At 41.8% G+C, this 72,089-nt stretch overlaps 4 protein-coding genes and 1 long non-coding RNA gene across 5 annotated transcripts; 1 reads left to right on the top strand and 4 right to left on the bottom strand.

Moving 5' to 3' along the window:
• Positions 1-2,622: 2,622 nt before the first annotated feature.
• On the bottom strand, positions 2,623-17,266 carry LOC134442699 (exocyst complex component 3-like protein 4). The gene is made up of 10 exons (XM_063192740.1): positions 17,170-17,266; positions 14,481-14,715; positions 13,323-13,639; positions 11,248-11,465; positions 10,089-10,357; positions 9,465-9,625; positions 9,027-9,347; positions 3,501-3,615; positions 3,115-3,225; positions 2,623-2,750 (listed from the first exon to the last, which is right to left on the bottom strand). The coding sequence occupies exons 2-10, from the start codon at positions 14,661-14,663 to the stop codon at positions 2,646-2,648; spliced, it is 1,800 nt and encodes a 599-aa protein (XP_063048810.1). The 5' UTR covers positions 14,664-14,715; positions 17,170-17,266; the 3' UTR covers positions 2,623-2,645.
• Positions 17,267-23,321: 6,055 nt separating this feature from the next.
• LOC134442698 (uncharacterized) lies at positions 23,322-26,625 on the bottom strand. The gene is made up of 3 exons (XM_063192739.1): positions 26,322-26,625; positions 26,152-26,232; positions 23,322-23,898 (listed from the first exon to the last, which is right to left on the bottom strand). The coding sequence occupies exons 1-3, from the start codon at positions 26,623-26,625 to the stop codon at positions 23,615-23,617; spliced, it is 669 nt and encodes a 222-aa protein (XP_063048809.1). The 3' UTR covers positions 23,322-23,614.
• A 5,750-nt stretch (positions 26,626-32,375) lies between these two features.
• Positions 32,376-41,019, bottom strand: LOC134442697 (eukaryotic translation initiation factor 2-alpha kinase 3-like). The gene is made up of 8 exons (XM_063192738.1): positions 40,763-41,019; positions 34,579-34,698; positions 34,335-34,460; positions 33,816-34,014; positions 33,465-33,611; positions 33,191-33,289; positions 33,019-33,081; positions 32,376-32,545 (listed from the first exon to the last, which is right to left on the bottom strand). The coding sequence occupies exons 1-8, from the start codon at positions 41,017-41,019 to the stop codon at positions 32,444-32,446; spliced, it is 1,113 nt and encodes a 370-aa protein (XP_063048808.1). The 3' UTR covers positions 32,376-32,443.
• Positions 41,020-44,610: 3,591 nt separating this feature from the next.
• Positions 44,611-60,714, bottom strand: LOC134442696 (interferon-induced, double-stranded RNA-activated protein kinase-like). Its single transcript, XM_063192737.1, has 24 exons — positions 60,703-60,714; positions 60,472-60,584; positions 59,946-60,098; positions 58,166-58,168; positions 57,924-58,053; positions 55,303-55,445; positions 54,794-54,914; positions 54,637-54,710; positions 53,276-53,431; positions 53,064-53,134; positions 48,121-48,239; positions 47,826-47,884; positions 47,651-47,741; positions 47,448-47,494; positions 47,327-47,363; positions 47,265-47,284; positions 47,121-47,147; positions 46,822-46,941; positions 46,584-46,709; positions 46,137-46,335; positions 45,793-45,939; positions 45,408-45,506; positions 45,228-45,311; positions 44,611-44,742 (listed from the first exon to the last, which is right to left on the bottom strand). The coding sequence occupies exons 1-24, from the start codon at positions 60,712-60,714 to the stop codon at positions 44,611-44,613; spliced, it is 2,283 nt and encodes a 760-aa protein (XP_063048807.1).
• Positions 60,715-62,466: 1,752 nt separating this feature from the next.
• LOC134442695 (uncharacterized) lies at positions 62,467-64,338 on the top strand. Its single transcript, XR_010033447.1, has 2 exons — positions 62,467-62,560; positions 63,594-64,338. It is a non-coding gene; the product is annotated as an uncharacterized LOC134442695 (long non-coding RNA).
• The last annotated feature ends 7,751 nt before the right edge of the window (positions 64,339-72,089 follow it).

Below are 72,089 nucleotides of genomic sequence, written 5' to 3'. Positions count from 1 at the left end.
ATATTAGGTGTATTCTAACATGGAAAGATAGAATATCAAAAAGCAAATCCAGAAAGTAGCTTAAAAGAATATATATTAGGAATGTATTTCTATTACATTGAGGGAGATAGGTATTTGATCCCCTCCTAACCATTAAGAGTTCTGGTCTCACAGATCAGATGGGCACTTCCAATCAACTTGTCATCTGAATTCAAGACACCTGAAAATAGTCAGCTGACTTAAAAAGTCTCCCGTTGATAGAAATGGTGAACGAATCAGACACAAAACTCTCCAAACATGGTAAAGAGCCAGAAGCTGTAAAAAGATGTTCGTGATGTTAGCTTGTGGACCTGAACATGGGTGGAATGGACAAAAACACAAGTCAGAGTGTTTCAGTAAACAGCACCAACAGCTGTGTCCTTAAGAAATATAAAAACGACTGCTGATCTACCTCAGTCTTAGGGTGCAATCAAAACACAGTCAAAATATCAGGCTTATACTAAGCATAAAACATAAAACCAGACTATTGTAGCCTCATAATGCCCACACTTCCACAGTGGAATGCTGTAATAGTTGTTGAAAAGACATACCATACTATTACCTTACTACTTACCAAAGACTACCATAGTACTACACTACTATTACATTACACAGAGCCTATAGTGATACATTACGACTTGGTCATTGCCATTCTGGTAACAGTTAATGTATGCTGTTGTCTAATGTGTTATGTCTTTTCTTATGTCCCAAAGGTGTGTGTGTGTGTGTGTGTGTGTGTGTGTGTGTGTGTGTGTGTGTGTGTGTGTGTGTGTGTGTGTGTGTGTGTGTGTGTGTGTGTGTGTGTGTGTGTGTGTGTGTGTGTGTGTGTGTGTGTGTGTGTGTGTGTGTGTGTGTGTTGCATTGTCAATCAACCATGGATGAATGGATCTCAGCCATTGTAGCCATGGACTGTTTCAGCTGCCACTATCTGGCAAGCAACAGGATAGAAGCCATGGCAAAACAGCTATTTTTACCAGATAATAAGACAGATGAACTCAAGAGAAGATCAGCAGAACACACACACACACACACACACACACACACACACACACACACACACACACACACACACACACACACACACACACACACACACACACACACACACACACACACACACACACACACACACACACACACACACACCTTAAACTTCATTATCATGTATAATAAGTGTGCTAAGTATACAAAGTGTGCAGACATTGAACTTTATTTTCATAGTGTCTGACCCTTTTGTCCTGTACCTTCTCATGGGAGAATTTCAGATGATGAGTTGTTTGGAAGTGCCCAACTGGTCTGTGGAACCAGAAGTTTTAATGGTTACCAGGGGATCAAATACCTATCTCCCTCAATGTAATAAAAATAAATTCATAATATATATTCTTTTAAGCTACTTTCTGGATTTGCTTTTTGTATTCTATCTTTCCATGTTAGAATACACCTAATATTAAAAGTACAGACTGATAATTTATTGGTGGGCAAACCAACAAAATCAGGATCCATTAATGGGCCAATATTGTCTTCCGACAGCACAGGAAGAGTAAGCAAGAGATCACGACTTTATATATTGTGTTCTGACAGTTCAGGATGTGTCACTGGCAATATATGAAATGTTAGGAAATATATTTTCTTTCAGACTTCAATTTGGTACTATACTTTGGTGAATTAATAAACCTTTCTGGGGTCCAATTGAGTATTGTTTGAGCTGAAACCACCAAAATTCGCCTAAATTTAACACATTTCTGCTTTAAAGTCAGCTATAACTGTGCATGATACTGACATATTGGGTATCATCTGAAAGGAAATTTTGTCAGCTTTCAGGTGACACCACCCACAATGCTCTATGACAAATGGCTGTGAAGTTATTAGGCAAAATGGGGCCAAATGTCAGGCGTTTTTGATTAAAATAAACATTGAAACTTTATGGCTCTTGAGGCAGGTCTTCCCATGGTCCAAAATCAAAATAATTTTATATCTGGCCATTTCACACCTTGGAGAATGGGAATCACAGCAATTGGCTTCAAAATTACAAAAAAATGTTTTTTTGAACAGGTCTAATGCATCTGTTACCACTGTGACCAATGACAAAAATATATTTAAAGCTCCAAGAGACTAGTTGATTTCACCATATCTGCTTTAGATTACACACAGCAGTTTTGGCACTTTTGTCTGCTCAAAAATGGTCATGTATGATTGTTACCGCCTTGATCTTCGATCATTTTGACATGACATGACAATTCATGATGTGAGTACAACAATTGTACATGATATTGGATGTGGTTTTGTTTTTTTCCCCACATTTTTTTGGCTATTTGCAGACAGGACAGTGGAGAACAGACAGGAAGTGAGATGAAAGAGAGAGATGGGGAAGGGCCGGCAAAGGACCCAGGCCGGTAATCGAACCCGGGTCGGCCGCGTAGTAGACGAGTGCCCTACCATATCAGCCACGGTAGGGCCTGATATTGGATGTTGATAGTTGTTACATCAGTTATTCAACTGTACCCAATGGATATTCAAGATGGTTTTTACTTTTCTTTTATCTGTAATTCTACTTGATACACCTCTTCTCTTGTTCTCTTGTTCTGATACTCTTGTCTTGTCTGGAAAAGGTCCTGTGTGATGGCCCCTTACCTCTGCAGGAAGTCTGCTAGGCCACTGAGAGTGCAGCGGGCCACCCGAGCTCCCAACTGCTCGTTGATGGCTGTGGATCTATCGATGTCTATTTTCAATCGCTAAACAGAGACACAGAGAGACGCAGAGACAGAGGGAGGGAGAGAGAGATGCAGGCAATGTTTCATTTCAGACATTCTACTTTTTCACACAGAGACAAATACATAACCATTTAGAGGAAGCGTGAAATACAGAAATATTGCTCTCGGTTTACACAGATTGTCATGTATATGTGCATTTGTGCATTTGTGTGTCTGTGTCTGTGTCTGTGTGTGAGAATGTGTGGCAATGAATGTAACATCGTGGATCATGAACTTGCTGGTGTGTGTGTGTGTGTGTGTGTGTGTGTGTGTGTGTGTGTGTGTGTGTGTGTGTGTGTGTGTGTGTGTGTGTGTGTGTGTGTGTGTGTGTGTGTTTTTTACTGACCTGTATGACTGAGCGTGCAAGGTTGGACTGGTACTCCTCAATGTGCATAGACTGGGCCCATCTTCTCTCCTCGTCCTCCAGTACTTGTGAGAGCTCGATGCTAACTTTGTCCTGCACGCGCACACACACACACACACACACACACACACACACACACACACACACACACACACACACACACACACACACACACACACACACACACACACACACACACACACACACACACACACACACACACACAATTGCACTCAGAATGACACACTTAATCACAATCATTCTATGTTAATTTAATGTAAATGTGTTAATACTACGCCAATATGAATGTTGCGTAGAAGTCAATGCATCGGCATCCTCTTTTACAAGTCAATGGTGAGGTGTATTACCTTGACAGTATTGACACAGTCCTGCTCCAGTCTGTCAATACACTTGGGGGGCAGCAGCGGCTCTAACTGTGTGCAGTCAACTGGGGCCATCTTCCCCACTGGTCCTAGCACATCCCTGCAGCACAGGACATGCACTGTATATCATTGGCATGTACTACACATCTCCTTCTCGGGCCAACAGATTGATCATTGGCAAAGGTGGTTAAAGGGTGAGGGAAAAAAGAAAGTGTAAATTAAAACCAAGTTTCCCCGGTTTCTCTCATCCAAACTCGCATCCTATCTGTCCTTCACTGTCCTGTCTCATAATAAAGGCTTGAAAAGCCCCCAAAAATACTTTAAAAAATTATTTTAAAAATCAAGTTGATATGCCTACCTGCAGACATACTGTACATATGACATCCACAAACAGAGTTAATGAAAAAGAAAAAAATTGCACAAAAAACCCCACTGCACCCTGTAACAATTGCTCATTTACTGTTTTCGGGCCCACAGAGAATTGTGGTGTTGTCGGTTCCCTCATCTTATCTTGAACTGAATGGCGGGTTCACATTAAAAATGAGAAAAATCAGGGGGGGGTCGCTGTGGCGCAGCGCGCTAAGCCCCCCACATTTGGGCTTGCATGCCCATCCTCGGGGACCCCGGTTCGAGTCCGGCCGGGGTCATTTCCCGATCCTCCCCTGTCTCTCTGCCCCATTCGCTTCCTGTCACCATCTTCATCTGTCCTGTCAAATAAAGGCATAAAAGCCCATAACAATATAAAAAAAAAAAAAAAAAAAATGAGAAAAATCAAAAGGGTTTTTTTTTTTTTGGGGGGGGGGGCCTTTTTTCAGCTTTTATTGTTTTTTTCTGAGACAGGATAGTGCAGGAGAGACAGGAAGTGAGTTGGGAGAGAGAGATGGGGAAGGACCGGCAAAGGACCCAGACCGGGAATCGAACCCGGGTCGGCCGAGTGGTAAACGTGTGCCCTACCATATCAGCCACGGTAGGGCCAGAAAACTCAAAAGTTGGTTTGCAATGGGAATCAAGTAAAACTTGGTTTTATTAAGTGAACTGTGATGACAACATAGACATCAGAAGGGTCACCCCTGGTGACTCAACCGTTGGGTCATAAGCAGGGCTTTAAATTAACACCAGCCAACGGGCCAAACGCCAAAAGCTAACTAGTCACTTTGACTGATAGTGGGTGTATGTTTGGCTTAGCCAAATTTGGCTAGTGATGAAAAACGTTCATTGCCTTGGTCAAAAGCATTTACTAAATGCAATGCTGTACGAATGTGGGACTTTCATTGGTAAGTACTTTGCCCCAGTACACCTGGTGGAGGAAGCAGCCTGAAACTATTTGACCATCTTGTGTATGCTTCTTCTGTTTTGCATGCATTAAGACTAGGCTCTGAGGGCGTTGGTTGAATTTGTTAGGTATTGTCTTAGGTGTCTTTGGGTTGTGGATCAAGCTGATGTTGAAACACTCGTGCAATTACACCTGTGGATATACCGTACTTACTTTGCTTACGCTATGATTGCGATGTAATGTACGACTGCATATGTTGAACAAAATAAAAATAAGTTTTAAAGGCGCACTGTGTAGAATGGTGGCCAGATTAGATTTTGCAACTGCAGTATTTAGCTCGTTAAAATTGTGCTGTTTACTGCTAATTAACTAATATATACCAGTATGACCAAAGTACAGGAAGTTTTGCAGCTAAAAATGTCTATTTCTGCAAGCGCAAAATGGCAGACAATGGAGAACACCCCTCTGTTCATGTATGAAAAATATAATTTTCCCAGTCATAATGAATACTTCGAATTTGATGGTGGTGTAGGTAACATTTGTGAAGGTAACATTTGTGAATGGGCAGCATGAATTCTGGGAATAAGCTACAAAAAATATTACACAGTGCACCTTTAAAAAAAAAAAAAAAAGAACCAGCCTGAAACCGGGCAGCTAATGGAAGGCCCACAGTCCACTACAGCCCAAGTAAAAAAAAAAGTGTACTTAATATATACTTAATAAGTACGTTTTATTGTATTTAAAGTGTACTTCAAAAGTGTGTATTTAAAGAATGTTATTTTGGGACAACTTATAGTATACTTAAATGTACTTGAAATATAATTAAGTAGAGCTTAAACACATTTTAAGTTGACTTTTTTGTACTAAAATTAAACTTTGTATAAGTGTACTTAATATACTAAAATATATTTAACTTTAAGTACATTATAAGTATACTAACCAAGTCACTTTAAAATGTGTTTAATGTGTACTTTAGCATGCGGATAAGTGCATTTTAAGTACATTAGAAATCTATTTTAACGTCATGAGAAAGTACTTTATAGTATACTGCAGAAGTACATACTTAAGTTGTGTTATTTTGGGACAACTTATAGTATACTTAAATAGTCTTGAAATATAATTAAGTACAGCTTAATCACATTTTAAGTTGACTTTTTTGTACTAAAATGAAACTTTGTACAAGTGTACTTAATATGCTAAAAATATATTTGACTTTAAGTACATTATAAGTATACTAACCAAGTCACTTTAAAATGTGTTTAATGTGAACTTTAGCATGCGGATAAGTGCATTTTAAGTACATTAGAAATCTATTTCAATGTCATGAGAAAGTAATTTATAGCATACTGCAGAAGTACATACTTAAGTTGTGTTATTTTGGGACAACTTATAGTATACTTAAATACACTTGAAATATAATTAAGTAGAGCTTAATCACATTTTAAGTTGACTTTTTTGTACTAAAATCAAATTTTGTACAAGTGTACTTAATATACTAAAAATATACTTTACTTTAAGTACATTTCAAATATATTCACAAAAATCGCTTTAAGTACATTTTAAGTGTATTGACTCTAAATGTATTTTAAGTATACTACAAGTAGATTTTACTTTAAGCACATTTCAAATATATTTATTTTAAGTACACTTTAAATATATTTCAAAAGTATATGAAAAAACATCACTGTATTTCCATTGTACACTGTCTTGTTCACAGTCATCAGCCATTCACATGAACCTTCCTTTCACCTTCACTTCAGACAACAACCACTGCCTCAACCAGGATTTGAACCCACAATTCACTGAACCACAGACCTGCACTCTAACCACTAGACCACAACTACCTGTTATACAGCAGGCACAATTACGTTGTTGAAGTAATAGTCTTGAGTAGTACACTTTAAGTATACTTTTATATACTTAATAATAATACTTAGAAATCATTGGTGGTGGTATGCTTTTATCGAATTAAAGACACTTTTACATGTTTAATTTGTGCGCCAAAAAGTACACTTAAAGTGCACTTAATACACTAATAACACAACTTAAGTACAGACTTCAGTATTGTGCTTAAAAGTTTAATAGGTAAGGCCTTATATGCCTTTTTAAGATCTGTTTGTGCTCTTCAATATGGTGTTTTTACCATGAAAATACATTAACAAAATGGAAGGTGGAAGGTTATTTAATGTTACAAAGCATAATGAATAAATAAGCCTAGGTTAAAATACACTAAAATGATGGTTTAAAAAAAGTACCCAGGTGAAAAAAGTGTACTTAATATACTTAATAAGTATGTATTTTTGTATTTAAAATATACTTCAAAAGTGTGTATTTAAAGAACGTTATTTTGGGACAACTTATAGTATACTTAAATACACTTGAAGTATGATTAAGTAGAGCTTTAACACATTTTAAGCTGACTTTTTGGTACTAAAATCAATCTTTGCAGAAGTGTACTTAATATACTAAAATCATACTTAAATGTAAGTACATTTTAAATATACTTACTAATTCACTTTAAAAGATGTTTAATGTGTACTTTAACATGTGGTTAAGTGTAACTATTTGAAGTATGCTACAAATATATTTCAAGGTCATGAGAAAGCACTTTATAGCATGCTGCAGAAGTACATACTTAAGTTGTGTTATTTTGGGACAACTTATAGTATACTTAAATACACTGGAAATATAATTAAGTAGAGCTTTAACACATTTTAAGTTTACTTTTTGGTACTAAAATCAAACTTTGTACAAGTGTACTTAATATACTAAAACCATACTTAACTTTAAGTACGTTTCAAATATTCTTTCTAATACCAAACTTTAGCACATTACTTTTAAAATACAAATACACTTAAAATACACTTAAAATATACTACACCAATAGTATGTCTTCAAATACAATACATTTAAATACAATACACTAATAGTGCATTTTATAATACTACACTTTAACACATTACTTTTAAAATACAAATGTACTTAAAATAGACTTAAAATTGAATATACTAATAGTATATTTAACAGTACCACACTTAAGCACATTACTTTAAAAATACAAATGTACTTACAATACATTTAAATGCAATACACTAATAGTGTATTTTAAAATATTACACTTAAGTACATAACTTTTAAAATACAAAGATACTTAAAATACACTTAAAATATAATACACTAATAGTATACTTTATAATGCTACACTTAAGCCCATTACTTTTAAAATACAAATGTACTTAAAATACATTGAAATAGAATATACTAATAGTGTATTTAACAATACCACACTTTAGCACATTACTTTAAAAATACAAATGTATTTACAATTCATTTAAATACAATACACTAACAGTGTATTTTATAATACTACACGTTAACACATTACTTTTAAAATACAAATGTACTTAAAATAGACTTCAAATTGAATATACTACTAGTATAATTAACAATACCACACTTAAGCACATTACTTTAAAAATACAAATGTACTTACAATACATTTAAATACAATACACTAATAGTGTACTTTATAATACTACACTTAAGTACATAACTTTTAAAATACAAAGATACTTAAAATACACTTAAAATATAATACACTAATAGTACACTGTATAATGCTACACTTTAGCACATTACTTTTAAAATACAAATGTACTTAAAATAGACTTAAAATACAATATACTAATAGTATATTTGACAATACTACACTTTAGCACATTACTTTTAAAATACAAATGTACTTACAATACATTTAAATACAATACACTAATAGTGTATTTTATAATACTACACTGAAGTATATAACTTTTAAAATACAAAGATACTTAAAATACACTTAAAGTATAATACACTAATAGTATACTTTATAATGCTACACTTTAGCACATTACTTTTAAAATACAAATATACTTGAAATACACTTAAAATATAATACACTATTAGTATATTTTACAATACTACACTTAGCACATTACTTTTAAAATACAAATATACTTAAAATACATTTAAAATACAATACACTAACAGTATATTTTATAAAACTATATTTAAGTACATAACTTTAATAATACAAATGATTTTAAAATATATTTAAAATACACTAAACTATAAGTATATTTTTAAATACCATACTTAAGTACTGTACTTGATAAATAGAGTGTACTTAAAATATACTTTCTGAAAATTAAATATATTTAAAGTACACTTAAGTACACATTTTTTTGACCTGGGAGTACCTGCTGTAGATGTTGTAGATCCAGTCCAGGAGGGCGTAGGTGTCTGTGATCTGCAGCGGCCCGCTGGTGAGCGTCTTCAGCCTGGACGCCACCGCCCGGTGGTAGCTCCGCACGTACACCTGGAACGCCCCGAACTCCTCGGGGTAGATGGCCACCACGTTCCTATTGGCCGCGTCCAGGTCTTCCAGCACCCGCCCGCTCAGCCGCTCCAGGAACCCGGCCAGCTGGCCCGCCGAGATGCCCCCCGGCTGGGGCAGGGACCAGTCCGCCGCCTCGCCTACCGCCTCCTGCCAGCGCCTCATCAGCCCCCGCGGCCTGGAGCTGGACCCAGACCCGAGCCCCCCTAGTCCCGTCCCCATGCCCATGCCCATGCCCGTCCCGAAGCCCTCGCTGTGGGACATGGACACACTGTGGCTCATGGAGATGGAGAAGCCGCGCTCCCGCTCGCGGTGGATGCTCTCGGGCAGGGAGCAGTCCTTCTCGCGCTGGATCCAGGCGGCGTCCGCCTGCTCCTCCTGCTGGATCACCAGGACGACCAGGCCAAGCTGCGGCCCGGCGCACGGCTGCCGCAGAGACTCCCGCACCACGTCCCACATCTCCTGTTAGTGCAGACAAGGGATGACAGGGTGAACATGGTGGACGAGGACGATACATTAGTCAGATGTGTTGACTAAAGTACAGAGATAACTTTTAAGATGGAAGAGAAGTTCTTGCAAAGAATCACATCCCACTTCTCCTCTGGTATGCTATGATTATGCCCTCGATTGTAAGTCACTTTTACAACCCATTTTGTAAGTCACTATTACAACCCATTTTAGCCTAAGCCCTATTAAAACCTAAATATCTTAGCCTCTGAAGCACATAAAAACACGAAACAAGTTGCATTTAAAAGCTAGAACCTTCTGCACTATTTTGCACTAGAATGTGTTCATTCAGCTCTAACATATCCATATTTTTAATAAACCAGCTCAAATCTCAAGAACCTGAATGTCGCTCCAGGACACAATGGGTTAATCGCCAAAGAGCCAAATGTCAAATCTAATGTTAACCTGTTGGTGTTACCTGCTGCAGGGCCTCATAGAGCAGCTCCACGTCCTTGGCCTTGCGCCGGCCCCCCACGGAGTCGCCCCCCAGCCACAGGCCCGAGGAGGTGGCCGACATGGTGGACTCGGCGCCGCTGCCGGCCGACATGGCGCTGGAGCGGCGGGAGGTGAGGGCCGCCATGCTGGGGCCGTTGTTTTGGTCCAGCTCGCACTCCCGCTCCAGCTCCTGGATGTGCGTGTCGGCCAGGAGCAGGTTCCGCTGGTTCACCAGGCGGAGGATCTCCAGGACTGGAAAGAGGGTTACAGCCACGATGGTCAACTTTGGTAGAACTTTTAAAAACAAAGGCTAAAACTTTGGTTAACTTAAAAAAACAAAACTTTTTCACTCCTGGGTTTGTCCTCTGGCACAATCTCCTCATCATATTTCCAGAGAGACTGGATAAGATGTTATACTCTCTGAAAATTTGATACTACTGCATTCTACTCTACTCTATTTGACTCTATTCTATTCTGTTCTATTCTATTTTACCTTGTTGTGTGAAACTGAGAGGGATTTTCTAGGGTTGACCTCTGGCAAGGTCTCCAACCTCTCCTCCTGGGTGACTCCTGGGATTATCCTATTCTATTCTATTCTATTCTATTCTATTCTATTCTATTCTGTTCTATTCTAGTGGTATCAACAATAATCGATTCGGCAATGCAATGCAGGGCATGGACAATTCAATTCAATGCGGCAAGTTCCATAATTGATGCAGCATTTTTTTAAAGTTTCAATTACTTCCGTGGATATTTCAGGAGCAAATGAATGTTAAATTAAATAAAAGAACTTCAAAGCATTGAAAATGGCAAGACTGATACAGAAAACAGCCAATAAAATGTTGCTCAGTATCTGACTACTTGTATTGCCTCATCATGACTGAAAAAAACTTTGCTTTGCTTTCAGTAGAAATGTAATGCATTGCAATGCATAGTAGAATAGAATCGAATCGCTACCTCCCAAATCGTAATCGAATCGAATGAAGGCATTGCCAATGCACACCACTATTCTGTTCCTGAGAGGGGTTATCTGGGCTTGACCTCTGGTGGGGTCTCCACTCTCTCCTCCAGGGACTCCTGGGATTATTCTATTCTATTCTATTCTATTCTATTCTATTCCATTCCACATCCGTTGTGTGTACCTGAGAGGGGCTCCCTGGGCTTGACCTCTGGCGGGGTCTCCACTCTCTCCTCCAGGGACTCCTGGGAGATACGATCTATCATGGACTCCCGCCGCAGCTTGCCCAGGCTCACGATGCGCAGGAAGGACGGCCGTCGGCGATCGTTGTCGTCTATCTCGATGCTGGGGTCGCCGTGGATGCTGTCTCTGCAGGTGGAGTCCTTGCGGAGGCTGGCCAGACTGGAGGGAGAGGAACAAAAGGGATTATCCTTTAAGAGGGTGGGTTTTTGAACATTCTATGAAAAGAATGCATTCTATAACAATGCAAGATTCTAGAATTCCAAATTGTATCGAATGACGCCCAGAATTCTATAGAACTTTCACTGCCCGAACATTCCCGTCACACCGGTGTGACGGTACACTCTTAAAGGTTAAGGGGGTGCAGGAGGAAAAGATAAGGGTGTGGTAACAAGTGTACAACACGTGGGGTAATGAGTGTACATGTCTATGATAACACTGTGAAAAACAGCAATATTGACTTGATTATGATTAACAGGTGTATGCATGCTTTTCCTGTGGTGAATTTCAAACTGTAGCAATGTTAATGGACAAAGAATGTTTGGCCTTTGGAATATGACGATGGAGTGGGGTCTGGTCGCCAAAATATTCTTAGGTCCAAAACGGGGTCCCAGAAGAAAGAAAGTATGGGAATTGTATGGGGGCAGCTGTGGTCTAATGGTTAGGGAGATGCACTTAAGATCAGAGGGTTGCAGGTTCGAATCTCTCCCTTACCTCTCCCTACACGTCCACCCTTGGCTGAAGTGCCCTTGAGCAAGCCACCTAGCCCCACATTGCTCCAGGGCCTGTAACCAATACCTTTTGGATAAAAGAATCAGCTAAGTGTAATGTAATGTAATGTAATGTAATGTAATGTATACTTGTCTAAAGACAGAGGTGACCACTTAGGGTGGAAGATCAGCTCCTACAATGTAACATGTTTTTATAACTATCTAACCATCTCATTTATCTTTATCTATTTATTATTTAATCTTATTTACAAAATATTATGCAAGCGACTCTCCCCTGATATGATCCACACTGTGAAAATGAACAATAAAACTATAAAACGAGAGGAAAACCATTCCAGGCAATATATTGCGAAAAGACTGCTGAATTAAGTTGTTTTTATGGGGTTTCAGATGGTCAGCATGTCCCACTGTAAAACTTTTGCTGATGCAGTGTCAGTATACTGTAGATATCCGGTTCCTTTTCAAAGACGTTGGTCACGGGGCCCACGGCAAAACAAATTCACTTGAAATAATAACAAACAGACGGCTGTCCACATGGAAAGACTGCTTCCCCTTCAATTCAATTTTGGGATGGAATGGGCAAGAAAGATATTTGGACCTTAGTTAAAACTCTAAACAGTGCATTTTGGTTTGATACCGGAATGGGTCAATTACAGATTACAAAAAAAAAATCAAACAGACACACAAATGCACAAATATACAGACAAACCCTGGCAGATTGATCAGCAGAGAGACAGATAGTCTGCCTGACATGCAACAGCAGTCTATTCTTGATACGCCCTGAAGAGGGCCATATGGGTTGAAACGTGCAGGCATTGTAGCCAAATAAAAAAGTATAAAAATTGCAACCTTGAGCACCACAGATTTCCTCTACCCTGAGAAAGTTTGAGAGCCCCTTTATACCATTGAGCACCAAGGAAAAAAGGTGAAGGCCCTGAAGCACTCCAATTTCCTATTTGTTTTTTGACACGCAACAGACTTCGATAGACCCAGGCAGACAGACTGACCAACCAACAAACAAACAAACAAACAAACAAGCGAACAAACAGAGAGGCAGACTGGTACACAATACACAGCAAATCCAAACAGACAGACTGGCACACAAATACACAGACGGACCCAAACAGACAGACTGATCAACAAACAGACAGGCAGACTGGCACACAAATATACAGACAGACCCAAACAGACCCCCCTCCCACACATGCACACACAAAGCACTACACTCACTGATTACATACACAAATACACAGTACGCACACAGCACCTCAATCTCTCAAGCACAGACCTAAATCTCAGCAGGTTCATGATCTCCTCCGACCCCCTGCGGCTGTTCCGCCTCTTCTCATTGGGCAGGGTGGAGCTGCGGGAGCTGGGCCCGTTGCTGCCAGCGCCCCACTTGTTGCGGGCCGTGTTGCGCAGCTCTTTCCCCAACTTCCCCAGTGTCTTCAGCGGGGACGAGCTGTAGAGACGCACCAGTGTGCCCCTGCCCTTTGACCCTCCTCCTCCTCCTCCTCCACCTCCGCCATTCTCCTCCGGCTCGCTGTCGAAGGAACAATGTCGCTGCTGGGCCCGCTCCAGGGCCAAGGCTTCCTCTGGAAAATACTGCACGGTAAAAAAAAAAAAAAAAAAAACGGGGGTGTAAACATTTCAGGCCTTAACTTGTATAAATCATTTACAACACTGTGACAATTACTCTAACAGTGGAGTCAAAAGTCAGTATACAAATCTGCGTGTGGGCAATACTGTACAGCTCTTAATATCTGCATGATAATGATGAGTAGAGTTGACTCAATAAAATGTTACACAGACCAAATATTGACCAAATATGTATGGGACCAAATATTTTCTTAAATCAGAGTTAATTTCAAGTCTTTATTATTAACACTGGCATTTTTTACCATGTTAACTCTTTAAGAGTCATATTAACAGGTCAGTGGTGTTTCAGCAGTAGCACACATCAGGGCGGGGCAACAACAACCAGTGCCACTATTGTATGGATTTTTTTGTTTTTTTTTGTTTGTGGACTATCTAAGAATCATCTATCAGTTCGCGTCTTCATTGCAGCATATCAACCACCAATTACTAATTAATATAATTGCGCCACCTGATGTCTGAGGCCAAAAAAATTTCTTTGGCCCTAAGACAGGTGTGTTTACTTTGTTAATTCTTATTAACTGGCATTTTTGCTGTGTGGGTCTGCTGCTGCTGCTTACTGTGTCAACTCAAGAGTTACAGTATGTCACTACAACACTAGAAGTTTTACTGTGTCACCTCAAGAGTTATAGTAACAATGGCGGTTTTCCTGTGTCTACTTTTGAAGAGTTATATTATTAATACTGGAAGTTTTACTGTGTCAACTCTTAAAGAGTTATATTATTAAAACGGAAGTTTAACTGTGTCAACTCTTGAAGAGTTATATTATTATTAACACTGGTGTTTTTACTGTGTGGGTCTGCTGCTGCTGCTGCTGCTGTTGAAGGTCCACTTCCTCGAAGGGATTGAGGGTGCCACTGGTAGTCTGCTGCTCCACGAGGCCTCCACCTCCTCCTCCTCCTCCTCCACCTCCTAGGCCTTTGTTGTTGTGGCAACCCTTTGACCGCCCTGGCAGCTTCTTCAGAAAAGGCATTGCTGGTGCTGGAGGGGGGTGGGTGGGGGGGCTCGGTCTTCTTCCTTAAAAGCTTGACGGGAGCCCAAAAATAGACCATGCGTTATTATTGCGCTTGAACTTCCTCGCCTAGTTAAACGCACCAACACCCAACCCGATGAAGAACGACATGGAAGAACTTTGTCAGCTGGTGAAAACAACTTGACAACTAGGTTACAGAAAAAGACTATACTGGTGTGGTGGATTCAGAATGTTTCAGTTCAGCGTATGTAAACAATATTCGATCATACATATTGATCATACATACAGACACATTGTGTAATGGTAAGTAATAGCTGAGTACCTGAGCTAATTGAATGAAAGTGTTATGGATACAAAAATAGAAGCATTATGTGAACTTCCTTCTTTAAGGAACCAAGAACAACATGGAAGAATGTTGGCAGCTGCCGTAAATGCACTCAACCACCTCCCAATATCAGCATAGTTCCCATTGACTATGTGGTATAGCAGATGTTACATATCTCAGATATTGCTCATGAAGAAGAAAGACTGTTGCATGAATAAATGAATGAATAATCAATATAATCAGTGTGGTGGTCCAGATGCAAAAATAGATGTAGACGGGTATAACAATAGAAGCAGTATGGGAGCTTCCTTATTTAAACTACCAAGAACAGCATGGGAGGACTTTCTCAGCTGTTACAAACAACTTGACAACCACCACTAGCAAAGGTTACAGTGACTGCATCACAGTGCAGACAAAACAGGTATGTTTAGATGGTACGATTCATAAAAAAAAACCATGAGAAATTGGCTGAAGGTAACTACACTGAGTAAAATATGATGTTGCAGACACAAAAAAAACAGAGGCATTGTGTGCTTGCAGCTCTTTTCCTAAAGACGCAAGAGGAACATGGAAGACAGTGCAATTGTTGTACATAATTTGACAACCTAGCTTACTATAGTGACTGTGCAACAGCAGAAAACACATAATAATTGAACTGTTTAAGACAACAGTATTGCCAAATACGCATCAGTGGGAGGAATGACAATCATTGAATCAGTTTAATAAGTAGCCTACTAAAGACATAATTTGAGAAATGGTGTGCAAGAATTCAATAACTGATTTGATTGAATAGCCTTACAGAGTCAAGCAAGTAAGTTAACAAATTACCAAATTGCAGTGTTATATTATTTGTTATGGGAGGTATTACTGAATACTATACCTAGGTGCTATTCCAGAAAATATTTCCAAAATAATTTAAACTTGATGCCTTCATAGTGAGTTTCCCTACACGTACACAGTGTGGAACATTGCATTCAAGTTCAGTCAGGGTGCAATTTGAGTCTTTTGATACCTCATTGACTTCACGGTACCTCATTCTTCTTATTTTAATGCTTTCACAAATAAACACTATTGTAGTTGCCATAAATGCTTTGTGTTAATAGTTGATTTAAGTTCCCATTTTTTAAAAACTCATTGTTCTTGTACTCTTTACTCTCCACTACTTTTTAACCAGTGGATTTGATAACGTGTTTTTTCACAATTAAGGTCAGGACATTCCAAAGTCATTCATTATGACTCGTTGAAAATAACAAATTATAACTACGCAAATACAATGGCTTATGCAGAGATGCATGGATTTATGTGATATATTGGCTTCCTAAAACTGATTCGATTGTGATAGGTCCTCCAAAGTAGCATTGGTAATGAAAAAAAGTTTCTTTCTTCACTCTGGTCTAAAGTGATTTATTTAAACACCACCCAAATCAGAATAAATGTATTCAGCACTTAAGTGTGCAATTTGAGTTTCAGGATTTTACCTATTTTTCACAATTTCGGGATATCATTGAGGAATAGAGAGTAGTCTAGGCATTTAGCACAAACAGGATTTTACTGTATGAAAAGCTCAGACTGCCCAAATGACCATTAAAACAATTTCTTTATGACACCATATGACTTTCGTTCATGACAAAATTATTTCATCACCCACCAACTGACAGATTTATCGCAAGATTTCAATTTGCTTCAATGTAATGTATCAAAGCTATGTCTGTGACTGTTAAGCCTACTCCATTCAACAGACTTACAATGCTATACATGGGTATGTAGTTGGACTTAATAGGAGGCATTTTATACAGTGATTCTGTTTTGCAGAAAATTAATTCCATCCAGTCACTGTCAAGGGTACTATACTCTCTACACTCTGTTACCTTACATAACACATAGCTGGAGTATCCTGTACACAGGGATGCCTAATGCCAATGCCCTATGCACTACTCCCAAACTACCTTACATAACAAAACAGCAGGACATCTGGCATTCACAGGGATCTCCTTTAACTTCCCTGTGTTAGTAATTGCATTCAAAGTTATTTAGAAAACCCTTTTTTCATTTTCAGATAACTTGTGTCATGGGACTGTACAATAGGTGCCCCGTTGTTGTAAAATTCTTAAAAGTAAAAAACTTAAAAAGATGAACTGATAATGAATCAAAGTATTATATTTGAGATCTGGAAAATCATACCTGTACAAACTCGAGTCCAATCTTGGTGTGTTATGTCTCAGGGAGGTGTTGCTCTGCAGCCGATGGCGTGTCGACATGGACAGTACATGTTCGTCCGCGGTCTGAGATACCCAGACGGTCCGCAAGGCCCTGTGTATCCCAGCCACAGATGATGCTATTTCCTCAGGAAACGCACTCAACCTCCCACCATAACACATGCCCAGGCAGCAGACACACACACACACACACACACACACACACACACACACACACACACACACACACACACACACACACACACACACACACACACACACACACACTTAGCCACAACCCACGCACTACCAAAGAATACATTTGTTTACAGAAGATGTGGCCTTGATAGGTGCAGAATGCTCCGTGAGAAGTTTCCTAAGAATAGGCATCACGTTTTGATACAAATCACTATAATTAACCATGAGTCAAAATGGTTTTCCCTGTGACATTGTTTTTTGGATGGGTTCAGGAATAAAATGGAAAACTTAGTCACACACTAACTGTAAATGAGTATGTGCATAACCTCCATAGAATATCTTTCCTCTTCATGTTTAAAACTTTTTAAAATCTCCCAAGGACATAATTTAATGGACAGCAGATTCCTGTATGGATTAACTTTTGATGTGAGTACATACACCAATCAGCATGGTCTGTGTTTCCGCCTTACTTAGGCCTATTTCTTTAAATTATAGACAAGGTTTTGTGGACAAAAAAGATGGCTATGACCATTGCAATTGCACTCCCCATTTTAGTAATTAATATGTCTTTGCAGCAGCGGATGAGGTTGTCCTTTTCCGCCCTCTTGAGGACAAATAGTGGAACGGCTGTGAATCAGTGTAGTGATAGAGATAGACAGAGCACACACACAGTTAAAAAAAGATGGTAGGGGTAGGTGTACCACTAGAGATACGTGAGCACACCTCAGAGGATACTTGGAAAAATGTAATAATATCAAATATATGTAGTGTTGTCATATTGGGATTGAGGAACAGCTATAGAGCATGAGTGAGAGGGGTAGCCTACTAAATGGATTAGGGGGTACGCAGGACAAAAAAAGTTGGGAAACACCGGCCTAAAGTACAGTACAGGTCACGTGTTTGGACTCACCTTCTCATTTAATTAATTCTCTTTATTTTTGTGACTATTTCAACACAGCAAAACTGAGGGCCCCACACATTTCAGCAAGATTATGTTTCTGTCTATTTTCAAGTAAAAATACCAAATCCAATCCAGCCAACAACTGATACAAGCAATACAAGAAAGATTTTCTTGATCTGATAATGGGTCACTTGGTCAAACATAGCTGGTTATCTAGGTGAAACAGTGGTATAACACTGATTCTTGAAAGTTTGGCAAAAACATGTCCCAGCAGTAAAATGTTAATTCTGTTGAAAATCGACAAAATTTTCACAAACAAAATGACAATGGCCAAGGGGTCTGTTATACAAATACACAGTTGTTTGAAATACTTAAGTGTAATTTTATTACTTTTCATGGCTATAAACCTGTCCACACCCTGTAAAAACGCCTGTCCCAAGGACTGGCATCATCATTTCAATTGACTTAAAATACAAAAATAACTAACAGAATTGAACAATATCACCATGATGCGGAGGAACATATTGAAGTGGTTCTACAGATATGCACATAGCTCATGTAAAACAATATTTACTATTATCTTCTGATTGCTCAAAATGTGTTCAGCATATTTGTGAACACCGTCAGTTTTTTTAAAAGACAATAAAAAAAGGTATGCACAAGGTCATTGTCATTCCTGAGGACCCCTTTTCAAACCCTTAGCTCTACTGCATACGTCACCATCACTGAAGCTCCTGTAAGTTTACTATTTTGTCCTCAATCTGTTAATTTGTTTGGACACTGGTACTGTCCCAACCATAAACTGTCAACACCGTCGGGGGTTTTAATAGTATTATATTACATTAATGTTAATTAATATATACTTTCTCAGAAAAGGTATGAAGCACTTAAGAAATAGAGCGAAAATGAAATGGCTAATAATAACAAACAATGCATAATATGTAAAATAGTGTTTTTTTGTCTCACACCGTCAGATGTCACCACAGTCAGATTTTGTTCCTCTCATCAATTTGTTCCATAAATTGTGCTGGTTAATGAAACATTACCTGACATGTTAGAAATAATTGTGATCCAAACTTATACTCTAGCCTCCACTGAGGTGCATTTGGAGGTTTTTTTGTCAGTAAACCTGACGGTGGTGACATCTGATGGAGTTCACCAAAAAACACATGTTTTACGTGTTTTTGACATGTTTTAAGAATATGCATACAATAAGTATCTACAGTTATGTTGAATTGTTAAAGTAATTCACTTTAATACAGTAAACATATGTTTTTACTTCTAATTCTGTCTGCCGCTGTTGACAAAACAAGAAAGAGCCCATTTTATGAAAAATGTTAAACATGGGCAGCTTAACCAATACATTCACTGCACAGCCAAGACCTACATCTATGATAATACACCTCTATATTTTGGATTTGAACAACTTAAAACCTGTTTTTGCCACATTTTCAAGAACCAGTGGCCTACTTCCTAGAGAATCTAACCAGGGGCGGAGCTGCAGGGGTGGCTAGGGGGGCATTTGACCCCCCTGAAATCTGATTGGCTACCCCAGGTGCTCCCCCAGAAAATGGACAGGAGCCCCGCCCACTCGCGTTACACGAAGCGCATAGATCGCCTGCAAATCGCTATTGCGAGTGAAGAAAGGATAACCATTTTTCCCACACACATTTCGATGCAAGTCTGTGTACACACCACCCTCGTGAATTTACAGTAGGCATATGGGGTACCATTCGAAAGCTTAGAATCCCCTCTGTCTAGTGGTATGCATGACTCTCTGTCTTGTACGGTCTGACGGCAATGATTCATAGAAGCAGATGTGTGTTTTTCCGCCCTGAAGAAGAAAAGCCTTAGAGAAAAAAAACTGCTTATTTCAGTCCAGATTCATTTCGTTTTCCTTTTGAAAAGTTAGCTGTCTGCCATTTAAGATTTTTCAGTACCAGGCCTATATATTGCTCTATTGCCCATGTGATAAATAAATAGATTTGTTTTTGGTGGTAAATGAATGTAGCTTCATGATTAATTCCTGTGAATTCAACTCAAACCTCATGTCTAAAGTCCAAATATTCACTGGCATAATACTAATTGCTGTCTTTGTGTTGGAATAGACTAGATGCTAATGAGTATTTTAAAAGAATGTCCTTACAGCACCTTCAATAGCATTGTTATATGTGTGAATTGTAGCAAGCTCTTAGAAGCATCGCCACATTACAGTGACTGGATTTTATGGAAGTAACTCTGAAATCTGAAGTCCGAGTTCAGACTTAAATTATTGATAGGAAAGTTGAAATTACATAAAAACACAGATGGTAGAAAATAATTTGATTAACTCTCAGACACCAAAGCATTAATTTCCTTTCAACTTCAAAGTCTTTGATGCAGAAACTTTTATGTTCATTTGTTTCTGAGAATTCTGTAGAAACATTGAAAATCTGCAATAATGGGCATCAGTGAAACACTTATCTTTATCATCTCACATCACTATGATTCTCACATAGGCCTACATAAACACAGATAGCCTACAGGTGTACACACCTGTCAGTGTATTCCATTTGCGTAGCACCCAGCATTTTCCTTCCAAAAAGAGCAGCCCTTCATATCATACTTTTCTCAAAAACTTATGTTTCCCACATTTCTGGCACATCTTTGGAGAAAAAAAGAGTAGCCTACTTAAATTATTACCTCTACAATGGTTAAAATGTATTCAGAAAATACAGAAAGCAGTTAATAAAAATGTCCATGTTTTACTTGAAATGTGATATTTTTCATATGAATACTATTTTCTATCCGGAAATGACTGTGTGGTGTTGGGATATGTAATTTGAGTTAGGTTCAGTCAATGTAAGGCACATAGCTCTTTGTAAATCTTGCCATTTGCAATGCAATGGGTTTCTGAGGGTCAAATCACAAAAAAATCACATAACAAATCACCAAAAGACATAAATTGTGACTGATTACTCTTTGACATAATCGGAGACCTAAAACTTAAGGGTGCAGTTATAGGGTGCACTTTAGAAGGGATTCAGTGACAGTACCTTACAGCAGGTGTTAGGGTTGCCAAATGTGACCAATGATTACCAACCCAAAAATACTCAAAAGAACGCCTTAAAACTAAAATCCTGCCAGATTTAAACAGAAGTCTTGATTTATATGACCACAAATTTACAGAATACCTGCCCAAAGCCCTTTTTTAACCCATAGATGACAATCGGAAACCACTCAATCTAGTACCAGTGACGGGTGTCATAAGAACCCGGGAATATCATTATTTTTAGGCCTATCTATTCTATAGTGTTTGGGTGTTTTTTTCTTTGTGTAAGAGTATGCCCCTGTGAAATTCATGTGGCTACCCCATTGCCCCCCCAATAATACATGTCTGGTTCCGCCACTGCTTGTCGCTTCTCCGCGCTCAGTTAAGTTTCAAAATAAAAAGTTTAGTTTTTCCCCTGGCCCATTGTCAGCACCCGCTGAAACAGTATGGAAAATGAACGGCGATCTGACGAACCACCTTGTTAAGTTTTGGATGGTGTCGTCGCCAGACATCCAATGATCATCTGTGCACAAGAAATATGTGTCTGTGTGCGTCTAACCCCCGAATGAAGAGAGGCGGAGAATCTTTGTGCCGCGTTACTATCTTTGTGCTGTTATAAAGAGTGCTCATGAAAATTATGCTGTTAAACATGTTTTATTAAAATGTGAAAGAATTTATGAACAGAATTTTGACTAGTGTTGACTTTTTTTTATCTTGAAAAAACCTTTTCCCCCAAAAAATTGAAGCAGTATAAAAAAGGGGTGGTGGTCATCTTATATTCAGGATTGTCTTTTAGTCAGGCCATTAAGTTGGAGTGTAACATCAATCTGACACTGTGTGTGTGCGTGTGTGTGTGTGTGTGTGTGTGTGTGTGTGTGTGTGTGTTTGTGTGTGTGTGTGTGTGTTTGTGTGTGAGTGTGTGTGTGTGTGTGTGTGAAAGGAAGAGATGGTTGATATTCATACCCGTGTTGTTGTGTATGTTGTTGCTGTGTGTAGCCTATGTTGTTGCTGGTCTGTGGTGCAAGAAGGATGGGTGATGCCCATGTTGGTGGTGGGTGTACGCATGTTTAGGCCTATATGCCCGCGTGATGTTTGTGTGCCGATGTGGCTCTTTGCTGTGACACATTACAAAATGTGGCTCTTGGTCTCCGACTGGTTGGCCACCCCTGCTCTAATAGACATCTCTAAGACAAAGGAAATCGTCCTGGACTTTGCGCTTAACTGAGCTGCCTCTGCTCCTCTGTAGGCCTACATGCACAATGATGCCTGACACAAGTCGAGTCCCTCAAATAGGCGCCCATAATCTCTGTAACCTCTGTAGACGTCTCCTAGTAAGTCCCTACTGCAGGTCAACACTTCAGCTCTGGTCGAATTGGCCCAGTAGCAGCTATAGGGCCTACACTTCCTGAGTGAATAATGTTTCTATATTATTTCAGTTTTTTTTATTAATGTTTCTAATGTTACTTTTGTGTTTGTGAATGGAGCACATTGAACTGCTACAAATAATCATGCCTTGCCTTGGATAAACAAGCCTACTGGTGACCTACTACTACTTCACCCATGCTGACCTATTGTGTACGCTACGTCAATATGGCACTTCAGCTGCACAGAGGCTGACAGGAAGATATTTTTTTAATAGCATATGTAATTTTGCATTTCTTTTATTAGTGCCTTATTTACACTGATAAAAAGGTGAGGATGTCTGAAGAAGGGTTCTGCCCGAAATGTCACTGGAAAAAAATAAATAATTGGGAGCATTAAATCCTGGTTGTAGCGGACTTTTTTCTCCTTTTTTATCTGGCTATTTATTGGTCCTGCTCCCAGGTCAGAAGCTTGGATGTGCGAGCTTTTACCTTCAACTTGCATTATTTACACTTATTTACCAATAACAATAAAGGCTATTCTATTCTAGACATGTTGCTGTACAGGATAAAATAAGCCCCCATTCACATCTTGGACAACATGGATATTTTTAATATTTTTTTATTGTTTACATGCTTGTCCATAGCCTGCAGTGACGTGTATCAGTGGGCCTACGTAAGCAAATTGTTTTGGTTAATTTGACATAGTACATTATACAAAATTAACACCAATGTGTACTTTTTAGACAACATAATGTTAATGTTAATGTTAATCTTAACCTACAGAAAAATATACATTAATGTCATCTGAAAGTTGGGCTACATCATTTACCATATATATTTTTTTAACAAGCCAGGTCGCCTCACAATAGAGGTAGAGCTGAAATTAACACTGAAACCTCAGAGGGAAGGATCGCACTTGTCTGTATTTGTGTTAGGCCTACATCTTGAAGAGCAGATGTCCAGAGAAGGTGGTGTGGTAGAGGCCGTTATCTCTCACCCAGGCACTGGGATAGAGCTTTAAGAAGACCACATCCCCAACCTCCAGCAGCAGAGTCACTCCATTGGATGGCTTAACATGCGGACTTTCCTGCTTGCTGTATGCAATGACGGTGCTTTTGTCATTTTTGTACAGATAGGCTCCTGTCGGGTTAGACGCATGGCCGTCTCCTAACAGGAAGAAGACAAAGTGGTAGGCTCCTCGCACCGGCGCTGTGAACACCCCTGCATGGGGTAAATTAAAACAAGAACAAAGGAACAAACACAAGCAGGTAATTGGAGTGCTTCTGGGTCTTCACCTTTTCCCCTTGGTGCTAATCAGTGTAGGGGCTCTCAAACTTGGTCCAGGTAGACAAATGCTGAGGCACTCAAGGTTGCAATTTTTTACAGCCAAATAAAAAAGTAAAAAAATTGCAACTTTGAGTGCCTCAGTATTTGTCTACCTGGACCAAGAACAAATGAATGCAGCGTGTGCACATCAGTGTTATAGAGGTAAGGATTTAGTCATGAACAGGGCTGTAGTGGTCAAATTAGAGGTGGGTAAACTATGAATTTTTTGATCAGACAGACCGTGACGCGACGCAACGCAACGCGGTGTATCTGTGTATCTACAGGTATGAAAATGGGTATGAGGCCAGGCATGATAGTAGGCCTATAAAGTATCGGTATCAACGCATCCAAAATGGTCATTTGTTTAAAAGCCACTAGAACTTTTTGGCATGCACATTCATTTGTCTACTATAAATGACAATTAAAATCTCTTCAGTTAGGCCTATAGGCCTATCACATAATTTGTGTGATCATATGATGCAGTGTGCCTTTGCTACAATCCTAGATAGTAGGCCTAACACCTATATTGGAGTAGCTCAACAGCATAACAATGCAGCTCAATTTCATAGGCCTATTCCACTTTCTGCATTAGGTTTTTAAAAATAGATTCACCATCATGTACTGTAGGCCCATCTCAGCCATTCCCCACAAAGATGAATGGCATTAGGCTATAACATTGGAAACTAAATATAAAAAACACAGCATTTGTGGTTTTCAACTGAATTGATAATGAAGTGCTATTAGGCTACATTTTAGGCTTATACTTTTATAAGACACCTCACAATTTACCCCTCCACCATCATCCATTAGGCCTACTTAGCTAGGCTAGGGCCTACTTGTAGTGGCATGGTGCTCATAGATTAGCAATAGGCACTGCAGCCATTAAGAGAGGAACTGGAGTTTTACCTACCATTCATAAGATAACCCATACAGTGTTGTCAATAACTGCAAAGGAAATAGACAGAAGAAGAAGCTGATGAAGAAGAAGCTTATAATTTCTTTACTCAGGAATGAGTCCTTCTAGCTCTGAGAAATTGCTTTTGCAAATAACTTGGACATGTCAGATCATGAAATAATTTTTAGGCTAAGTCTTGTGACAAGGTGTAACAAAACTTGTACCTCCCTAAATGATGGATTTGGTGGTGTTACTAGGCTTACTCCTGTGTTAGGTTACTTTCATACCTGGCTTCACACGGCATTGCCGTCCGTAGAACCGGCGGGCAGATGCGCTTTCGCTTGTAAACATGGGGCGCACTGGCTTGTCCCCTACTTCTTTCGGACAAACGTTGCGAAGTGGCTAGATTTGATGAGAAGGGCGTGACTAATTTGCGAACGGTAGAGAGAAACCTGGAGTGGATGAAAATGATTCCTACTAAAGCGTTAAGTATGTTCAACAATATTTTTTAAATGACACCAAATTTATTTTGGATTATTCCAACGGCAGATCACAAGGCGCAGGGAACTTTGACGTGCGCAATTGCCATTAAGAGCTGCGTAAACGCTAGAGGTGGGTAAACGCTATTTAGAGGTGGGTAAACGCTATTTCCTAAATTCCAGAGGTGCGTAAACGGCGTTTACGTGCGTTTACCCTCCACTACAGCCCTGGCCATGAAGGGAAGCTCACTACCACTCTGAGCATCAATCACACATTAGAAAGTGCTTGAATGAAATTACATGTGTGTTGTATTGGTGAAAAGAATGGTGTTTCAGCTCTCTATGCATCTCCCTTCTCTACAAACCACATTACCTCTGTCTAGAGTAATTTTTTGAGAATATGCTTTCAACTGGAGATCATGAGTTCATAGGATCATGATATCACAAGTGTTAATATAGCTCTTTTAGAGTGGAAATTCACCCTGTTTCAGATAACATTTAGTTCCACTTACTGTGTAGCAATAGTTTACTCTTCAATCAGAAAAATACTTTCAGAGTGAATTCTATTCAAAGTTGTGTAAATACTGTATTAAGAGATTAGAAGAAATTACACTGACCATCTTCAGAATATTACAGTGACTTTTGACTCCACTATCAGAGTAATTTGAGAATCTTTACTCTGACACACCCTTTTTAGCTGTTCAATAGTAGCAAAATGAAGTGTAAAACATGAAAGTAATCATATTAAAATAGGTAATTCTCCCCCACCCATACCTGTGTTTGGGTTGTAGGCGCTTCCAATGTTGCTAATGACGTTCCCCAAAACTGCTCCCAGTTGCTCCTCAGCTCCGCCACCTGACTCCCCGTGAGTGTCACGCTGTCTCCCACGGTCCTCATAGCAGTGGCCTGCTCCCCCTGCGCCTCCCTCAGCTGCCCGATAACACCTCTCTGCTCCTGCAGCCTCTCTTCGCTGGCTCTCAGCCTGGCCTCCATGGCTTCTGCCCTCTTCTCCGTGGCCTCCAGTTGTGTCTTGGCGTGCCTGAGTTCCACTCTCTGTTCTGCCAATAGGGCACTCATCTCTCTCAACACAGCGTGGATGTCTGGCTGGCAGGTCTGTTGGGTGGGGGCGGCAGCAGCATCTTCTTGGTGGGCTCCTCCGCTCTCCGCTGTGACCACAAGCAGGCCTGAGGAAGACCACAGCAGCAGCTGCAGTAGCAGCAGCAGCAGCTCAGCTCCAGGAGTCTTCATGATCAATACACACATTTTAAAACACACACACACACACACACACACACAGCCGCCCCTCAACTCTGGACTGTGTGTTATGAGGGTTTTGGGTAGCTTTGCACGTGGACACTCAGACCAACCAATGTGTGTTTCAAAATATTCTGATGCCTCTTCCCTTGTTTTTCCCAAAGACTTGTGGTGGGGGGACTTGTGGGACTGAGAAATGTGGGAGGTTTCAAAGCTAATCGTGCCAACAGCTGGTTTTGTCATAGAGTAGCAACACGCACAGACATGCACACACACACACACACACACACACACACACACACACACACACACACACACACACACACACACCCGTACACGCGTGTCTGTGCATACACTCATGCACACAGAAATAAAAGGACTAACATATTTTACTCTGTCATTCACAGTAATTCTGTGACTCGTTCAAAAATATATATGTATACTGTATATATACTTTTTCATAGACATGCTGCCTGTCTCTGAAGAGCATGCACACACACTGTACATTTATATTTTTATTTATAATACCTATATTTTTATTCATATTATTATGTATACATGTATATTATTTTATTTCATTTCATTATTAAGTTTAAGAATGTGTTATTACTAATCCCAAAACAATATATTCAGCATTCTTGTGTGTGACATTGTTAAATGTCAAGAAATAAAATGGATTAATATGGTCTAAGGCCCCTATAGGCTACAAGTTGCTGGGCCCCCTTGAAGGCAAATTTCGTGACAGATTGAGTCATCAATAACAAGGTAGGAATTAAAGGATAGTTCCGGCGTAAAATGAAAGTTTCACCATCGCTTTCCCATGCCACATAATGTATCTAATGATGAGCCATTCCGGGCAATGCCGCGCCGTTATGGAGTTAGCTTATTTTAAGCTTTTTGGTGAAAAACGCAGCCAACGCATCACGGCGGGGCCAATTATAAACCTATTCTTTTCTGATGTTTCCCCGCTATAAACAACTTCAAAAACGCTACACACTTCATCACAAAGGTCTCGTCAATCAAACCGAGGCACAGAGAATGTCATCGGACCACACAATCTTTCACTGGCCAGTGTTTTCAGAGGTGTCTCACTGTTGCAACTCTCTGACCCGGATGCAGGCTACTCAATCAGGTGGCTAGGTAGGCTAAACATGGTCCGCGGTTCGCACCGGCTACGACCGTAAAATGAAAAGCTGGAACCCCGACCGTTTTCACCGACTGCCACTGTCTAAACCAGCCATATTACGGGAATGGCTAATAGCATTAGAAGTGGACGAAACTGGCGTAAAAACCCGGAGGGATCGCTACTACCGTGTGTGCAGGCAGCAGATTTGAAGAGTTGCATGGAGAGTACAGGTAGGCAGACTACTCTTACAAAGTAATTGCAACACGGTATAATATAACATGGATTCAGCTTTGTAATAACACACCACTGGTGGTGTACTTACATCTGTAAGAGTACTTCTAGTACGACTTTATAAATTCCTCCAGCCTTCCTCCGTTGCGTAATGGTCCTTCTGACCTCGCGCGCCCTGGCATCCGGGTCAGAGAGTTGCAACAGTGAGACACCTCTGAAAACACTGGCCAGTGAAAGATTGTGTGGTCCGATGACATTCTCTGTGCCTCGGTTTGATTGACGAGACCTTTGTGATGAAGTGTGTAGCGTTTTTGAAGTTGTTTATAGCGGGGAAACATCAGAAAAGAATAGGTTTATAATTGGCCCCGCCGTGATGCGTTGGCTGCGTTTTTCACCAAAAAGCTTAAAATTAGCTAACTCCATAACGGCGCGGCATTGCCCGGAATGGCTCATCATTAGATACATTATGTGGCATGGGAAAGCGATGGTGAAACTTTCATTTTACGCCGGAACTATCCTTTAAGGATAACATGCCTATCAAATGTACTCTACATAACGCATGATGTTTATCAATATTGCAGTCTGTCACAATTCTGCAATTTTCCCCTTTTGGCCAATCAGGCCCCACCTGGGGACTCCTAGGCTGCAGCCATATCTAGCCTTTGCGTTAATCAGGCTCTGGATGTAAGCTTTATTTGGCCAGATCTTTTTTTCTTGGGTCCGAGGAAGCATACCGCAACTATGAAGCATACAGTAACTCCAGGGCAGCCGTGGGCTAGTGGTTATAGAGTTGGTCTTTCAATCTAGGGGTTGCCGGTTCAAATCCCCCCTAACCTCTCCCCACATCTCCATCCATAGCTGAAGTGCCCTTGAGCAAGGCACCTAACCCTGCATTGCTCCAGCTAGGACTGTAACCAATACCCAAAATAATAATTGTAAGTCACTTTGGATAAATGAAAGCGTCAGCTAAGTGCAATGTAATGTAATGCTAGAATTAATACAGAGGAGGCTAAAAAAAAACCTCCAGCTCTGCTACTACCTACAGCCCCAGCATTTCCTGTGCTTGCTGCTACTTGCATTGCATTTTCATGGGTATTGGCTGACATGTTGAGTAGTATACCAGCTCTTTTTTATATGATTTGTAATGTATGTGACCTAGAATGCAAACTGTGATTAAATTCATATTTTTGATTAATTATTCATTATTGAACGATTGAAGTCCCACCGTAAACATAGCTTTGAATAATGTTTCTTACACATGTTGAACTGTCTGGTACCAATTTACGAAAATACATTCTGACCAATTATCAGTCAATAGTCAATATCCACACTGACGTGACATGAAAACCATACTTCAATTTGGTTCACATTGAAAAATAGGCATTAATAATAACTTGGTTTCATATAGTGCCTTCTATGGAACCCAAGGTCACTCCACAAGGTGTCTTTAAGTTTGTAGGCACCACCACCCCTGATGTCAGAGAGCTGTTGATGATGGTGGTCATTGTTGGACATAATGTTGGCAGACATTCCTTCACCAGTAGTGGGCACTGGATCCAACTTGCTGGAGGTCAGAGACCTGGCTTTCAGCAAGTGTGGAGAGGGACGATAGAGAGCAGTGTGGTGGGAGGCTAACGGCAGTTTAGACTAGAGTAGTGAGATGTTTTTGACCTTGATATAGTGTCTTTGTTTTCCTTTACATGATCTTTGAAGGCGTGGACGACAAGGCCAGATTTTTTGCATAGCCTCTCAAGCCGACATTCTGCTGCCTTCATGAGTCGGAGCTCGGGTAAATCAGGGAGCAGAGGCGATAGGGACTGCTGGGGCCCCAAGAAAAAAATCAAACTAATTAACAGTTGAACCAACATCTCAACATCTGTAGTAAAATTTGAGCTATTATTCACCTTCTAGGGACATGGGGGGCCCCAAGCGGCTGCCTGCTTAGCCTGGTGACAAGATGTGCCTCTGTCAGAGAGCAGGTCTAAACAGTATTACATATTAATTAGTAATTAATGCAGACAGAAATTCATGTATGATTTACGCATTCCTTCACATCATGATGGTAAAACCTGACAGAGAAAAAGCAACAAAAGAAAGTAAATGGGAAAAACATGACCTCCTTCCCTCAGGGAACAGAAATCTGTAAAACTCTTACTTCTTGACTCACTGAAGTGCTATGACAGCAGTTCATACAGTTGCATTTCTTTCATTCATTCTTTCACTGCACATTGTGTGTGTGTGTGTTTTGTCAATCCCTGTGTCTCAATCCACACACTTGTGCACTTCAGGCACTATGTTTCAGTGCCTAGGGCGCTCACACTGAAATTTTCGGTTGAGCCAGTGCACTGAAAGTGCCAGGATGATGCCCTAACAATGGCGGAAAACTGCAGTGCTTGAATAATGGACACTGCACAAACTAAATGGCAATGAAACGGAGGACACGTGGCATTCAGTTCAGTAGAAGAGTTCGGTCAACAGTCTGCTAAATCTGTAAGAAATATTGATGGGACACCAACCTTTTCATGCCAACCAAAGTATTGTATGTGTGATTGTTGCCCTTTGGGGTGAAGGAAACCACCAGACGCTGTGCATTGTAAAAAGTAGCCATCCGATATTTTGGCGATCTAATGCCATGCTCAGCCGTCACTTCCAGCGAGGGCACAGTGTGTAGTGCTCAATTTTTTCCACAACACTAAGCACTGAAGACCTCAGTGCACTGTATACTGACTGGCAGAGCACTGACACAAGTGTGTGGATTGAGACATAGGGATAGTCTTATACATATGTATGTTTAGTTTAACCCTTTAACACCTAAGGCTTAGAATGTCCGCCTGGACATTTTTTCTTGTTTTGACCATAAAAATGTCAAATAATGTCCTATGAAGAAGTGCTTGGGCTTTCCCCCAAACACCTAACATTTCAAAATATCTAACAATCTACTGCAAGTTTAGTTTAAGGGGTGTAATAACAGTTTAAAATGAAGAAAAACACAAAACCAGAATTTGATTTTTAGAGGTTTAGAGATAAAAATCAATGGAAATAGCTACTGTACATCAGTTAAACATTGTGTGGGTGAAAACATTTGTAAAAAAAAAAAAAAAAAGAAAAAGAACATGAAATGAAAAAAATGTGCCTGGGTGTGTTTTTTTGCCACACAGCCAGGCAAAAAGGAACCAGAGAGAGAGAGAGAGACAGAGACAGAGAGAGAGAGAGAGAAAGAGAGAGCGAGAGAGAGAGATACACTGAGAGAAAGACAGAGAGAGAGAGAGAAAGAGAGAGAGCCAGAGAGAATGAGAGAGAGAGTGTGAGTGAGAGAGAGAGAGAGAGTGAGTGAGAGAGAGACAGAGAGAGAGAGAGAGCGCTCAGAGCAACAACTCTTCACATTAAAGGGACACTGTTCAGGAAATGGTCAAAAAAGGTACTGCATTTCTCCTCTTTCTTCTTCCTTTCATTTTCTTTTTTCCTATGCCATGTTTTGCCATGTATGTATGTATGTCTGTATGTATGTATGCGTGTGTGTATGTATGTAGGTATGAATGCTTGTAGGTATGAAGGGGTGGGTGAGTAATGGGAGGTGGGTGGGGGTTGTATCAACGGGGGTTGCATGGGGGGTTTGGGGGAGGGGGGTTGGTTGGTGATACTGTCTATATTTGTGTTACTTATACTTTTACCTATACTTTTGCCTATACTATATGTATACTGACTTACATTTACTTATACTTATACTATATATCACCCAATAACTGCGACTTTGACATTTTGTATTCTGATGAAAATTTCCAATAATAAAAAAAAATAAAAAAATAAAATAAAAAAAATAATAAAAAAAGGTACTGCAACTATGCTGCTCATTGAAACTGGGCTGCCTATTGCCCAATTTGATCTTTACATGAAAGTTTACGAAGTAATAAACAAACATTTTCTAGTATGGTCCAAGTACAGTCATTTTTGCAGCTAAAAATAGCTATTTTTGGAAATTCAAAATGGCGGACCATGGAGAAGATCCCCCTTTTCATGTATGAAAAGTGCAATTTTTCCGGTCATAATGAATACTTAAAATTTGATGCTGGTGGTAAGTATTCATGAAAAAGGTAACATTAGTGAATGGGCAGCATGAAGTCTGGAAATAAACAACTAAAAATCTCACACAGTGTCCCTTTAAATATACACACACACACTTTACTGAGATGCCTCAGAGGGGATTTACCGTAATTACACCAGATTGAAAATAAAGTGCAATGTCTCTGCTTTCAGAAACAGTTTCAATTTTCCAGATCGATCAAATATTTTTGTAATTACGGTAATCTGAATTGGGCTTACGCAAATGTGTCGGCGACGTCTTCGATGTAAGGGGGCTAACTACACATTGGAAACTGGTCAAACACAATTTCAAACTTCTGTGCTAACCAGTCTAAATTTTTGACAATAAAGTACACTTGACTCCATATTGCCATTCTAGTCTGTGACGGATGTAAACTTCTCCAGTTTGGGGGCCAGGTCTTTGGCATCAGGCCTGCCCGCAGGTTTATCACACAGCATTTCATTGATTAGCTCGTGCTGCAGTGAAACACAAAAAAGTACAAGAAAATGTACATGATTAACTAGTAAACATGAAGGTAACCAGCATTTATCAGACAGATTTTTTTCCATAACACTAGCACAATGTGATGACTGAATCCTGATGAATCATGTACAGTATACTGACACAGCACAAACATACACAGCACAAATGAGCACAAAAAAATTCCCTTCGATTGAGACTGTGGACGTGGGGGGGGGGGGGGGGGGGGGGGGCTGTGTGAGGTCACAGGTCAGAAAAATGTATTAAAAGTATGAGTATTTGAGTATTTAAATTACTCAAAAGTCTTAATAGCGCAAACGAAAAAATTTACCGCACAAACATAGCACACACAATCTGCAGTGTTATTTCAGCATTTTGGGTCGGGGGGGGGGGGGGGGGGGGGGGGGGGGGGTGGGGGGGGGTGCAGCTTCACGCAGGTGTCTCACACCTCAATTTCCACAATACTTACTTCAAAGCTAAACTCATCACTGAATTCCTTTGGAAAATTCTGTCCTCTAACACGATCCCAAATCTATGGAGCAAAAAGACGGTTAAGAGGTGCTGTAGGTTAATGGCAAGCAAAATGTACAGTATACAGATGGCTGGACACAGGTGACTGGAAAGAAACAGGGTATCCTCACCTTTCTCTTTTCACTCTTTGTGTGCATGAACCAAATGAGCTCGAAATAGATGAGCCCCAAAGCAAAGATGTCCACTTTGTGATCATACTTGGACTGATTCTGTAATGAACAGTTAGGACAAAATGGTATTCTATGCTAATAAGCCCAATAGATGTCAAATGTATGTTTAACCAACACATGTATAGCTGTTCAACTCCTCTTTAGTAAATCACTTTAGATAAAAGCATTTGCTAAATGCACAAAGTACGGTAACATGATGTGTGTTTCACATTACCTGTTCGGGGCTCATATAAGACTTTGTGCCAGTCCACTTTGTCCGCTCCATCATTGTGTCCTCATCCTCAGTGTCTGCAACAGTCACAAGGCCAAAGTCGCCTATCTTGACGGTCTTACGGTCTTTTCCAAACATGATGTTTGCAGGCTAATAACAAACAAAAATGCAATGATAATTATTATTGTTTCACAATCCCAAAAATTAGAAGCTTGTGGAAGATCCATTCAAGGTCAAGTTTATTCATCACATATCTACTGAGCTACAAAACTGCAGCACTCCAGTAGAGGAAATGCTCATTTCACCTCTCCACCAAATTAAAAAAAAACATAAACCACCAACAAAATGGCTCACTTTCAAGTCACGGTGGATGTGCAATTCAGAGTGAATGTAGACTACTGCATCCACAATCTGCGTGATGATGGCATGGGCCGCCTGCCGCCTGTGTGGGTCCTGTTGTCTGTTCTTCTCATCGATCCACGTGGCGAGAGTGTTACCCTCGCACCACTCCATCTTGATGTAGAGGTACTCCATGGCAGGGTCGCTTCCTGACCTGAAGAAGACGTCACAGCTATAAACCACTGACCTCCATAATATTAGTAATAGACGCCATTGGTAGCAACTCAGGGCTCATAATCAAGTGGCGAAATTGAGAAAACTTTTAGAATTCTGGTACTATTCATTGTTTCTCGAGAGTTTATAAACCACAAATGGTGCTTTTTCAATAAGATTAGAATAAAATATATCTAACTTTAAAGGAAAACGAAATCACTCTTTTTGTGGTGTATTCCAAATTCATGTAATATGTCGAAACAAAGTTAGTGGTAATGTTGATTTAACTGCTACTGAATTTAAAGAGGGTGTCTGACTCACATGGACGTGTTGGAACTGTCAGAGTCCTCATGTCTGTATGCCGTCTTCTCAATCCAAGACGTATGGTAGCGCACAATGTGTGGGTGCTGCAGCTTTGCCAGAGTTTTCACCTCTCGTGAAGCTTTCCTAATGTATAACAGAAAGAAAAGCAATTTCGGCAGAGTAATGGATTGCTTTTACTCATCAAAATTAGAACAAAAGAAATTGTTAATTTGCCTAATTTTAGAGCAAAAATATTACTTACTTTGTAGACTTTACTATCTTCACAGCATAATATGCCTCATCACATTTATTTCTTGCCTTGAAAACCCGTCCGAATCCTCCCTTGCCTATACGCTTTACTGAGTCAAAGTCCTCCTCAAATCTGCGAAAATGACATTGTGCGCGCGCGCACACACACACACACACACACACACACACACACACACACACAACACGTATATGTTTTAATGTGTCTGTCATACAGTATACATACAACATAACATACCTACATATATACATACATTACAATATACATACATTACATATTGCTTACTTTGTTATTTATTATTATTTCACAATGCTATCACCATGTCACAATTGTCAAAATATGACATAATTGAAAATGTACAGTATGTCTTCTGTTGCCCAGTCTTGCACTTTATATGTCTGTATGTGTATTGCATAGGTACTCTAGATGTAATGTTTGTGTGATGTATGGTTAACTGTCTATGTCCATACCTAAAGTCTATGTCTGTCTGCATGGGAAAGTAAGAAACGTAATTTCAATTCTTTGTACGACCAGCGCATATAAAGAAATTGACAATAAAGACGACTTGACTTGACTACAGTATGCACAGCAATAATGAGTAGGCCTAGACCACTTTTGAAAAGTAACATTTTGAGCAGTCCACAATTTATTTCCAAAATATGCATAGAGTAAATTTAATACAACATCTGTTTAAATTACAAGAGAAAAGTAAGTTTAATAATATAACATAAATGACATAGGCTACTCTTTCCATTTTTGTGAAATTTTGGGGTTGCAAATGGGAGCTCAGCTAACCCTCGTATGTTAAACTCCCAGTTGCAACTCCCAGAAGTTCATGACATACTGTAGGCCTACATAAATGTTTGTCATGCATGTTTGGTGAAATTCAGCTTCCCAATGTTTACGGCATTCCTGAAGGCCCAAGCCATGCGAGTCCCATTACCATGCTTGCATTTCAGCATGGGACACTTGTCTTTGTACTACTCACTTGGTTACCACCACACATGCTTGACACCACCTAAAGCCAATGTGTTTATCTTGGTGTCATCAGATCACAGGACATGGTTCCAGCAATCCATATCCTTTAGTCTGTTTGTCTCTGATGAGACACCATGTTTATGTGTTTGTACGGTATGAATGAACTGATTTCGGAGTAACCCATTAATGCGCTCTGTACCTCCAGTGGCACGCTGTAATAATCATTGAAAAGTTAACCACTTGTACCATTGTACTACAATACTATGACATAACACAGGGCCTTTAGTAATGCACTACGACTTGGTCATTTCCATTGGTAACAGCAAATATATAACGCCATGTCTCGACGGGTTAAACAGTTTGATTGATATTGTAGCCTACTCACCTAGTTAGCTGACCAGCAGGATTCTTTGAAACGTTTAAGCGAGTCTGAAAGATAATTATTCAATTTCTCAATTTAACAACTCATGTCAAAAAATACATATAATAAGGAAAGCAGCATAACATGATTTTTAGCTATAACCAATGATTCTGTTCCCTTTTTAAATAACAAAAAGCTCAGTGTACAATACGGTACAGAGGGCAACTTAGCACATGAAATTACATTATAATACACTGGACCATGCAGAATGACACAGGACAAAAGACACAGATAGAAATAGTAGGCCTAATGTTTGGACAAACAAGACATTCATAAAACACACAAATATTATCGCATTACTAACATTTGAGAGGTCTTTTGATGAATCTTTGAAGACAATGGAGTCTGACTGGCTATCTGACTGCTCCTCTTTCTGCTGGACTGCCTCCTGTTCCATTGTGTTGCTGTACAGGAACAGAACATGGCAGGTAAAAAGTTCTTACTTTGGTTTCCATCTTAAACAGAAGAAAATCCGTCCTGGTAAGTCACATTCTTCAACTCACAATGTGTATCAGCAATTTGTATCAGCAATAAGGTAGCCGTACGCCTATTGGCTGCGTGCTTCACCGCGCGCACCAGAGCCACTGCTTGTTTGAAGAGCAGAAAGCGGCTCGCGGCTCGCGCTGAATTCACTTTCAATAATATGACAAGCGTGGGTTACTTCTGTTTAGTAGGTTTTGTACGGGTGATGCCGTGGCAGTAACGGCAAGGTTCAGTGTCGGTGAATGCTAGTAATAGTAACAGAGACGTTCAAATGGAGTGGTGGTGGAGCGAATCGGAGAAGGACAGATGAGATATGTGCCTGTCAGTTTATGAGCGTAGCTGTCAGTCAGAAGTCGTCTGACATTTTCTTAGTCCTGGCGCAATTGAATGTAGTTGCTGATTTGGAAAGCCCACGCCATCGGAAAAGAAGGGTAGACCTTGCATGGACGTGTGAGTTCGTGAAAAAAAATCTATAACAATAAAACTACCGACTATGGAAGTAACAAAGAAAGCGAACAGTTCCATGACATGGCGTAATTGCTACTTGTCATTTTGTTGTGCGTGGTATGAGCTGAGTTCCTGGAGGAAAGTAAGGTATCTAGCAGGCTACTACTGTACAGAAACACATGACATCCTACACTTTAGGCCTATTGCACAGCGTGTGTGTGTGTGTGTGTGTGTGTGTGTGCGCGTGTTCGTCTTCTCTCCATCTCTTACCCTCCACTCCCATCTCTTCTGTGCAAGGTCCATGGTATTTGGCTGTGTGTTGAAGGCATGCTGTGTTTGTTTGAGGTTTAGGTTTCTACTGTTAAGGGCGGGTTATGCTTCCTACTTGTGCCACAGAGTGAGCTTGTCGCAGCCATGATGCAGTTAATTTTGGTTTATGCCCTGTTTTGAAGCACGGTCTGCGCGATGTCATTCCATGCTCAAACTGCCTTCAATACAAAGAGTAAACTAGACGTGTCGGTTGTTTTTTTAGCATCACAGACTCGATGATAATGAAAATGAAACATTAAATCTTTATATCACGTGCATGTTTGATCGCACTGGCAGCCACAGTGGTAGTTTGGAACAAAGAAGTGGCTCATTTGTCGAGGACGAAGCGGAATGTTTCCTCGACCTCGGAACCACTGTTCAACTGTCCAAATAACTTCAGCGTCGTAACTTGCAAGCGCATGTGTTGTCTTTGGTTCGTGTAAATAAATCAAACAACAAAGCACGGGCAACTTATTTAATGAAGAGCTCACAGTCCGTAGACCGACGAAGGTTAGAACAAGGAAGTAGCGCTTGTTCTCGACTCGAGGACAGAGCAGGCTGGTCGAGAGGACCAATCAGAGACCTATTTTCGCCCTTTCACGCCGTCGCTCCCTGCGTCGAGACACAATTTTGGGGAGGTGCCCCAGAGTACCTGCGTGATGGGGGGGGCTTCACTACGTTAAAGGCTCAGTTATGCTTCCTACTTGTGCCACAGAGTGAGCTTGACGCAGCCATGATGCAGTTAATTCTTGTTTATGCCCTGTTTTGAAGCACGGTCTGCGCGATGTCATTCCACGCTGAAACTGCCTTCAATACAAAGAGTAAACTAGACGTGTCGGTTGTTTTTTAGCATCACAGACTCGACGAGAATGAAAATGAAACATTAAATCTTTATATCACGTGCATGTTTGATCGCACTGGCAGCCACAGTAGTAGTTTGGAACAAAGAAGTGGCTCATTTGTCGAGGACGAAGCGGAATGTTTCCTCGACCTCGGAACCACTGTTCAACTGTCCAAATAACTTCAGCGTCGTAACTTGCAAGCGCATGTGTTGTCTTCGGTTCGTGTAAATAAATCAAACAACAAAGCACGGGCAACTTATTTAATGAAGAGCTCACAGTCCGTAGACCGACGAAGGTTAGAACAAGGAAGTAGCGCTTGTTCTCGACTTGAGGACAGAGCAGGCTGGTCGAGAGGACCAATCAGAGACCTATTTTCGCCCTTTCACGCCGTCGCTCCCTGCGTCGAGACACAATTTTGGGGAGGTGCCCCAGAGTACCTGCGTGATGGGGGGGGCTTCACTACGTTAACTGCGCGGCTCACTGCATCATGATGCAGTGACGCTGATCTCGAGGCATAAACCACCCTTAACTGCGCGGCTCACTGCATCACGACGCAGGGACGCTGGACTGGAGGCAACAGTAGCCTAGTGAGGGTGTGTGGGGATGTAACGGTTTGTGGTGATGGCTGTAGGGCCTATGTGCTATGTTAAAGGTCTGGCTTGGATTCACTGTTTTCAGTGGAAATGAAAAGAAATACTAATGAAATGGATTGAGTAAGAAAAATTAAACAGAAGTTAAAAATTATTTTTAAAGTTTATATAGTATGTAAAAGGCCTATTAGTATGTATATTCTTTCTGTGTGTTGTGGAAATAGTTGAATAAAATAATAATAATAAAAAAAACAATACATCGTTTATTTTGGCGAGATTTAAAAAACAAATGGCTAGGCTGGTAAGAAAAAATATCTACCAACCAAATTGGCTGATGGTGGAAAAAACCCATGTTAGGGGGGGCTTGACTTGAATGCACCGGTAGGCTATATTGGGGGGCCTTGTCATGGTAAAGTTTGGGAACGCCTGGGCAATAATATCACCTAGTCTTGAGACCACTTGCTGCTGTCAGTGAGAGCACTTGCACTTACGCCTGTCTCAGAGCATGGGCATCGAAAGCGCAGGAGACACCTGCGCTGTCATGGGCCTCGCTGCGAGACACGCGGACCCTCTTGTGACCACTTGGGATATTTTATTTCTAGTAAACATTTCAAGTATCGTTCGAGATTGAGAGCGTGTAAGTATCGTTCGAGATTGAGAGCGTGTAACGATGAGCAAATGTATATCGTGGGGTATTGAAAGTTGCTGGCCAAAACCATGACAAGCACGAAGAAAGGCTTCACGTTACCTAAACAGTTTCATGGAATACCCTATGTCTCTCTCACCTGTTGACACAAGGAGCACTATGAAGACAAAGGGAGGGAGAGACAGATCTGTCGATGTGTGTGTGTGTGTGTGTGTGTGTGTGTGTGTGTGTGTGTGTGTGTGTGTGTCCACTGACGCGCTAGAGGGCTGCCCCAATAGGCTATTGACCAGCTTAAACTTCACTGGTGAAAAACAGTAGCCTATTATAGTTCTAAGGAGTTGTAAGCATTTTCATAGCACCCTATAGGCATATTCCCACATGTCAATGTGTCAGGCCTAGTCACTCCATCCTAGCCAATGCGCAATTTCGCTGGTAAACTGGTAGTTTCACGTGACTTTGACATCATCTTATAACAGCAGAATATTATGGAAATAAGTCCCGCATAAATGCTAGCCTATTGGGCATTGTTTGCAAACTTTAGAAGTAGGCTAGAAATTCGTTTTAGTAACTTGTTCACATCTTGTAGCCTATCCAACATAACATTAAGAGTAGGCTAATGAAACCTCGGGGCCAGCCAGTTAGTGTGTGCCGTTAATTCCTCCTTTGCGACTTTTCCATGCACTCCTTAATATTCCAGACAGATGGCAGCGCATGGAACATTTTTTGTTGTTGTCTTTTTTGTTCTTTGATTTTGTGTCCTCTGTGGACTGTGTATGCTAGGGCTATAATACGAGAGAGGCTACTACCAAAAAAAAACATTTGAGTGCTCCACCAGCTACCTCTGGAATTACAAAGACTGCTGACAAATGACAGCTTGGACTGTTTGAGAATTGAAATGACAGCCATGACAGGGGCTAGGCAATGTTTTGACCAACCTTTCATAGTTTATGGAATAATTTTGTTTTACGTTCATTTGATATCACAGATTGCTTCTCGAAGATTTTTTTTAGTGCGTAATGTGTTCTTAATGCAAAATCTGGGTCCGTTTCGGTATGGTTTGGCTGAATCTGGGTAAGTTCCGGTCAGTTCCGGTCTGTTTCGGAGCGTAATGTGTTCTTATTATGAAAAATCTGGGTCCGTTTCGGTCAGTTTTGGCTAAATCTGGGTCCGTTCCGGTCCGTTCTGGCCCGTTCCCGGTGATTAGGTACACCCCCCATGTTGCTACCACATCTGCTTACTTGGCACGAAACAAAACACCTAAACCGTGAACACGGCTAGCCTACTAGGCTACTTGTAACTTTTACTTTTAACTTTCAACTTTTAACTAACTTATAGGCGACTTGGGCCTACATATCATTCAGAGGGGGATATGATATATAGTTCTAAATTGACGACTGCAGCAAATACTATGACAGCACTTCAGAAGCAATGGCAGCAATGTCAGGCAGCGTTATCACCGTACCTTTTCGCCGAGCTGCCACTGTCACGGCGAGTCCGGGTAGGATGAGGATCCTTCTTTTGGTTTAGGGACCACATGGGTGGTTTGTCATCCGAATGACACAATCGGCCTTCTTTCTCAAGACGATACAAGGTCGCGTTAACGTCTTTGGCCGTTACAAGTCTCACACTTTTAGCTATACTTAAGGCAGTATATGTGCTACCCGGTGGGGCGCTCTGAAAATGATTAAGTATCTTAACTTGTAGGCTAAGATGATCCATGTTTAACTAAGCCTACAATATTAGAATGAACACCTGTGGCACGCTCTCCGGAGGATGTAGCCTAGTGAGTAGTGGCAATTGGCGTTGATGATAGGTGAGAGGGAGGAGAAAAATCTCTGTCTAAAATACTGACGGCAAAACTGTGGCTGATAGAAAGGCTGGGAAACCACTAGCCACGCTAGTTGATCACGCCTTGCGGAGTAAACAAACAGTTGAATTACGCGCCGTCAGACAGCTGCGCTCTCGTCGAACCGGCTTCAGGTAGGTGGGTCTCTACCCCTATCCACCCGACGCAGTTCAGGTCATGATGACCCGCCCCTGCCGAATTCTGAGATGTATGATGAAATCCAAGGCACTCGTCGTCTTCATTAACCCCTTCATGCATGCAGTACCTCCTGTGGCACGCTGTATTAGACATTGAAAGGTAACTACTCTAGTACTACACCACTATGACAGTGCACTGGACCTTAAGTAATACATTAGGCCTACATTACAATCATTGCCATTCTGGTAACAGCTCATTTATAATGCCGTGTCTTGAGGGGTTTAAAAGCTTTTAATTAAATGTTGCTAGTTAATATTGTGAACAGTTAAAAGTTGCCAACATGTTTTCGGGCCTTCATCAGCGCTTTGAAAGAGTTCATACTTCCCCCCACTTCCCTTTATGCATTTTGCGTCATGCTTAGGTGTGCGCCTCCAGTCCATCCGCGTCGGTAATGTGTCTCCAAAGCATGCTTACGCATGTACCCACAACAAACATGGTGGATGTCATTCTGCCCTTACAGCAGTATTAAAGAGAACAATTTCAGCATAACTATATTGCAAGAGCATTCACCATTAACATTAAATATACAGCTCAAAGAAATGCCACCATATCTATACAGTCATTCAAACCAGGGTACGTCATGGCATTTAGATTGTGTATCCACCGGCTTTCCTTCTGGTTGAGTAGTTTCTGTCTATCTGCTCAAGGGGATATGATCAATGCCAATAGCAGTGAATGTAACAGGGGCATTGGCATGTGTCTCAGTTTAAACATGGCATAATCACAATTTCCACTTTTTCCTGCATATTTATGTTCAGCCAAACGGTCTTTAAGGCGTCTTTTAGTGCGCCCGATCTCAACAGATAAATAACATGGGTAGTTTGGCAGTTTATAAATGTCCTATTCTAAAATCCCGACTTTTACATTTCACTACAATGTTGCATATTTTGCAATGCCCGCATTTGAAAGTGCCGTTGGGCTTTCGGGGGATCCACGTCTCTGGTCTCTAGGAGATAGGTGACTCCGTACCACCTTATCGCCTATGGTCGGCGCTCTTTTGAAAGAAAAAATAGGGGGTTCTTTAAAAATGTCCCTTAAGGTGTCGTCACATTGTAAAAGAGTCCTGTTGTTAGTAATGACTTTGCAGATGTCATGTGCTTCTGTACTATACCGCGTTGAAAAAAAACATTCGGTTGTTGTCATTGCATTTCTCTTTCCTCTTTAATAAAACGCTGCGCTCTTGCGCTTGGACTTTTGTGAGGGCCGTGTTAAGGACATTCGGTGCATATCCTCTTTGTTTGAAGCGATCCAGCATCTCCCTGCTCTTATTTTCAAAATCATCTTCTTTGTCACATATCCTGCGTAACCTCTGGAACTGTCCATAGGGAATGTTCTTGATAAGAGGAGGCGGGTGAAAACTCTTTGCATGTAACAGTGTGTTTCTGTGTATGTATTTGCGATAGATGGAAGTATGAAGGAGCCCATTAGTGTCTTTCGTGATTTCTAGGTCTAAGAAGTTGATTTTTGTTTTGCTGTATTCCAGTGATAGTTTCACATTCGCATTGGTGCTGTTGAAATAGGCTAACTGTGAAAGCTTATCAACTCCCCTGGTTAGCCACTTAGTTCCGAGTTTTAAGTCATCCTTTGAAGTGGCTTGCTCGGCAAAAAGCGTCACGGCCAAAAGCCTCTTATAGAGATTCGTGGCACGCATCTGAAAAAAATATGCAAGGATGCATAGTGCAGGAGGCAGCATTATCTGTGCAAATTTAACATGTTTATTAGGCCTATAGCTGTACAGATGAAATAACATTTGTATCTCCTTTGGGTCGGAAGTCTACACCAGAGATTCTAGGAGTAGGCTATTATCCAGTCTCTCTGTCTAAACCTTGCGAGGATGCAAAGTGCAGGAGGCAGCATTATCTGTGCATATTTAACATAGCTGTGCAGATGAAGGAGCATTTGTATCTCTTAGTCCTTTGAGTTGGAAGTCTAAACCAGAGATTCTAGGAGTATTATCCAGTCTCTCTGTCTAAAGCTCAAACTCCCCATTAAGAGGGTGATTTGTTTGTTTTTATGTGTAATTTCATTTTGGTTTTGACTGCTGCTTTAGGCTACTTTATTAGGCCAATGAGAATTGAGAACCGGACCTGACAGTGTTAGATTTTAGTTTAGTTTAGTTTAGTTTATTAGGATCCCCATTAGCTGTTCTTCCTAGGGTCCAACTATAAAACACACACAGTTAAAAGTTCTACACAAATTTGTACATTAATTTAAAGGGACACTGTGTGAGATTTTTAGTTGTTTATTTCCAGAATTCATGCTGCCCATTCACTAATGTTACCTTTTTCATGAATACTTACCACCACCATCAAATTCTAAGTATTCATTATGACTGGGAAAATTGCACTTTTCATACCGTGAAATGGGGATCTTCTCCATCGTCCGCAATTTTGAGTTTCCAAAAATAGCCATTTTTAGCTGCAAAAATGACTCTACTTGGACCATACTAGAAAATATTTGTTTATTAGCCTACTTAGAAAACTTTCATGTAAAGATCAAATTTGGCAATTGGCAGCCCAGTTTCAATGAACAGCATAGTTGCAGTACCCTTTTTGACCATTTCCTGCACAGTGTCCCTTTAAGCACCATACATTGAAAAGAGAGAAAGATTTTTTTTAAACACAGACAATGTCAATCGAATTGTTTTATTTTATTTACTTATTATTGGTAATAGGACACATTGACATTTGGGGAGGGGTTTCAAATTATAACCGGTTCCAAGTTAAGTGCAACCTTTTAATTTTACAAATAGTCTTAAGAAAATTGTCACAACCTATCCAGAGTTCATGTACCGGTTATTTTATTACAGTAAAACCTGTGTGTTTTCTTCTGGTCAGTCCACACACAGATGGCATTAAAACCTTACTTCAATTTAGTTTGCGTTGAAAAATAGGCATTAGTCCATATTACTGGACCTCCTGGGAATATTTACATTTGATGCGTGATAATTAAAGACAAAACAAAGTGTTCTTGACTTGCCATGTACACAGAAAACTGATTTCCTGATGACCGTTACACTATAGGAAAATACAAGTTGCTAAGTGCTGTGCTAAAAACCCTCTCCATGGCTTTGTTTGGCCTTTTCCCACATGATTTATTGAGAGGATGAAAGTGCAAACCTTGCCGAGTAGGGATGTAACGATATTGGATCTAACCGAGAAATCGTGATACTCAGTCACAATACTGTATCGTGATGTAAGGAGACAGTATCGTGATACTCCCTGTCAAAGTTCTGTTATTCTTCAGTCCAGAAAACAACCAGCAGATCATACAGTTGCATTTCTTTCATTGCCGTTCTGGTCTAGGATGGATGTAAACTTCTCCAGTTTGGGGGCCAGGTCTTTGGCATCAGGCCTGCCCCAAGGTTTATCACACAGCATTTCCTTGATTAGCTCGTGCTGCAGTGAAACACAAAAAAGTACAAAAACACTTAAGGTGATTTAACAATGCAAGTTAACATGAAGGTAACCAGCATTTATCAGACATAATTTGATGACTGAATCCTGATCAAATCATGTACTGTACACTATACCAACACAGGATCTTTCTTTACAAGCCTTTGCTTTGAGTTTTTACGAGATAGGACAGTGAACATAGTGACAGTAAGCGAGTTGGGAGAGAGAGACAGGGACAGACCGGAAAGGACCCGGGCCGGAATCGAACTCGGGTCAGTCGCTTAGTAAACAAGTGCCCTACTGTTAGCATCACGGTAGGGCCACCAACACTGGACCATGACCGTGTAGCGGTGTGCACATCACTCTTAACTATGACAACATGTACGCAAATACATGATTTGTCATTTTACTCAAGATTGATAAAGTAAAAAGCTGCACAAACATTTCCAATTTTCCAAATTTCTTTCTTCCAAACATCATGCTCAGACCTCAATTTCCACAATACATAATTCAAAGCAAAACTGATCACTGAATTCCTTTGGAAAATTCTGTTCTCTAACATCATCCCAAATCTGTGGAACAAAAAAAGGTTAAGAGGTGATGTAGGTTTGATCTAGCAAAATGTACAGTATATCACAGATGACTGGAAAGAAACAAGGTATCCTCACCTTTCTCCTTTCAGACTTTGTGTGCATGAACCAAATGAGCTCGAAGTAGATGAGTCCCAAAGCAAAGATGTCCACTTTGTGATCATACTTGGACTGATTCTATTAATGAACAGAGAGGGAAATTGTTTTCTATGTAAATAAGCCCAATAGATGTCAATCGTGTGTGTTTTCCCAACACATGGGACTACAGATAGAAATTAGCTTTATGGCTATAATCTGGCCCAATTGTATGTTGTGCACTGTCCTTAATCAACAATAATACAACAAATAAACAATAAATGAAAAAAAAAGAAAAATGTACAGCTGTTTAACTCCTCTTTGGCAAATCCCTTTAGATAAAAGCATTTGCTAAATGCACAAAGTAACATGATATGTTTCACATTACCTGTTCGGGGCTCATGTAAGACTTTGTGCCAGTGCGCTTTGTCCGCTCCATCATTGTGTCCTCATCATCATTGTCTGCAACAGTCACGAGCCCAAAGTCGCCTATCTTGACGGTCTTACGGTCTTTTCCAAACATGATGTTTGCAGGCTAATAACAAACAAAAATGCAACGATAACCGTTATCATTGTTTCTCAAAATGTCAATCTTGTGGAAGATCCATTCGAGTCCAAATTTATTTGTCACATATCTATTCAGCTATGAAACTCCAGCCCTAAATGCTCATTGCAACTCTCCATCATATATAAAAAACAACAACAAAAAAACAAACAAACAAAATGGCTCACTTTTAAGTCACGGTGGATGAGGGATTTAGAGTGAATGTAGACTACTGCGTCCACAATCTGTGTGACGATGTCTTGGGCCGCCTGCCGCCTGTGTGGGTCCTGTTGTCTGTTCTTCTCATCGATCCACGTGGCGAGAGTGTTACCCTCGCACCACTCCATCTTGATGTAGAGGTACTCCATGGCAGGGTCACTTCCTGACCTGAAGAAGACATCACAGCTACTGTACTGTATGTAGCAACTCAGTGCTACTTCGTACTACTACTATTCAATCTTTTCAAAGAGGTTTTAGTGAGATTACATCACAATATTTAACGTTACAGGACAATGAAATTATTTTTGTAAGTATTTTTGTGATGTATTCTGTATCAATGTAATATGTCGAAACAAAGGGAATTGTATTATTGATATATCGGCAGCTACTGAATTTAAAGAGTGTGCCAGACTTACGTGGACGTGTTGGAACTGTCAGAGCCCTCATGTCTGTATGCGGTCTTCTCAATCCAACAGTGCTGGTAGCGCACTATGTGTGGGTGTTGCAGCTTTGCTAGGGCTATCACCTCCCTCCGAGCTTTGCTTTATCAGAAAGAAAAGCAATTTCGCAGAGTAATGGATCATTTTTACTCGTGAAAATTAGAACAAAAGAAAACATTTATTTGCCCAAGCTTAATACAGAAATGTTGCTTACTCTGTAGATTTTACGATCTTCACAGCATAATTTGTCTCATCACATTTATTTCTTGCCTTGAAAACCCGTCCGAATCCTCCCTTTCCTATACTCTCTATTGAGTCAAATTCCTCTTCAAATCTGCAACATTTTGATCACACACACACACACACACACACACACACACACACACACACACACACACACACACACACACACACACACACACACACACACACACACACGCACACACTATTGTGTTTGTATAAATGAAATTATTATGGATGAAGCAGTTTGATGGATATTCTAGCTGTACTCACCTGGACTTAGTTGCCTGACCAGGATTTCTGCAAGATAATTAATCAATTTATCAATTTAACAATTCATGTCAGAAGACACTAACAGCATATCATGATTGTTTAGCCATAATCAGTGACTATGTCCCCTTTAAAATAACAAAGAGCTTGCAATGTTCACATGGAACCTTACATAGTCAGTGTATACTGTAATATAGAGGGTAAGTTACCTTTTTATTTGGAAAGTTGTTGAAATTCGGAGCTAGTCTATAAAGAAAGGAAGGTGAAATTTAGAGACAGAAATGATATACAGAAGTATATAGATAGATAGATCATGTTGTGTATGCGTACAGTATTTTAGGCTTGTTTTGTGCTGGAGACTGCGGTGCCACTTGTGCCTGCAATCAAACAGAAGCACACAAAAATACATTACAATCAACTGGACCATCCAGAATTAAAGTAAAATCAACTGGACAAAAGAAAACTGTTAGAAAATAATAACATTTTGACAAACACTTCATACATCAAGTGTACAACATTATTGTATTACTAACATTTGAGACGTCTTTAGAAGAATCTTTGAAGACAATGGAGTCACTTTCACTTGTAGCATTGCTTCTTAAGGCATCCATATCCTGGGATTCCCTAGGTCAAATGAATACATACATACATAGTCAACAAAGTTCAATGTTACACAGTTGAAAGGAGTTTCTTTGATATTTTACTCACAAAGTCTCCGGAGTTGGAGAGGGTGAATCATCTTCAGACAGCCTTAACTTGCTGAGTTCCTGAGGATAACATGCGCAGTAAAGAGGTTGGACTACTATTGACTCACATCCATGGCCATGGCTCATGTTATATCCATGTTATATTCAATCACAACAAATAGGGATCATAAGTAGATATTATAGAAAATTCAAATTTCCCCCCCGTAGATGTGCTTAGGTACTGTATGGATAAATGTGTAGGTCTGCCATTTTGAACACAAGCACAGTGAACCATATGATAAGAAAACAGCGTGTACCAGACTCTCTGACTGAGACGCCTCCTGAATTGCATTCCACGCCAGCTGGGCTGCCTGCTGCTTCGCCTCTTTTGCTGTCTTGCCGCGTCCCTCTGGATACTCATGCTTATTTATTACTACTGTTGCAGGCACGTGCACTCCAATACGGCAGGGGAGGCACGGCCTCACCAGCTCCAGATGAGAATGATGAGATGCAGTTAATGTGAATAATAGTAACAATAACAGCTAGGCCTTTCGAGCATCTGCACCATAACTACCATTTGAGCAGTATTTAAACAGTTTCACTCATTTTCAATCATTTCCGTGGCCAAAATCGTACTATTTGCCCATTTCATGTCAAATTGCTCCGAATACGCTGAATTTGGGGCAACTCTGAACTGGCCTCACCCCGGATTGCGCAATCCCTCGTTAACAAGCTTGCGCGCATGCGCCATGTTGCTCGTTCTGTGAATGCAACCTGGTAATATTGTATTAAACGTTTTTATACACTTAATAGAAGTATGTATGGTGTGCCCTCATTTCCTGATATTTTTTAAATATTTTCTACGTGTGATTATCATTTCTTTACTCTGGACGCTTTGGTATAACGCCCACTGAAATATACAATGGTGAGGCGAGCAGTAGCCTGGCCGCAGACTCCTTCTGGTGTTGAGTCTTGCTGGACAGTTACGTCATAGCGAATCTGAAGTTCACAATACAGTCAGTCGGTGTTGTTGGCTAGCTTGTTCACTTTGACTGCTACAAGTGGATTTCATAACGAAACTAAGAGCATTCTCAAAGTTGGATTTCCAAGGGGAAAATATGTGATAAAGAATGGAGGACCGACAGAGCTGAAGGGTTTGCTACTCAGGTGACCGGTCAGAATAACTACCCGATCATTTCAAAGTGAGTGGTACAACACTGCAGAAAATATTTGTTGTTTCCCCTGTGTCTTGTTTGCAACCGGCGAGAATGTGTGGAAGACCATTCGCATGGGATTTTACGACTTAACAATTTACTAAGGACTAAGGAGCCTCACGAAACACAAATCCTCGCGGCTACTCATATTCAATGCCAAATTGCTTTGGACGTTTGGGGCGACGTTTGGGGCTTTGGATGAACAGCACCGGCTAAAGTAACGTTAGCATGCACAACGCCAAAGTGAAGGAAAAGAGCGGCGCATGGACCTGATGCACGAGTTCAGGTAAGACCAATTTCCTATGTGTGTGAAGCCTGTGTTTGTGAGACCCGTGGGGAGATAGAGAATCCGCCGTGATTCTGTCCAGTGTGGTAGCTTTTGTGATGGGCACCGGATTCTCATGTGCCCGGTAACTGTTTGTAAAGTTGAGTACAGGGTACCGTTGAGGTAAATCAAATATACCCGTGTAACTACAAGACTCTGATTTAATTCCAAGGTGTAGGCATAACAGAAATGACAGTCCCAAAATATTTGGTGACCATATCGAAGCGTGTGTAATATCTGTTTACGTTGACATTCGCTTCCTGCCACACCTTTGTCCCACATCGCTTGCCGTAGCCTCGTACAAGTAGATGTAGGCCTACATTTGCACGAGAATCCAGTTCGTATCACAAAAGCTGTCACACCGGTTTGTCCACCGTGGTGCTCAGCGGTCTATATGACACCATGTTTTGAATCCTGTGTGTCTTTCACTGAGCATCCGCCGTGATGCTCAGTCCACATTGCTGCTGCTGTGTGGTTTATGTGAGATCACTGTTTGAATCCTGTGTGTGTGTGTGTGTGAGAGCAGTGGGCTGTGAAGGAGCTTACACTCTCCACTACTCTCCCCTCACCTCCTCTCCTCCTCTCCTCTCCTCTCCTCTCCCCCTCTCCTCTCTTCTCTCCTTTCCTCTCCCCCTCTCCTCTCTTTTCCCATCTCCTCTCCTGTCCTCTCTTTTCCCATCTCCTCTCCTCTCCCTCTCCTCTCCTCTCCTTGAGCTCCTCTCCACTCCTCCTCCTTTCTCCTCCTTTCTCCTCTCATCTCCTCTCCTCTTCTCTTCTTCTCTTCTCCTCTCCTCTCCCCTTTTCTCCTCTCCTCTCCTCTCCACTACTCTCATCTGCTCTGCTCTGCTGTCCACATTGGTGCTGTGTGGTTTATGTGAGACCATTGTTTGAATCCTATGTGTGTGTGTGTGTGTGTGTGTGTGTGTGTGTGAGAGAGAGATCTAATAGCATTTTCTCTGCGGAAATGCAGTAAGCTTATGACAAAATATGTAGGCCTACCTTATGTTAAGAAAGCTGCTATGACATATGGAACTTGTCGGTAGGCCTATTTGGCAATTATTTATTTGAAAATCTGATATTGAAAAAGTTGCCTCACCAGCCATAAATCCTCAAAAAGTAGCCAGTAGTTATGGACATGACCAAACTAGCTATCAATATTAGGCCTATGTTATCACGCGATGAGATGCCATCACAGTCGATTTTACTGAGCCAAGCCGTCCCTATTAATATGGGAAGGTATAGTGACGGTAAACGTTACGCACGTGTTGTAGACTTGCAGTGTTTGTATTTGACCAAGTGCTCGCTGGTTGCGCATGGCGTAGGCCTACCATCATGGTATTATCTAACTATTTAATATACTATGGCTTTGGATCACTAATTATTATTATTTTTACACTTTTTGGTTCCCACTGCAATAATGGGACAAACGTTAAAATAAAATCTCTCTATCTAGCTAGCTCTATCTAATCTTGCCATGGCTAGCCTTTCCCAGGTGCCATCTGTGGAACAGGTGCTGCACATATCCTATTGGACCTTTACTTTTTGGTAAATTTAAGCTGATGTGAAGATTTTTTTAGTGGCTTTTAGCATATTAGGCCTATTTATTAAGATAATGTTGTGGGCTCAATGATAGATTACACCGACCCACCCAGGCCAAGTGACCCAAGAACCAAGGGGGCCCTAAAGCTCATCATCCACTTTTAAAACATTGTGCATATCATTATTCATTCCCTGAATGTGAAAAGCAGGTACCTGTTGTAATTTATTATATGGAGCCCTGGAATAGTCTAACAAGTACACTTTTACTGCAGTAAATGCAATATGTTAGATACATACCTCCATACTATACAAAAACATTGGCTGTAATGCACATTTGAATTGTATTGCAGTGCTGACAGATCTGTACCTGGTATATATTTTACAGTACATTACATAACATTAGGCCCTCATCCAAAGGGACTTACAGTACAGGGTATTTGTACAGGGTATTGGCTATAGTCCCTGGAGCAATGAGGGGTTAGGTGCCTTGCTCAAGGACACCTCAGCCATGGAGTGAAAGGGTGGGATTTGAACCTGTAACAATTAGTCTCCTTAACCACTTGGCCAGGGGTGGAGAAACTTTTGCATCTGTACTATGAACAGAAACCAGTTTTCCCCCCAGCACTAGGCCTATATTGAAGGCAGCCACATTCACAACAGATCCCACCATCACTAGGTCCCCTTGAAATATAACTTCATTGCATTGCAAATGTAAACTTAATTCCTAAGAATACTTTACAAAATATGTCATATTTCATGTGAAGCTGCATAACATTAAAAGTATATCGGGCCCGGATAAGATGATTACAGCCCTTGGGACATAGGTTCTCCACCACACTGGGCCATGGGCCATTCTGATATTGTGTTAAAATTTGAAAAACTTTTTTCCCCCTCATTTTGTTGGGGGACAAGCCCCTGAACCCCTAATAACCAAGGGTTTCTAATATCTAGGTTAAACTCTATCTAACTACGGGTATTGTATAAATACATACAATATATACATATAGGCTATATATAGGCCTTCGGTGGCCTGAAATCTCCAAATGCCAATTAATATTCTTTAAATAGTGTTGTTACAACCATTGTATTAGTAATCTATGAGTTTTGTTCAGAAATCATTGTTAATTTCTATGTTTTGGTAGATAGAACCCTATAATTCTAAAAACATTTTGCGGTAAGGTTCTATCTGCATTCTACCTGTTTAAAAAACACCACTTCCCAATGTTCAATGATTTAAATATTTCAGATTTAGAGTTCATTTAAGGTGTCTTTAACTCTAGTGTATCAAATTAACATTTTCCATATGCCAATTATGATCTACAGACTGCCCCAATTATACAGTGCAAAATCGCATCTTACAGCAATACATACAGTGGCCTGCAATCTCCAAATACCACTTAATTTTCTTTAAACAGTGTTGTTACAACTATTTTATTAGTAATCTATGAGTTTTGTTCAGAAATTATTGTTAATTCTGATGTTTTGGTAGATAGAACCTTATAATCCTAAAAACATTTTGCGATTTCAGTGCAATAAGGTTCTATCTACATTTTACCTGTTTTAAAAAACACCACTTCCAAATGTTCGATGATTTTAATATTTCAGATTTAGAGTTCATTGAAGGTGTCTTTGAGTCTAGTGTATCAAACAAACCTATTCCATATGCCACTTCTGATCTACAGAGTGCAAAATCTTTAAACCTCAATATCTCAGAACTGGTCAAAAGTCAGATAGAACCCTATAATCCTAAGGCGACGACTTGTCAATACACATTAATTTTACTTTGTAGATCTTTAAAATAGAGATTGTTGCGACCACTGTGGCATAACGCCTGAAACGTTTCAGTGATGGCCTCAAGATGTGTTTCTGATGGAGTGACCATCACTAGGGTTGCAAGTGTAGGTTGTAGGTGTGCTCTTGAGTGTCACACCAACAGGGCCCGGCTATTTGATGTAGCGCTCAGAGCCCCGGTCTGTTATCCCTGTAGGCCCAGGTTTGAGTCCTAAAAGGGCAGCTCTACTCCGCTTCGATACAAATGGTATCAGAAGTGGGATGGCTGCCGTGAGGCAATTGAAGGTGCACCACTGTGTACGAGCTGTAAGCCTATGAAAGGGACTTCCGGGATAGGTGACCCTGTGCAAGGAACCCCAGTGATGGGTGAAGCATAGGTGATGGGGCACACTGGGTGGGAGGAGTATGGTTTGCAGTTCTGTGAGGGACACCATGACTGTGTGAAGTGCAAGTGTGCCCTTCCTGAAGAGAAAGGAAGTGTTGTGTGGGTTGTGGATGTGCTCTGACTGTCACGCCAAACAGTCTGACACATCGGTCGAGAGGTTAGAGAGCCCACGTTTGGTACAGAAAAAGGTCTTGAAGATTGCACCGATGTTTGCTTACTCGGGTATGTGAGATTGACCTCTTCGGTCCACCAGCTTGTAATCATGTGTCAGTTTACGCTGTTGACAATAATGATTTATTTCGCCGATGAAATTCTGTGGCGCGTCAGTCCTGAGATCTCTGGTTGGCGTTGACCTCTGCTGTTCCATTGCGTTACTGTAGAGCAACAGAAAAAATACATGTAACCGGGCTTTCCTTGAAGAAAGTGAATTACAATTAAAATAAATAACAATGATACTAGGACCTGGATCAGAAGATCTAAGTAAGAGAGAGGAGCGAGTGTTAAGCAACATTAAAGAGTCAGACAAGATAAATCCTTTTTGAGTGAAAACTCGTATATTGTTTACAAATTGTTAAAAAGTGTATAAAACCCAAACAAAATAAAACGGTGTCCACACTTAAAATAAACAATGGTCCACGTGGCCTTAAACAAAATAAAAATGGTAAGAAGTGGAAAAAAGGGGGGGAAAGTTCCTTTGTAGGGTACTTAAGGGTTTTTGTGGTCGCTCTGGGAAAGGCTCTGGGAAAGGCTCTGGGAAAGGCTCGCCATCAGTGTCCTTGACCAGGTGAAGTCCTGGCCCAGTCGTCTTCTTTGGTTTCTATCCTTCCAAAAACCTGACCGTTGCTCCTACTGATGTGCTCAAGGGGATGAATCCGGTGAGTAATACAGTGATGGACACACAGCGGTGAATGGTGATGCCTGGCAGGTTTGGGGGTTAGCCGTCGCTCCTGAAGATGGTGATGTGTGATGATACGATGGTGAGCACACAATGACGAAGGTGAAAAGTAGTTGCCTCTGGTGGTTCTCGAGGGGTTAGCCGACGTGGCTGTCAGCTACTATGTGGCTCTTGTTGATGTTCTTACTGTCCGGTGATGCTCAAAGACGTTGATGTTGTTAACGGTTGATAACGATGATGGTACGGTTTCAACAGCAAGTGGCTGGCTCTGATGATGGTTGTCAAAGAGACTGAAACAATCCTTGCGCCTTGGTTTCATTCAGCGGCTCGCGTTCTTAGGCTCGTGTGACATCTGATTGGCTGTAGTAAATCTTGCGTGTATGTGTAGCTGTTGTCATATTTCATGGGGAATACTGATAGAACAGGGGTCACTCTGTTTCGTGTATCTTGCATAGTATGTAGTGGATGCGAGTGGATGGTGTGTAGGTCGTGAACTGTGTTGTTTACACTGTGTACGTGAGTGTGTGTGTGTGTGTGTGTGTGTGTGTGTGTGTGTGTGTGTGTGTGTGTGTGTGTGTTTTCATGTCTTTTGAACTCCGGGTTTCATACACATACAAGTGCTTTAGTACCACCTCATCCCTATCTGCTCAGGCCTATGCGTATATACAGTATACCAAACATTACCTTGGAGGGGAGACGTTACGACTGGATTGCTCATGCTGTCTGGATGTGTTTCCATTGGAACTGCTCTCGATAACCTACATACAGTGAATGGATATATTTTAAAGCTAGCCACATCACTGAGTTTCAAAACAAAAGTCTTGAGGTGTTATCGTCATACCCCTTGCTCTCTTAAAATCTCCACGTAAACCAGCCGTGCAGCCTCTTCCTTTGCCTCCTTTTTATTTTTTCCAAACGCCTCGGGGTAGGATTTACCATCACTAGACTCATATCTGCAGCAGCTACAGTAAGACAGAACAGTTAATGCAAATGTACCCCCATGCCCGCCCTTGTAAGTCCAAGTTTTGCTAAAAGACTCAACAACATTGCAATTACATTACATAGAGTCTTGAGTAACAGATTAAGATCCAGTTATCATCACTTTTGTAACAACAGTCTTCTAATAGGACCTCTGTATACATGGGTTCTCAATTTCTGTTTTCCCCTGGCTGCGCAACCCTGGCTGCGCACAACTCAACCTCTGATTGTTGGAAGCCACTGTCGATCAAAAAATTAGCTCACGTGGTTGGCTGCTAGTGTCTTGCCCCTCCTCACAACACCGTGTTTATAAACATTTTTTTTAAACCCATGTACAAAGGGATTAAAAACAAAACGTGGAAAAACACTTACTGTGGCGCACTAATAGAGCCCACTCTTTCAACAGGTGTGAAGTTCACTCTCGTCTTGTGACTGTGTTCATTGAGCCAGCACTGGTAATTGGGTTGGGTGATGCTAGTTGGAATTTCTGATGTCTGTGATGTTGATGGAGTAGTCTGCACAGAGAGATAGCAATTTACAGTATAACCACTAATATTGAACCACACATGATCATTTACATCATTAACCATTAACATGAACCATTAACCACATACATGCAAACTTGGAAGAAATGGTCATTTACAAAAGCATCGGATCACCTGGACAGTACACTGGAAGTGTAATAACAGGCTATAATAATAATAATAGATAATTTCACATCACTGTGTAGAATGATATAATATCTTGAGGTATATATTGACTTCAGCCCATTCCTTTGAGTGAGCCAGCCATGCACCCTTCTCACTAAGCTGCAAATTGTAGTCTCTACTGCAGGGGTGGCCAAAGGCGGCCCTTTGCTCTGTCTCATATGACCCCCCATGAGGACACACGCACGCACGCACGCACGCGTGCGCACACACACACACACACACACACACACACACACACAAGCACACACACACACAGTGCTGTTACAATCATGTTCTTTGATTTCTCCAGCGCCTTCAATACAATCCCGCCACTCATGTTGAGAAACAAACTACTGCAGATGGGAGTGGAGACGGGGCTGGTGAACTGGAACACAGACTATCTCACAGGAAGGCCCCAGTTCGTCAGACCTCACATAACAGACTGTAGTCAGTAGCATTGGAGCTTCACAAGGAACGGTGTTCTCTCCTGTGTTGTTCACCCTGTACACCATTGACTTCAACTACAACACAAAGACCTGCCACATGCAAAAGTTCTCGGATGACACAGCCATTGTTGGATGCATCAAAGATGGGCAGGAGGGGGAGTACAGGGGACTGGTGGAGAACTTTGTGAAATGGTGCAGAACCAACCAGCTGCAGCTGAACACCACCAAAACCAAAGAAATGGTGATCGACTTCAGGCGAACCACCCCACCCCTGGTGCCTGTCTCCATTGAGGGGGAGACAGTGGAGACAGTCTGCACCTACAAGTACCTGGGTGTTCACCTGGACTCTAAACTGGACTGGTCTGCAAACTCACATGCACTGTACAAGAAAGGACAGAGCAGACTCTACTTTCTGAGAAAGCTGAGGTCTTTCAATGTCTGCAACAGACTCCTGCAGATGTTCTACCAGTCTGCCATGGCCAGTGTGCTCTCCTATGCTGTGGCATGCTGGGGTGGCAGCATTAGGAAGAGAGATGCTGGACGGCTTGACAGGCTGGTGAGGAAAGCAGGATCTGTTGTCGGCACAGAACTGGACGCCCTCACAACCACTGCTGACAAGAGCACACTTAGCAGATTGGACTCTATTTTGGACAACTACAAGCACCCCCTGTACCCAGTCTTCGACAACCAGAGAAGCCTGTTCAGCTACAGACTGCGCGCCATCTCCTGCAAGACAGACAGGCTGCGGAAGTCATTTGTACCCAGGTCCATCCAGCTATTCAACATTGCACAGAAGGACACACAAAGAGAGATTGTCATAGGGGACTGGACTGCATAACAAATCCCACTCCTGCAGACTTTATTTACCTGGACTCTTAACCCTTTACCCTTTACCCTTTGACTCCTCTTCACTGGACAGTGCAGCCACTGGACAATGCACAGCTGCTTGTGTGTGTGTGTGTGTGTGTGTGTGTGTGTGTGTGTGTGTGTGTGTGTGTGTGTGTGTGTGTGTGTGTGTAGAGACACAGTTGGCGACTTGTGTAACCCCCTGGACTACTGATACTCCTGGACACTTTGTTTTTGGCCACCCAGCACAGGTGACACTATGTACCCCCCCCCCCCCCCCCCCCCCCCCCATCTCATCTCTGTTTCCAAGGAATACAATGGAAATTGTACTAGGTAGAGAGACTATGGACACTCCTGGACACTTTATGGCCACTTTGTCTTGGCTTCTATGTGCCACTCAGCTAAGGCACATGTGAACACTGTGGACACTTTATACTTTACACTTTATCTTTGGTGTGTGTGTGTGTGTGTGTGTGTGTGTGTGTGTGTGTGTGTGTGTGAGCGAGAGAGAGTGAGAGAGAGAGAGAGAGATGCCTTGGCAAATATATGTAACAGTGAGCTATATATGATGATTATTTTATGTGTAATATGTGTGTTACGTCTTGTGGGCAATGTCTTCATTTATGTATGTGTGTATGCTACTTGACACCTTAATTTCCCCCTGTGATCAATAAACGATACTCTACTCTACTCTACTACTCTACTCAGAAAAGGGTTCTCTTCACTTTACATTGGCCCCTTGGCAGCATAGTTTTTCAACATGCGGCCACAAACAGAAACATTTACCCACCCCTGCTCTAGACTACAGGAATAAACAGGAATAATCCATTTTATGGATGCAATGACCCAACCCAGACCATATACTTAGACAATAGCCTGACCTTGCCATCCATAACCTCCAGTCAATTATGTAGCCTACCAAACCGACTGTGTGTGGAGGACTACAAACTATATGACAAAGTGATCACAGAAATAAACATTAGAGAAGGCATAAATAATGCACATGTCTTACAGGACCATTGGTCTCTGTTTTCAGCAGCTTTTCCAAGGCCTTTTGTGCAGCATTTTCTTTGGCCTCTTTCTTATTTTTCCCAACTCCTTCTGGATATGGCGTGCCGTCCACTGAAGCCCGAATTGTGAATCTGTAACGCACATGAGTCAAAGTCATTAATGCACAGTCAGTCTGCCAGGTCGTCGTAAGAGGTAACTGACGTGTCACATAACTTACAAATGCTAGCAGTTATTTTTTAACACAGGCTAGACAAGGTTGTGGACATAAAGGACCACTTCAGTCAATTTCAATATGCTGTTCTACCCTTGACTTGTCAGTACCCAGTTATGCCACGTTTTTCGGCTCAGCCCTTTCCGAGATATGAGCTATTCTAATGGGGGCATCGTTTGAACACAATTAATTTTTTTAAAATATACAGTATATCACGAAAGTGAATACACCCCTCACAGTTTTGCAGATTTTTGAGTATATCTTTTCATAGGAAAGCATTACAGAAATTTCACTTTGACACAATGATTAGTGACCTTTTAACAACATATTTAACCGCTTAAAATTCTTGTTCACTCAGAAAAAACAAAATACAGCCATTAATGTTTGAACATGTACTCACAAAAGTGAGTACACCCCAGATTAAAATCCGGTAGAGAAGGGGCTATGTTGGCTCGAATCGTCTCGAAATGAAAAGGGATGACAAGGGAGGTCATCAGTGTGCGTTTCAACCTTTCTTTGCATTGAACTTTTAAATTTTGAGTCTGCATCTGGCTTAAATAGATTGGTGTGAGATTTGAATGCAATCCTATGGAGAATATCATGATCTGCTTCAGTAGTCACAGTGCATGTTGACATGTATGTTTCTTTTAGGTGTATTTCAGATTGCCAATGTTGACAGCATTCATGCATCCCCAAACCATGTCAGTCCCACTACCATGCTTGGCTTATGAGAGGATACACCGTTTTTGTAAAACTCACTTGTTTACCACCACACATGCTTGACACCATCTAAAGCAAATTTGTTTATCTTGGTCTCAAGAGAGATGAACAGACCAAGGATATGGATCACTGGAACCATGTTGTGTGATCTGAAGAGACCAAGGTAAACAAATTTGCTTTAGATGGTGTCAAGCATGTGTGGTGGTAAACAAGTGAGTTTTACAAAAACGGTGTATCCTCTCATAAGCCAAGCATGGTAGTGGGACTGACATGGTTTGGGGATGCATGAATGCTGTCAACATTGGCAATCTGAAATACACCTAAAAGAAACATGCATGTCAACATGCACTGTGACTACTGAAGCAGATCATGATATTCTCCATAGGATTGCATTCAAATCTCACACCAATCTATTTAAGCCAGATGCAGACTCAATTCTTTAAAGTTCAATGCAAAGAAAGGTTGAAACGCACACTGATGACCTCCCTTGTCATTCCTTTTCATTTCGTTTCATTTCGAGACGATTCGAGCCAACATAGCCCCTTCTCTACCGGATTTTAATCTGGGGTGTACTCACTTTTGTGAGTACATGTTCAAACATTAATGGCTGTATTTAGTTTTTTTCTGAGTGAACAAGAAATTTAAGCGGTTAAATATGTTGTTAAAAGGTCACTAATCATTGTGTCAAAGTGAAATTTCTGTAATGCTTTCCTATGAAAAGTTATACTCAAAAATCTGCAAAACTGTCAGGGGTGTATTCACTTTCGTGATATACTGTATATATATAGGCCTACTTCAAATATTTTCCCAAAAGGTACAGCTGTTTGCTAGTTGTCTGCTGATGTTGTATATTTTGATGTTTTTGGGAATGAATTAAAAACATTTTCTTGAAATGTAAACAAAGTGATGCCCTTAAATTATTACAATGACCAGGATCTCGGAAAAGGCTGAAGAAGAAGAAGAAGAAGAAGAAAACCTAGGTACTGACAGTCCAGGGTAGTGTGAGCAATGCATTACAACTGCATGTTGAAATTGACTGAAATTATCCTTTAAGATACAATAAAATAATAATATCCCTGTTCAATAGGCTACTATTTAGATGGCTGGCTACAACTTACAAAACCACTGGTCTTTGTGCGTTGCAAGTATTCCAGGGCCTTTAATGCAGCCTTTTCCTTGGCCTCTTTCTTAGTCCTACCAACTCCTCGATACCCTGTTCCATTTACTGTGGCCCGCACAGTAAACCTAGAACAGAATGGGACTCAAAGTAATACAGTGTAACAAGAATGTTCAGGATATTAAGATATTCATTACAACCCCCTTCCCATTGACTCTGAGGACATAGGCCAAGATATTGACGTGGATTTCCATGCTGACTTCATTTGCGGAAAAAAAACACACACAATAGAAAACAGCTGCTCTTTTGTTTGCACAGGCATGGCAAGTCGTCCCTCAGAAACCTCCATTAAGTAAACATGGACGCAGTCAACGTGCAGATTAAAATTCACCACTTGTAAAATAAACGAGTAACATCTTAATTTGATCTCTTTCTCTCTCGGACGAATTCATCTCATATCTCTGCAGCATTAGGGAAGAAAACAGATGGTTGATCACCTACATTGTAACATGGTCTGGCCCTGCAGTGACGTTCGCATCCTCGAACCGCACCTGAACGCCTTTCTTTTGTCCATATTCGTTAAGTTTTGCCACACAATTCATCAGTACCACCACCTAGCAAGTCACACAAGACAAGGCCACAAGTCACACGCGCATATCTACCGATATCATTTGTTTTTTGCAGTTGGTGGGAAATCGAAACTCTGACTGACCTGTAATGTCAACAACCTACACCTTTGCACATAGTGCTCATTGAAACGGTGCTTCCCATTGCCACACACCTGATCTTTTCATGAATACTTACAACGTAATAAACTAATACTTTCTAGTGTGACCAAAGTACAGTCAGTGTTGCAGCTAAAATGGCTATTTCTGGAAATTCAGACATGAAGAAGATCCGCCTTTTGATGTATGAAAAGTGCAATTTTCCCAGTCATATTGAATATGCTTTGTGCATAATGCCATGCGTTGTGATTTTACAATTGAATTTCCCCCAAAGTTCTTCCAATCTACATTACAGAATTTTGCCTCTTTTGGGATTGGACAAAAATAAGATAAACAAGCAAAAACAAAACAAACAATGAAAGACATAAACAAACAAAAACAATTTTACACAAGGGAGGATATAAAATGAAAAATATCAGCAAACAACATGCCATGACACAGTAAGAATAACACAGTGCTTACCATTATAAGTTGTCCCACACCATATGCAGCACATCCCTCAGGTAAGATGTTAAGAACTGGAGCTTATCTAAAGCCTGGCAAAATACAATGAAATAACAAATACAGGTGACATTCTCAGGCACATGTAACTCTCTCAAACAAAATGAACAACCAAAGGAATTTCATTACAGTAGGCAATCACAATTGTGTTTTCAAATATTTGGTTATATGCTAAATGATCTGTTTAGGACCATTTCTGCGTCAAGATCAATACTCACTGTTAACCCCTCTTCCTCCTCCTCCTCAGCCTCCTCCTCGTCTTTCTCTTCCTTATCTTCTTCATCATCCTCCTCATCCTCCTCTGCTTCTTTCTCTTTTTCTGGCCAATACCAGCAATCCCGTGGAGTAGTTATACCCTAGAATTGTGAAAATACATATTGAATGAGTTTCGGGAGTCCACAGACGAGTCGGTTAGGAATGCTAACGCCAGGGTCCTGACTGGCCGCAAGTGGAACGCCCAGACCGAGGTCGACCAAGCTGTGAGCCGGCTGCAGCACAAGGAGATCGTGGGCAGAGTGCAAGTATGAAGAGCAGGCCTAGGATGGGGAGAAGCACCACGCTTCTGGTCCAAGGCCCACCGCAAGGAAAGAAAGGAGATGGTGGTGGCGGAGGTGACGAGGATGGAGGAAGACCGCTATAAGATCAAGGCCGTGTCTCAGGGACGGCAAGGAAGCTGGACAACTTGGCAGGGAATCTCAAACAGGAACATCAGTTGGTCAGACGTGTGGAAGATCCCACAGGCAAGACTCAGCTTCCTTATTCGCTCAACCTACGACACGCTTCCCTGTCCCCGGAACCTCCACCAGTGGTTCCAGCACATCTTGTCAGGCTGCAAAGTTGCCCTCTCTCAGGGCCGCTATAGATGGTGCCATGACCAGGTTTTGAGAAAGCTAGCCAAAGTGCTGGAGGAGTGCAGACAGGGAAGCAGAACACCATCGCCGGCAGAGCAACCCACCACCTTTGTCAAGGAAGGAGGGATCAGAAGCATCAGGCAAAGAGAAACTGCAAGGACAGAACCTGGGGGAATAACACCTAACCCCCAGACAACAGTTGCAGGGAACAACACTTATCAGCTGCAGGGGGTGACAGGGAGACGTCCCTGTTGCTGCTCCGCCGAGTAGCAGTCGGCTGCAGGCTGAAGCTGGTTGGACGTCCCCAGGGACATTCCAAACGGCGGACGTCCCCAGGGACGTTCCAAACGGCGGCCATATTGATAAGGTCAAGGCTCTCGTTCAAGTTGATAGGGTTGATAGTGATAGCCATATTGATAGGGTCACCGGCACGAGCTCAGCTCAGCCAGCCGAAACAAGTAGCCGAAGCGGACAACAAACCTCGCAGACGAAATCACGGAAAATACAATGACAGTAAGTGAGAAATACACGTCCATGCTAACATGATATTTGTCATCAATGATGTTTTAATATTTTCGAACAGTGTTTTTTTTGTGTATTGCACATCGATATCGTTATCGATATCGATAGCGTTCGTTTGTTTGCTGGTGGCATGTACTTGAATGTGCTAGCCAGCCAGCTGGTGGCATACTTGAATGTGCTAGCCAGCCAGCCTTACTGACAAACCGCGGTTATCTCAGCTTTAGTATTTCGGCAAATGGAAATAAACACTTTAATTAACAGTTCCATCGTGATCTAGCTGTATTCAAAGCTTTTTAAACCAAGAATGAGAGTGCCTTAGATTTGTTTCATTAAACTCTAATGTCAACGAAAGATCCGATGGACGTGGTCGTTGGTCGCATATGCACTATGTTGCTAAACGATAACACGTGGCTAACTATTTGGCACATAGTTTGATGGCTATTCTTCGAGGCCGTTTCAAAGTGAAGTGTTTGCCATGTGTTAGTTGGCTATTCTTGCACGGCGGAGTGTCTTTATCGCGTGCTTTTATGCCGACGACGACTGGCCCCTGGCTACTGCTGTGCTGGGAGTGTTATGTTCTAGATGGGGGGAGTTGTAAATAGGGGTGGGTGGGGGATGTATATTTCAGGGCAAATGTTCTGTTCTGTTGTCCCTTTTGTTTTGAAGAGCAGAGAGCACATCTGAGCAGAGATGTCAAAAGTAAAAGTACTTTTGTGGTGTAATTACAACACTTGCACATGGTAGGCCTATTACATAGCTGTTACAGCATTTACTCCATTGTAACTAATGGGATAGATGGACTGTACTAAAAACACTGAAAACCTGATAAGGACCCACCATAAACTTGATCCAACCAGTGCACAGTTAGCTGATCGCCAGACAAGTACACAGATATACTGTGTTTACTCAGATACGTTACTTGTGTAGGAAGGAAACTTTGTTTCTTTTTTTTACTTTTACTTTTGACACCTCTGACTCTGAGTCACTTAATTCGTGCAGTATGAATGTTGTTTACCTCTTTCAGGTCAAGTCTGCCTGGAGATACAGAGCCACAAGGCCGCAGGAGAAGATACCAGGTGAAATGAAAGATGTGAATACTTGTTAGTGATTTGATGTATTTGGATAAGGCTTTGTGATTTGGTTGCATGGCGGTCTGAAAGAGTCATGAGGCCTAAAGATAAGACACGGTTTTGCACATGGGTGAAAATGTATGAAAAGTAAAGTTTTAATCTAATGTCTTTTTAGGTAGATGATGATTACGAAGATGCAGAAGTCGGGACATCAGAAAAACAGCTTGACGTGTTGCTGCACTTCCTTTCACCTGTAACCAAACTGTCAATAAGTGGTTGATGCATGGTGTCACTAACTTGATATATTTGATTCTAGACACATCTGGAGGGTGGCCTGCATGATTAACATTTGTACACACATACAATCTCAATGTGGTTTTCTATAGCAGGATATGGATGCTCCATTTCAAAGTTGTGTGTTGCCGGTGGAGTGGATTGTGCTCTTGTGTGCAGGTGTGTGTTGGTGTTCCAAGCAGACGAGCAAGGCATGAGCATGAGGGCCATGGGCTAGACGTAAGGAAGCAGATGGGCAAGTCAAAGGCCATGAAGTAGGAACAATGGAGACCGTGGGCGAAGAGGAGGTGGCAAGATTATCGGAGTGACCCTATCAAGGCTCAAGATTATTCAAGCAACCCAACCTGCTTATTTTGAGATTTCATGTGCTAAGATTAATAAATCATCATTATTATACAAACAGTGTTCAACCTCTCCGTCTCAACTTCTTCCTAATGAACAATTCAAGTCTGCCTTATTAGTCAATGTCTTAACATGTGCTGGTCATATAAAGAAATGAATGCCTATACATATAGGCAAGACTGGGCAACAGAAAACTTGCACAGAGCAGGAACCAGCTAACAGGATTACCAACAGGATTGTAAAACAGTTAATAATTGTATGCTGCCGTTGGTGTAATAGTCATGATTTCATGAACCCAGTCATTCAAGTGTTATTGTGTAATAACTTAATACACAAGGACGATGAGACTCGGGTATAAATGTCACAGTTGATGTTTGCATTGTAACTATCAACTGATTGACCCACCCCAGACTTAAAACGCGGCCAACGTTCTAGTAGGCCTACACTCGGCGTAGGGTAGCCTACTAGTGCAACATCAATCACAAAGCACAAAACATTTCGAGTATCCATGAAAAAGAACGAAAGTCTTGCACGCTTTTCGTTGACCTGCTACTAAAGTTTAGAAACATTAAATAAATAACCGGTATTTATTGTATTCCGGTAGCTTGAGGAATTCCTCAAACATATGAATTCAAATTTAAATGAATTTTACATTAAATTTTACGGTTTAAATATTTACGGTTACGTACGTAGCCGAATTACGGTAATATGGACGAGGCGAGTTACTTGGACGTGTGACGTAATCAGCTTGTTCGATGAACGTCCCTAGGGGCGTCCAACTCACAGATGAACGTCCCTAGGGACGTCCAACTGGCTTCGTGCCGCAGCGAACTGTACTTGGCTCCGCCACACGCTAGACGTTTCAGGATTAAAGGAGCGAAACGTTGATAAAGCAGTGGTTCCTGACTGACGACCCTGCAGCTGACCCATGGGCACCGGAGGAGGTGCGACAGGCAGCAATGCCCAGCAGGAATTAACATCTTCCTGTACAATGCCAGGGCTCTCAAGTTTTGAAGTTTGGTGGGAGTGAGATTGGGGGGGGGGGGGCTGGGGGGGCGCCGAACCTCCGGCCCATCGGCCCATCGGCCCATCGGCCGGTTATTACAACAACAATAACACATAAGTAGCACTAATAGGCCTAGTTATGACATTTGTTTCATCTAGTAAAGAAAACTAAAATATGTTGAATATTTTGTGTGTGTTATAATAATAATAATAATAATAATAATAATAATTTTATATATTGCCTTTCAAAACAACCAAGTTAGCTTGAGAAACCCAAAGGCCCATGCAAAAGATGGGTGCTGGCACTGACATTTCCTCATTAATTATTATATTTCCAGTGAAATACTGGACGACATAGGCTACAGATATGAACACACAGCCAAAGTCTTCTCTGCCATCTCTACTGATGTAGTAGCAATTTCTTCCATCATCACATTATCTGCCCCCCCCCCCCCCCCCCCCCCCCCCCCCCCCCCCCCCCCCCCCCCCACCCCCCCCCCCCCCCCCCCCCCCTCCCCCCCCCCCCCCCCCCCCCCCCCCCCCCCCCCCCCGCCCGCCCCCCCTTCCCCCCCACCCCCCCCCCCCCCCCCCCCCCCTCCCCCCCCCCCCCCCCCTTTGGTTTCTGAGCCTTTTCCCAGAAGGAAAGAAGGCTCTTCTGTTTCTTCCCTGACATTCTAAATAAACAACAGCCTGTTACAAACGTGTAGAAAAAACGTATGCCTCTCTGATCACAAAACAACATCTGGTCGATTGACCACTTCCTGGTTTATCTGAATGTTTTATCCCTGTATTTTGGATATCAGAGATTTCTAAAACCAATGAAAACCATGGTTACAAAGTTAATTATATTTGCTGCTTGTTATTTTCTGTTATTTTGACGGAGAATAATGATCATGATCGAGCAGTATTTTTGCCGCGACTTCAAAGTTGCGTCATTCCAACAGCATTCGGTCAAAGTAAACAAAATATTAAAACACGTTTCTAAAAACAATGTCTCTGTTAGTTGTATAGCAGATACCCACACATATGAGGTATCAAAATGATGGTTGAGATGTCTAGTTTTCAAAAAACACGGGTTGGACTTCCAGTTATGTGATGTTTTTGTTTTAATTGCGTCAATGTTCAACATGTCAAAAGCGGCACAGAGTTCTGAGGGTTAATGTTGGTCACTCACCACGAGTAACACTACAGCCTAACTAATGGAATATATTTGTAACGTGATTTTTTTACCTGCCGGTCCGAAGTCTTGGGAAGGCCAATCCAATTCCCTTGTCTGTCACAGCTGTGCCGTTCTCCAGAAAAGTCAGAAAAGTTTCGAATCTGACAGTTGTTCGCGCGCTTACTGACTCTTTGACTAGGTCTGCGCAACAATCTATTATTCTGATTGGCTCAACGACAGTGCTGTGCCTGTTACTTCCTGAAACTGAGCACGCTGGGAGTGGGTTATGCTTATTGATGTTTATGGTTTAAAAGTGTGTTTGTGAATGTTCAATGTACTGGGGGTGTAAATATACTGGGGATATTATTGTGAACATTTTATGATCGCGATGTTGGGGTGGATGGGTTTATTTTATATTTTAAAGAGTTGTCACCATTGTTATGCAAGCTGGTGCACAACACCTGTAGGTTGATGCATGACACTAGTTTTGACTTCGTGTCATGCGCGATTGAGCAAGCAGGACTTCACTTTCACCCAGCGCAAAGCCTAAAAAACTGACAACAGTTAATTTGACTCTGACGAGATTGGTCGGCGGGCGTGTGAAAACGCATGTGTGGCGTGTGAGAGTGTGAAAACACTCTGAAGAGTGTGTCACACGCTCAGTGCGTGAGACTTGAGAGCCCTGCATGCTGATTCTGAATAATACAATAAACAGTCACGCTACCAAGGTGCCAGTTTCCCTGTGATGCCAGATAGTAGTAGTAGAAATGGCAGCTTACAGAATGGACACTTGTACATGTTTGTGGAATGGACAATCATCTGCAGGGTTTTTTCATACACTACAGGTTCTTTTTCTAACTTCGCTCGGTGTTTCACTATGGGATACGCTTGGGCGTGACCATCTATGGAAGCTCCAATGACATTACGTCTGTCAAAGACAGACAGTCGACGCAGTCGGGCTCCGCCCGCTTGGGGTGTCTACCCCCGTCGACACGCTGAGTCCAGCATTCTCGCTTTCTTCCCGTGAAGATCTACTACAAGCTCCTCGCACCTGCCAAGGCTGTGCTCGCTTAACCGTTCACAGACGGACCGTCCAGGACCCCGTCGCCGAACGCGACCGCGGCCGGTAAGTGCGATATTGTTTGCCTTCGTCAAGAAGTGCATTGAAGGTTTGCAGTTAAGTCAGCTTACTTTCCAACTATAGTGAAGTGTCCGCGTCGTGGCGAACTTCAAGTTTAGCATGGCGGGCTACCTAACCCACCTAGCTACCAAACTTCAGCTTAGCCTGATTTAGCTACCTCCACCTCCACCGAGCACTCGGGTGCCGGTGATAACTTATTAATGGTAAGCTACACCGTACAACAGGGAGCGAGAACGCCTTACTCGCTACTCTGTTTGACTATTTTCATCTGTTTTCTGTTTGTAACCCACCGCATGTAAACCCACTCGGCGGGAAACAAGTTGCTAGCTTCGATCTGTAGCTACAAGTTTAGCATGGCGGGCTACCTAACCCACCTAGCTACCTAACTTCAGCCTAGCCTGATTTAGCTACCTCTACCTCTACCCAGCACTCGGGTGCCGGTGATAAGATAACTTATTAATGGTAAGCTACAACTTACAACAGGGAGCGAGAACGCCTCACTCGCTACTCTGTTTGACTATATTAATCTGTTTTCTGTTGGTAACCCACCGCATGTAAACCCACTCGGCGGGAAACAAGTTGCTAGCTTCGATCTGTAGCGACCCCGCACGTGCGGCTAATCTGCTAACACTGGTGTTAACTGAAGTAATCACTTGTTATGACGAGTTCTTCGAGTAACACTACTCTCCTCTCTCTTTTATTCTGAAAGATGCTTCAGACATTTCCCCCGCCATGGGGAAGAGTGAAAACAAAGAGTGAAGAGCCCGTTGCCTCCCGTGCCGTCGTCACGCAGCCAACCATGGCGGGCGGAGAATCCCAGGTCTGCATGGAACCCTACCATGCACATGCAACGGTTGCAGGCCGCCATACCTGCACCACTGCGTGGACAATACCAGAGGGAATTCGGGAGCGGAGGCTGAATGTGGTGATCGTCACTAACAGCCCCCATGCACAAGTCAGACTCTGTGGATACCATGCCACCCGAGGACGACCCCAGCTTAGGCTACCCCCTCTCACAGGGAGCAGGAGGATACCCAAGCATAAAGCACAATATCAGGGACATCACGTCGCTGCACCCTCGACCCCAACAGGGTGGGCGACCTATCCTGCAGTAATCAAGGCCCCCCAGTGACCATGCTGACTCGGCGGCCCTCTGCTCAGGATGCAGGAGAAATGGAAAGGGACCAGCAACACTGCCCCCAACCCCCCTCCCTCCTCAAGTCCAACCTGGCCACCCCTCCCAGCAGTCCTGGCCTGTCTGAGAGATGGCCCCCTGTCACTGGAAGCCTCACAAGTATTCCAAATGTGCCCTAACCGACGGGCTGTGTCGACTATGTCCAACATCGCTCTCCCCTGCAAGAGAGACTGATAGGTGGGCGAGCCGGTCCGATTGCTCTCTGAGATGCTGTCACCAGGCCTAGGCGGACACGGCAAAACACACACTAGTGCATCATCTACACGCTGCACCAAGGGCCCGGCGCTGTGCTGGTGAAGATGAGGGAGACAAGGTCTCGGCAGGCAGAAGGATGATGCTCTCTGGGCGAGCCTGACACACAAGCCGCCCCCAGGCCCCAACCTCCCAGACAGGTCAACACTGCCAAGGTAGTCATCCTATGGAGAGAGAGGCCATAGCCTGCACCCTAAGGGCTAGAACGGTCAGAAGCTCAAGGTGCTTCAACCCAGAACAGAGGCCCAAACTGTCCAAACGGCCTACAGGACCCAGTGGCGGACCTGACAGCCCAGGCTCACTTGTTCCCACGTCCTCGCCCACAGCGGAGAGGAAGATGGAGAAAAGGTTATGTCTTACAGGTGTTCAAAATCTGAAACTGCAGACAAAGTGTCACCAAGCACAAATCACACCCAATCTCAGTGTCCAGTAAATATACATTATTCGCACCTAGGCCGTGGGCCAAAGGCGAATCTGTTGATACAAAATAAACGCCAATGCTACACAGAGGGTAATTTCACCAAACTGTTCAGTATACCAAGGTGTTCAGTATACAAAGATCTTTATCTTCCTAGCAAGGGCCAGGAACGATTTGGTCAACACATAAGATGCACATAATGCATGAGAGCAGTCTCATCTCACTAAGGTGTTAAGTAGACTAAGGTCATTCGCACCAAGGCAGGGCCAAGGGCGAATTTTATTAACACAATATACACACATTGTGTCTCACCAGACTAAAGTGTTAAGTAAACAAAGGTCATTCGCATCTAGGTAGGGGCCTAGTGCGAATTGTCTAGACACATAACAATGTTAACATGTTATAAACATGCACACTTTGCATCTCACCAGACTAAAGTGTTCAGTAAACAAGGGTCTTTCGCATCTGGGCAAGAGCCAAGGGCGAAATTGTTACTACATAACTTACACAAGTAATGCAAAGCAGTAGCCTGTGTCTCACCAGACTAAACTGCTCAGTAAACAATTATCATTTGCATCCAGGCAGGGGCCAAGGGTGAAATTGTTAACATTATGCACACAGGGGATACTATCACAGTAGTCTCAGCAGTGTTAAGGGAACAAATATCCCTCGCACCCAGGCGAGGGCAGATTTGGTAACACAGAAGTGGCTCCCCTTGCAGCCTAGGGGTAGCTTCAACAGACCAGTGTGCTTTAAAATAAATAAAGAATGCCATCCCCATCCAGGCCTTGGGCCAAGGACGGAGTTGTTATTGAGAAGTCACACACGAGGTGTACAAGTACAATGTACTGACACCAGAAATCTCTCAAAAATAAATACGGTACATAAATAAAGAAGAGGGGTGCACCACTGTCATAACACCACCAGGGCGCACCATTTCCCCTTTATTGGCAGCGGAGACATAGCAGAGAGCTCTCCGGTGACGCCACTAGTGTGCGTCACGTCACGGCTGCGTGGGTAACGTGACTAGCGTCATATAAGAGCGACGGGTCATGCTCATCCATGACGTACAGTACACAAACGCAACATTACTTTATTCCACGGTAAGTGGATAAAGAACTTCTGTTGATCACAAAACCACCTAGGTTCAGTGGAACACGAATTTAAGGTCAGTAGACTGAGTTCTCGAGTTACGAACGAAGAGATCCCTTCTTTTCTACTCTAAGGAGCCGTCAATGGGCTCTGTTCAACATACTGCGCGATCTCAGCTGGAAAGCGCATTTTACAGACCGCCTTATAAAAACAGGTATGCCACAATCGCATACATCTGACAACAAGGTGCTTTGTCAATCATATCATCGTCTCGATTTTGGGGTTGTCACAAGAGTTACAGCAGATGATCATATCACAAGGCTGTAGCCTGTCTGAAATCATAATGTGTATTATGAGTTTCGCCGCCACGGCAAAACATACAGCATTCTCGCTGTCTCAACCGGCGATTGAGGACGGCGTTAGCCCCTCTGACAGGCTTGGGATCAGAATACTGTAGTTAAGACATTTTCCCCTATTGCTCCCTCTCGAAGGAGTCAGCATTAGATTCCAGGACGGCGCTAAAGCATCGAGTGAATTTGGGTTCAACAAGTCACCGTTAGTAGTAGTCAGACAAGGTCTAGACTACAGTTGGTGTAATGGCATCCGCTATTACGGTAGCGAGAGGTGGCTCTCTATGATGAAGGGCTTTTACAGTAAAGCTTACAGTAAAGCTTATTGGCCACGTTGTTCATGCAGTGGTTTCACCATCGCACGTCCATACATTAAGTGTTCTGGGCCCTGAAACATTTCCAAAACGATGTAGGTGGTTGAGGAAACTATTGCTGGGTCACAGTTTCTGTTAAGTCTGCAGAACAGGGCCAAGGGGAACATCCTCTCTACTCTCAAACATCGGCTTGTGTGGGGCAGGGGTTGGTGCAGGTTTTTGCTATCTCTACACCTTGTAAGGAAACACACAGTGCCCTCTATTCCTCCTTGGCGTAAAAGATGCACTAGATTGCTACTATGGGCATAACACCCTGCTCTATGCATTCACACCAATAAGCATAATAACCCCCACACTGGTCAGAGTCAGGCAACAGAGCCTGCTACTGATTTTGTTGGCCCAATTATGTCACCCTATGGGGTCACGATTGTGTAAGGGTGTTCGGAGGGCCCTCAGGGGCCCCACCTCTACTGAGAGATCCTCTCAGACAAGAAGCGATATTTATAATTCACACCTAGACAGGCTGGTCCGACAGGCTCATTCTGTGAGAGGTAGAATTCAGACGCAGTCGCCCTCTCCCAGCAGTCACCGAGACTGTACTAGGGGCGACAGCAGCATACACACTTCATACTTGGTCATAAATGGCGTGTGTTCAAGGTATGGGGCACACGGAGACACTTCTCCCTAACGCCCTGTTGTTCAGCTTCTTAGCTTCCTACGGGATCTTATACACAGGGTTAAAGTCTTTCCCAATAGGAAAGTTTACCTTGCTGCATTTTCAGCCAGCCACTGAAGTTTTGAGTACAAGCCAGCAGGGTAGTACTCCTTGGAGACTTAGTCTGGTTAAGTTGAGCTACACGCTCACCCCTCCAAATCACTGGTTTGAAG

This window comes from Engraulis encrasicolus, unplaced genomic scaffold, assembly GCF_034702125.1.
Source record: "Engraulis encrasicolus isolate BLACKSEA-1 unplaced genomic scaffold, IST_EnEncr_1.0 scaffold_214_np1212, whole genome shotgun sequence".
Classification (NCBI taxonomy): Eukaryota; Metazoa; Chordata; class Actinopteri; order Clupeiformes; family Engraulidae; genus Engraulis; species Engraulis encrasicolus.
The sequence above is the reverse complement of the archived record's forward strand: the minus strand, read 5'-3'. Positions and strand labels throughout refer to the sequence as shown.

Coding starts and splice junctions, on each gene's coding strand:
- LOC134442697 (XM_063192738.1), bottom strand. CDS start 41,019: ATGGATCATCTTAGCCTACAAGTTAAGATACTTAATCATTTTCAGAGC. Junction 34,015..34,334: donor GACAGTTCCAACACGTCCAT/GTGAGTCAGACA, acceptor CGTCTTCTTCAG/GTCAGGAAGCGACCCTGCCA. Junction 33,612..33,815: donor ACATCCACCGTGACTTGAAA/GTGAGCCATTTT, acceptor GTTTGTTATTAG/CCTGCAAACATCATGTTTGG.
- LOC134442698 (XM_063192739.1), bottom strand. CDS start 26,625: ATGAAGACTCCTGGAGCTGAGCTGCTGCTGCTGCTACTGCAGCTGCTG. Junction 26,233..26,321: donor GAGGCTGCAGGAGCAGAGAG/GTGTTATCGGGC, acceptor ACGGGGAGTCAG/GTGGCGGAGCTGAGGAGCAA. Junction 23,899..26,151: donor CGCCTACAACCCAAACACAG/GTATGGGTGGGG, acceptor TACCCCATGCAG/GGGTGTTCACAGCGCCGGTG.
- LOC134442696 (XM_063192737.1), bottom strand. Junction 53,432..54,636: donor CGTAACGTCTCCCCTCCAAG/GTAATGTTTGGT, acceptor GTTGCTCTACAG/TAACGCAATGGAACAGCAGA. Junction 47,364..47,447: donor CAAAACAAGCCTAAAATACT/GTACGCATACAC, acceptor CTTTCTTTATAG/ACTAGCTCCGAATTTCAACA.
- LOC134442699 (XM_063192740.1), bottom strand. CDS start 14,663: ATGCCTTTTCTGAAGAAGCTGCCAGGGCGGTCAAAGGGTTGCCACAAC. Junction 10,358..11,247: donor GCCCAGGGAGCCCCTCTCAG/GTACACACAACG, acceptor CCCTCTTTCCAG/TCCTGGAGATCCTCCGCCTG. Junction 3,616..9,026: donor ATCTACAACATCTACAGCAG/GTACTCCCAGGT, acceptor CCTGTGCTGCAG/GGATGTGCTAGGACCAGTGG.